Source organism: Myzus persicae, unplaced genomic scaffold (genome assembly GCF_001856785.1).
Source record: "Myzus persicae strain clone G006 unplaced genomic scaffold, MPER_G0061.0, whole genome shotgun sequence".
NCBI lineage: Eukaryota > Metazoa > Arthropoda > Insecta > Hemiptera > Aphididae > Myzus > Myzus persicae.
In genome coordinates, this window is record NW_019100669.1 from 501847 (window position 1) to 573935 (window position 72089).

The 72089-nt window shown below is 30.4% G+C and overlaps 7 protein-coding genes and 1 long non-coding RNA gene across 9 annotated transcripts in view; 5 read left to right on the plus strand and 3 right to left on the minus strand.

Moving 5' to 3' along the window:
• The first annotated feature begins 4557 nt into the window (after nucleotides 1-4557).
• Nucleotides 4558-7684, plus strand: LOC111040145. The gene is made up of 2 exons (XR_002605179.1): nucleotides 4558-5412; nucleotides 5483-7684. It is a non-coding gene; the product is annotated as an uncharacterized LOC111040145 (long non-coding RNA).
• LOC111040124 (DNA replication ATP-dependent helicase/nuclease DNA2) lies at nucleotides 7542-12660 on the minus strand. The gene is made up of 15 exons (XM_022323889.1): nucleotides 12379-12660; nucleotides 11875-12311; nucleotides 11654-11782; nucleotides 11320-11566; nucleotides 11074-11261; nucleotides 10398-10664; nucleotides 10122-10328; nucleotides 9856-10056; nucleotides 9557-9787; nucleotides 8951-9494; nucleotides 8698-8891; nucleotides 8436-8622; nucleotides 8199-8348; nucleotides 7965-8141; nucleotides 7542-7901 (listed from the first exon to the last, which is right to left on the minus strand). Exons 1-15 carry the CDS (start codon nucleotides 12406-12408, stop codon nucleotides 7740-7742), a joined length of 3351 nt encoding a protein of 1116 aa, XP_022179581.1. The 5' UTR covers nucleotides 12409-12660; the 3' UTR covers nucleotides 7542-7739.
• Nucleotides 12661-14011: 1351 nt separating this feature from the next.
• LOC111040133 lies at nucleotides 14012-16026 on the minus strand. The gene is made up of 7 exons (XM_022323899.1): nucleotides 15697-16026; nucleotides 15256-15623; nucleotides 14983-15138; nucleotides 14751-14892; nucleotides 14601-14665; nucleotides 14347-14435; nucleotides 14012-14265 (listed from the first exon to the last, which is right to left on the minus strand). Exons 1-7 carry the CDS (start codon nucleotides 15796-15798, stop codon nucleotides 14144-14146), a joined length of 1044 nt encoding a protein of 347 aa, XP_022179591.1. The 5' UTR covers nucleotides 15799-16026; the 3' UTR covers nucleotides 14012-14143.
• A 327-nt stretch (nucleotides 16027-16353) lies between these two features.
• LOC111040252 (RING-box protein 1A) lies at nucleotides 16354-17890 on the plus strand. The gene is made up of 2 exons (XM_022324087.1): nucleotides 16354-16527; nucleotides 17306-17890. Exon 2 carries the CDS (start codon nucleotides 17311-17313, stop codon nucleotides 17641-17643), a length of 333 nt encoding a protein of 110 aa, XP_022179779.1. The 5' UTR covers nucleotides 16354-16527; nucleotides 17306-17310; the 3' UTR covers nucleotides 17644-17890.
• A 4628-nt stretch (nucleotides 17891-22518) lies between these two features.
• LOC111040323 (glutamate--cysteine ligase catalytic subunit) lies at nucleotides 22519-37289 on the plus strand. Its single transcript, XM_022324197.1, has 12 exons — nucleotides 22519-22668; nucleotides 22775-22884; nucleotides 29111-29296; nucleotides 29912-30084; nucleotides 32023-32177; nucleotides 32239-32301; nucleotides 33654-33850; nucleotides 34891-35062; nucleotides 35527-35724; nucleotides 35800-35973; nucleotides 36672-36853; nucleotides 36972-37289. The coding sequence occupies exons 1-12, from the start codon at nucleotides 22519-22521 to the stop codon at nucleotides 37144-37146; spliced, it is 1935 nt and encodes a 644-aa protein (XP_022179889.1). The 3' UTR covers nucleotides 37147-37289.
• On the minus strand, nucleotides 37171-45308 carry LOC111040310 (protein timeless homolog). Of its 2 annotated transcripts, none has more exons than XM_022324185.1 (22): nucleotides 45070-45308; nucleotides 44719-44822; nucleotides 44312-44646; nucleotides 44103-44237; nucleotides 43949-44044; nucleotides 42798-43076; nucleotides 42561-42707; nucleotides 42381-42493; nucleotides 42175-42307; nucleotides 41950-42104; nucleotides 41769-41890; nucleotides 41535-41697; nucleotides 41391-41471; nucleotides 41094-41200; nucleotides 40949-41011; nucleotides 39921-40005; nucleotides 39636-39834; nucleotides 39341-39566; nucleotides 39180-39277; nucleotides 38905-39106; nucleotides 38507-38823; nucleotides 37171-38439 (listed from the first exon to the last, which is right to left on the minus strand). In XM_022324185.1, exons 2-22 carry the CDS (start codon nucleotides 44807-44809, stop codon nucleotides 37564-37566), a joined length of 4023 nt encoding a protein of 1340 aa, XP_022179877.1. In that variant the 5' UTR covers nucleotides 44810-44822; nucleotides 45070-45308; the 3' UTR covers nucleotides 37171-37563. The 2 variants fall into 2 exon arrangements, with proteins under 2 accessions (XP_022179877.1, XP_022179868.1); XM_022324176.1 differs by having other exon boundaries at nucleotides 40940-41011.
• A 1446-nt stretch (nucleotides 45309-46754) lies between these two features.
• On the plus strand, nucleotides 46755-49025 carry LOC111040165 (micronuclear linker histone polyprotein-like). The gene is made up of 3 exons (XM_022323941.1): nucleotides 46755-47581; nucleotides 48098-48647; nucleotides 48720-49025. The coding sequence occupies exons 1-3, from the start codon at nucleotides 46776-46778 to the stop codon at nucleotides 49023-49025; spliced, it is 1662 nt and encodes a 553-aa protein (XP_022179633.1). The 5' UTR covers nucleotides 46755-46775.
• A 17002-nt stretch (nucleotides 49026-66027) lies between these two features.
• LOC111040215 (podocan-like protein 1) overlaps nucleotides 66028-72089 on the plus strand; it is a 9159-nt gene continuing 3097 nt past the window's right edge. Inside the window, exon 1 of the mRNA XM_022324036.1 lies at nucleotides 66028-66282. The gene's annotated coding sequence lies outside the window, so the exon portion shown is untranslated. The remainder of the gene's footprint in view (nucleotides 66283-72089) is intronic.

Consider the following 72089-nt stretch of genomic DNA (forward strand, 5'->3'; position numbering starts at 1 on the left):
CCAACAAAAATATCATGAATGTGAAGAGCTTAGACGTTTAGAAAACAATAATTTCCCTTCCCACTTACAGGTTTATTACTGACAATGATTTTATTCATTGGCGTGGTTAAAAATGATTGTTTTATATAAACCATTGTCCATAGTCCATTATGTTATTATAATATTATAAACCAAGGCCGTATATTGGAGGGGGGTTGGGGTTTAACCCCCTCCCCCGATTTTTTTTTTTTGAAATACCTAAGATTTAATTATTTTTATAACATAAAACCTTGTTATAAACGTACATTGAATCATCAAATATTATTGTCATTATTATAACTTTAAAAAAAAAACTAATTTCGATCATTTTTTATAGAAATAATAATTAGGTACTTATAATTTTTTTCATTTTTGTCATTTTTTATAGTAATAACAAACTGCATTCAAAAACTCTAACCTGGTGAATAGTAATATGCTTTTGACCATATATTAGTTAATATGTATATTTTTCAATATCATTTATTTCATTTTAGGTAATACGTGCAATTCGACTATCCTGACTAATATTACCTATTGTGCAGCTCAGCAGTTACCTACTTCCTATTTTTTGTTATTATTAATATTGAATGGCTACCTATTTTAAGGTAAAATTAAAAATTTGAAGAAGATAAACAAATTAAATGGGTGATAACTGATAAACACCCACTTTGAAACTAGTACATTATTAGTGAATATTTTTTTGGAAGTTTTATTCATTTACAAGACTTATAACTTACAGTTACAGTATAAAATCGTTTTGTCTTTGGAAATAATGGTCAAATTATTAGGACATTTATAATAAATCCAAGGATTTATACCTTGCCTTCAACCTGATGTTTTAGATTTATAGAGTGAAGCAAGGAATACTTGGTTTTCCAATAATTATGGAAGATTAAAAATAAATTAATATTATTATTTTTCACTTAAAAATAATGAATAGTAAAATTATAAGTATATACAATGATGTATGTAAATTATATTTAATATTTATATGTAACTGGGTAAAGTAACACTTATTTAGAAAGTCTTCACGTATATTTTAAATTTATTCAGTCCCGTGTTACTTTCTTCGAAAGTTCCTTTTAGTTCCTTTTAGTGATTTTTGTTTCATTTATTTATTTATGAGATACGATTTAAGTGGAATGAACAAACACAGGAGGGTTATACCTACGTGGTTAGGTACTCAAAATATTAATCTGTTTAACATTTTTAACATTTCAATTACAACTCTTGATTACGTCGCGGAATTGGGTTTGGTTTAGATATTTAAAATTTAAATGTCTTAAATTTTACTACTTTGAATTTTATGTATATGCTCGGCGCGATTGCTCAAATACTTAATTTAAATATTATTACACCAAAAAATTAAATGTACTCACCTATATTGTTTAAATATTAATTATTCAAATGTTGAACTTATAAAATATGTATTGGACAAAATTTTTTATTTTAAATTCTGAGCGGATCAATGAATGTATTGATTATATAAAGTTGTGTGCGTGTCTCCGTGTGTCTGCCTGTCTGTCAACACTTTTTGTTGAGCAGTAAAAATGCTTAGAAGTTTTAAGGGGGTTTCCGGTAGCTATTTTCAAAATCATCAAGAACAATTTCAGAAAACCGGAAATATCTACACAATATCAGCTTTCAACAAAATCGATTATTAATTTTATAGTAATTAAAGAATGATAACCGAACAAGATTTGATTAGATAATAATAACATTTTTTATTGACATTTGAAGTTTGAAATTTTGATAAAATTTTATGGATTCAAACATATTACAACGATTTCTTATCAAACAATTTTAGTTATTTTGTATGACCTTAAAAACTCTTAAAAATGCATGCAAATATGCCTTTAGAACAATCAAGTACAACATTATTTAATGCAGTAAAAATTGTATTATTCATTATTCATTAAAATATAATAGATAAATAAAATATAGATACTAGATTCTGCACGTTTCGTATTCACGTGTTCTTGAAGGTTGTGACACCAACACCTTATAGCCTATAGAGTAGGTATAATGGCCAATGGGTTTGTCTGTAAAAACATGTTATTACTTTGGGTGGCGTGTATGAGTATCAGTACATTTGATGATAAAAACTAGATTTTTAAAAATGTCTTTAAAATCTAAAATTTATAACAAGTGATTAGGTAAATTATCTAAATATTCCAATGCATACAATTAAGTAAAATTATAAAACAATATCGCTAAAAAAAAATTATATTTATAGCATACCAAATGGATTTACAAATCGCAAATGCGAACGACCAAAAATATGTAGGTATTATGTAAAAGTATCATACATTCATACCTACTAAAATATTATGTATAAATATATATATGTTACGGGCAAAGTGGAAAATTCGGACAATGTATACAATGTCCGGGCATTGTATACAGTGACTGGGCATTGTATACAATGTCCGAGGTATATTGGTCAATGTAAATTGTGAAGTATCTATACAAATAATCTGCATAATATTATTATACCTAATCAGTAATCAATGATATTATATACTAATTTAATTATACTCGTTTATAAGGTTATTTATATAAGAGTATTACAATTTTTTTTAAATTAATTAAATTTTAAATGTATTTAAAGGTAATAAAATAAAATATTATGTGCATAATGTTCAGTAATATGATATTATACATGAAGTTCATTTGTCAATTGGACATGGAGATAGAAATAAAATGGAACACGAGATTAATAAAAAGTACAAAAATATAACTAGAGATGTAATAATGTTATACTTAAATAATTGCGAATTGTGTAAAAATAAGGGAAGTACAGCTAAAAAAGGTTGGTTTTAAAACCAATCATATCTTCTGAAATGAATTCTCGCTGTCAAATTGACTTGATCGATATGCAAGCACAATCAGATGGCGATTATAAGTTCATATTAGTTTACCAGGATCATCTAACAAAATATATTATGCAGATTATTTGTATAAATACTTCAAAATTTACATTGCCCAATATACCTCGGACATTGTATACAATGCCCGGTCACTGTATACAATGCCCGGGCATTGTATACATTGTCCGAATTTTCCACTTTGCCCGTAACATATATATTATATGTATATTAATAATGAAAATCGGCCTGCAATTAACACCTTAAAAGCAAACACCAAACTTTGTATCTATATTACAATACACTTTATTACACAACTTCTGCTTAAATATAAATAATATATTTAAACCACTGAATTTGGCGAGATAAAAATTTCGAGCAATTGTCAAACTAATGACATACAATCTTATATTAATTATATTATAAAGGATCATATATGTATTGTATTCATACGAACTTGATTTAAACACCAGGAAAGTCGTTTTGCTGAATATTAGGCCATTATTGGGGTTCGATTACACCAAGTCATAGAGTAAGTCACAGTAATGGAAGTATTAAATTTGAATTCAACTAATTTCACAAAAAAACGATTCTGACCATTTCGGTTTTCATCATCTATTTTTAAACATATCTTATAATTTATTTGTATGTATTTGTGATTGCTGATTTACTATAATACTATTAATTATTTTATTACGTCAGATAATCGTACGTTATTCCAGTTATAATAATCAATATTCATAACTCATAAAAGTATTATCATCAGATTGTAAATACTAAAACGAGACGTTATGAATGTGTTGATTATTACAATGATGTGAGTGATTTTTTTTTTCGTTATAATTATATGTTATGTCTGCTATTTTTTAAAAGTGATTCATTCGTCTACATTAAGTGTGGTTTCTAGAAGCAAAGTAGATATTGTTTGTATTTAAGGGGGTTATATATTTAAGCAAAACCAGTTTTCGATTTTTGTTTTTTTGTATTAATTCAAAAATGAATATTTGCAGAGAGCTTAAATTCTCATCAAATACATTTTATACTACCATTTTCTAGAAATGTTTATCATTTTTGAAATTTTTTGTCTTTTTGTGTAATTGACATAGATATTTTGAAGTTTTGATTTTTTACTATTTTTTTACTTAATAGGTACTTATGATAAAATATTTGTTTAAAACTCAAAAATTGAATTCAACTACATACTTCGGAAGTTGTTCTTACAGTAATTAAATATCAAATATAGTCACATAATATGTTTTTATAAGCGTTCGAAGCACAAATGATGTCAAAAATTGTTAAAATCACGAAGATGTTTAATTTATTTTGTAGTTAAAGTACTATAAGAATAAACTTGGAAATTTATTAGAAGATTCGACACAAGTTTTTATAGAAATTAAAAAAAAAGTTAAGTGTAGTCCACGCTATCTCATATGTCACATGCTCACACACATTTTGTATTACTGTTTTAAATTAATTGTTTGATGACATTGGATATTCAGAATAATTTGTGTCAGAGAATATATAAAGCGTTGAAAAAATTATTATGAAATTTAATGTATAAAATATCGACATCCGGTAATATTTTATCATTTTCCAACCAAATTAATATAGTTGGATATTATATACATACATATATATTTAAATAGGTATATTGCTTGGTAATACGAAACAAATAAAATAGTTATACTTATAAGCAACTTTATATTGAGTTAACCCAACTATAAAACAACAACTAAAATTGTTTGATGCATTTAACTTTTCCTTTAGGTAACGGCAACTAACAATACAAATCTAGATTAGCTATAATAAGTTAGCACAACTGAAATATGATAACCAATTAAGTTTTAGGTAACCACAGAATAATGTTATTCACCAGTTAATCATCTCTAAGGTGAGATTATTTACTGCCAACACACAGTTTCCGTATTTATGTTGTTTTTTCACACATAAACTATTTTAATCTAACTGGATTAGTAGCTGTAGGTGGTCTAATAATAGAAATGGATAGTTTGAGTAGGAGGGTCTTATTAATTGAAATAATTCTTGAGTAAGTTCATTAATAATATTTAGTGTAATCATTACCAGGCTATGATAACATATGCTATCTATTTATATTTTTCCTATATTTCATTAACTAATTAAACTTAACAAGATAAAATTATTTATTTATAAATAAAACAATAACATCTGCAGTTATCAGAAAACCAGTTAAAGAAATACATACGCGGGTACTTATACCTACCTTTCGTCGATGTTTAGACTTTCTTTTTGATATTTCGATGACAATTATAAAGTTAGGTTACCTATGAATTTTTGTGGTTTCTTGTTGTGACGATGTAACAATTAGATTTTCAATAAAATTGAAATTTGATTAATTTGAAGTAAGTACTAAATAATTAATTCCAAAAAAGGCACAATATAAAGTGCCCAGTATTTGTTATTGTACAAACCATGGCTGTAGATAGAACAGCAGCTATTCCATCGGATCTTTAGTCGTTATGGTAACGTCTATAAACGTATTCAGGAGGTAAGTATAAAAAATATAATAAACCTACTCAATATCAGTATTAAACCACATAGGCTCTTTAATTTGGCAGGACAAAGAAGGCGTTTTACGAAAAATTGGAGCGAATGCACAGTGCATACACCCTCTCCGCCAGTCCCTCTCAAATGACACCGAGTAGGTACCTATATATACACACTTTATAAAGTGTATAACAGTGACAGACGACAGTTGTATACGACACTCGGGCAACACTTATAATCACGACATTCTTACAATTATTCATATTATATATAACAATAGGTAGGTAATAATAATTGTGTGTAGGTATACAAAACATACCTACTATAATAGAAGTACAATAGTTCTGTACATAAATAGGGACCAATACAGTAATAGGGAGACAAAATGATTAGATACTGGTGAGTACCTAGGACCCAGCGATGATAAATATAATTTATAGCAATAGGTAATTATCACGTTTTAAGATATTATGCACTTAAATAAAAATTTATCTTAAATCGTGGAAGTGTCAAATGATAGTGATAGAATAAATGAGAAAATTAAAAATATCAGGAGTCAGGACTCAGGAGATTTCATAGAATTAAGTTACATTATAAATTAGTAGATTATAATAGTCTTCGTGTAAATGCGTAATCACTGCCTACAACGATACCAGTATTTTGTAATTAACTGTATATGGATGTAAGTGCACCTTTTCAGTTCGAAATGTTTAATGTGGATATTTAATCGTCAACAAAAATGCATACTCAAAACTATGAAATTAGACATTTTTCCATAATTTAATCGAGCCTTCAGATGTACCTAAGCGTGAAAAAAACTGATTTGCTTTTGGAACTAATTTTTGTTTGTGAGAGAAGTGTTTGTATATTTTCCAATAATTAGGAGTTTATAATCTCGTCGTAATTTCGGATACGTAGTGAACATTTGTATGCAATACTATTAATTAGAAATAACTAGGCAATCGACTCTAAGGATTACAACGCATTCTTATTTATATGTTATTTTGGCTCCATCCTTATTGCAGGTTCCCATAACAGAAAATGGACATCCTAGTTAGTTCCCTATAGATACATTCGAATTGAAACATAATTTATATTAAACTACAAAGTACCTAGTGACAAATAACAGAACAATAAGACTAAAAGTAAAGAAATGTATACACAGAAATGGGCATTTAATAAAAAAGACTGGAATTTCTAACTCCGTAAAATAAAACGTTTATTATTAGTATTATTATTAGTTTTGTACATTTAATTTAAAACAAAAATTAGGAAACATAAAAAATAAAAAATTATCCTTCGTAAAAACTCGGGAACCAATTCGAATATACCCTGCGAAACAACCCGGAAGTTTCGGAACCATTTCGAACGCACCCGTTATTTTTAACAAAGTAGTACCGGCCTATTTGAACACATTATACACTTTATTTAAAAATTGTACAAATATAGCAGTATAATATGCACATGGTAATATATCTGTATCAGCTATCGTGCATGAAATGCCACCATAGGTTCATCACGTGTAATTTCTTTGTCAGTCAAACGTGAGCAAAGTGCAAATTAATAATTAACCAATAGGCACCTATAATTTATTATCAGTCATGTGTCAGACTTCTCATACCAATCTGGATTGGCCCGAAAATATTAAGTGCATGTTTTTTTATACACCTTTATAAATAAAAATAACTTACTACGAACATTCAATATAAAACGTAGGTAAATGTCAGGAAGAGAGTGCTTGATAAATGGAATAATTCAAGGTTCACGGGGGCGAAATTGATACACAATAATACGTAACAATTAGCATTACTTACAAGCACGATGTTTGCGATTTGATTAATTTGATTGATTAACATTTACGCATGTAGGCCAGTGTTGATGAATAATAAACGCCTCATCTAATCTCCGACATCTAGATATCACGTGATCTACTAAATTTTAATAGTTATATACACAACAACAGAATGAATGTGTCATCGCATTATTGAATACCCAGGAGCTAAACAATTTTCATAAAGATTATAGAAACAGGTACTTGATAATCAATGGAGTTAATAAACTGAAATCGTAAAATGTGATGTTTAAAAGTTAAAATATTATTTTATTGTAAAAACAGAAAATATTGTCCAATAAATCTGTGTTTTTTTCTATAATGTATAATGTACATCTAGGAAATTTAACGTTAATTTGTACAAATCTTTCTATAAATCTTAATAATCTTGAATAAATTACATCATAGTTTAAAGTATTTGTAGAGGTTATCAGTTACAACTTACAATAATAAAATTCATAAATTAATTAAAATTTAAGCTCTATCTACGTAAAATTTCACATTTGAGGTAGTTTTATAATATTAGTAATATGACTGAATAAGCAATTGAAAGTTTCATAATTTTTCATTGTGGTTACATCACCAATCATTATTAGCTTATGTTTCGCTCTTGTTATAGCCACAGTTATTCTTCGTTTATCACTCAATATACCAACATCCTTAAAGTATACAAATAATTCAAATCAATATAATATATAATTAATTAAGATAAATTATATTACTTTAGCAATAGTATTTTTTGTACAGGAGTATATTATAACATCTTTATCTCGCCCTTGATATTGATCTACTGTGTTGACTTCAATTTCTGAATGCACACAAGTCATCTCAGTTTTTAAAAGTGCTACTTGGGCCCTATAAGGGGCAATGACACCAATTGATTTAGCTGGAAGTCCACCCTAATAACACAGACAACATCAAAACATACAAATAAACATTTAAAGATCTTAATTTACTTGAATTAAAAGTAAAACAATTTTTCTGACAACTTTAATTTCCATCAAATTCGTGTCTGTTGAATTACTACACACGGATCCTGTATCTAATAGTAAAACAGACTTATCTAAATCTGATGATACAATATCTTTACACCATTCATCATTGACCTAAAATTTAAGAATATATATTTATTTTATTTTTTTATATTCATATATTTGTTTTCACAATAACAATGTTTAAAAATATAAGCTCACATTTATTTCATTAAGTTTAAGAGTTGCATATTTTACAGAATCGTTAGCACATTGCAAACTTCCTTTATAAGTATATTTGTTGGCAAGTTCTGCTATAGGACCATTCATTCGATACTGGACATGAAGTACTGCAGTAACAGATGGCCTATCCAATCTGTCGAACATACTGACATCCATACCTAATTCTCTATAAAAGTTCAATTACGATGAATACATTTTTACCAAACAACTAATAGTATGAACAATGAGATTTAAATTTTACTTTGCTTTATTATTTTTGATTAAAGGTGGTAGTTGTTGTGGGTCACCAACTAAAACAAACACATTGGAAGAGTGAAGAGCTGCTATAACTGATGATTGTACCACTTGGGTAGCTTCATCTACAATGCATACGTCAAATGTACGTTTTTGAAGTAAGGCATGTCCACATCCAAGGCAAGTCACACCAACAATATTCTATCATAATTTTTTTTGTTCTTATTAAACTCACAAAGATAATTTGAAGTGTATAATACCGCTTGATTGTACAGCTTTGATAATTTTTCAGGTGTGTCACAACTTTGAGAGACCACTTCATCACATTTCCCCCACAAATCTGGGTGAACACGTGTCTTTGAACCCAATCTCAAAAAATCAATCTTATTTTTATGTAATAACAACAATAAGTTGTCAACGGCTGAATGAGTATGAGAAGTGACCAACACTGACCGACCCATCAGTACAAGTATCCGAATAAGAGCAGCCACAGTTGATGTTTTACCAGTTCCAGGCATACCTTTAATGAGAGCATAATTCTCTGCTGCTAAAGTCTTGATAATAGCGGATCTTTGGGATGAATTTAAATTTAAAGTCAACCCAGAGCTTTTTATGAATGAATCTAAGTGATTATCTGACGATAAGAATGAAGGCATTTCTTTATCAATAATAAATCGCCTTAATTGAGATGAATTTTCACTCGGTTCTAATAAAAGTGCTAAACTAGAAAAATTAAATGCTACCATTGATTGTGACTCATATTTATCTATATGGAATTCGGTGAGTCCTAGTTTGGACAAATCTCTGAAAAAATAAATCTTGTTTAATACAAAATAAATTTATTTTTTAAATTTATTTTATTTTACCTATCTAATAAAACATCAACCGATTCTTCAGTTAAGGCTGAAATAAAACCAGTTGCAACTGCATTTCGATGTTTTGTACTGACTACTACATAATTATTAACTGAGAAATTATTATGTTTAATTTTATCAGAATTGTTTGATTTTTCCATTGAATTTAAATAATACCGGTTTCCTTGTTCTTTTACCACATTTTTAATTTTCAATAAACTAATACAGTTTCCACGTTTCTCACTGAAAAAATATAAACGAGCTTAATATATCTGCAACATACATAATAAATATAATGAATTATCACTAACCGCTCAAAATAAGACAATGTCCATAAATCACTAGATTTAGCACATAAATTATCTCTAGTATTTTCAATTGAATTTTCCAACTGTAAAAAAGCAGTCCACTGCATTACATAATTAATATGTTCAGATTTTAAATGGCTTATAGCTTGAGGCCCCAAATTTTTTAACGGATTATGATGGTCCAATTTTTCGAAACCTTCTTTGCTAAAATTTGTTTTTGTTTTCAAATATGTCAACAATAAAACAAATATAAAAAATTTAAATTTTACCTTAGAACAGCAGAACATGCAGTTAAATAAGGACATTTTGAGCATGCACTGTGATGGTTTATGGGTTCAGGCAATGTTGGAATATAGTCATCAAAATTGTCTGAAACTATTTTATTCGCATTCAAATAATGTACAAGTCGATTTCGCAGCATTATCAAATCTCGTTTTTCTCTATGACCAACTTTTACTTGAGTTAATACATTTTCTCTATAAACATAAAATATGTATTAGTTATTAATTAATTATAAAATTATAACTTATACTGTTTAAATTTACCTGAGATATAATAACAAGCCTGAATCTACATCCATACCCAATTCCTTCATCATTATTGTATACAATATTACTTGGCCACGATGCTCCTCACTTCCGGAAGCACGGCCAGTTTTCAATTCAATAGGCATAATTTTAGATTTACCATCATAATTGGCTAGTACAGTAAAATCTACTTTACCCTTAACACCGAATGCTGGTACCCATAAATTATCTTCTATATCTTCAATTGAAACAATTTGTCCTTGCCAAGTTTTTTTGTCTTTCCCGCTAATACATTTTTTGTTTTAAATATTTCATTACTTAATATGATTTTTGATTATTAAAATGCATTATGAAATCAAAAATTATTCAATAAAGTCAAGTTTAAAACAATAGTAGGTATAGGTAGGAAAATATCCCTAAAATGGAATTTATTTTAATCCCTAGTCATTTGATTGTATACTCTGTCCAGCAAGAAAATGCAGCAATTCTACGCATCCCCTCTCGTCACCTTAGTTCTTCGTTAAAACGGTTCACTTATGGCAAGGTGTAACTGGGAGAGGGGGGGGGGTTGAGCAGAAGAACTGATTTTGGTCATTACACAGCAGGATGTTCTTGCAGGACATAGTATAGATACATTTTACTGGGCAAATATACTAACATTAATATTGATAAATATAATTCAAATATAACTTACATTTGATTATCAAACAAATAAGTTCGAACAAAGTTTTGAATTTTTGGTATAAAATCCATTAGCTCTTTTTTGGTTGTTTCAAAATTCATATCTGATTCATAGAGGGTATGCACAAAGCCTGGACTATTAACCATTTCATCTATTACAGCTTTGATGTCTTTTTGATTAAACTGCTTTTTTTTTAAAACCTATAAAGTAAAAATAAATTTGATTAAATGTAAGGAAACAATAATTTTTGACATTTACCGTTTGAAGCAATTGGTGGAGAAGTGTTCCAATAACCATAACTGCAGAGGAGCAGTCGAGTCCTTTATATATATCTGCAAGAACTGAACGACGTGAACAAAATAATGATCCAACAATTGTTGTGCCAGACACCAAGAAGTCAGAGTGTCTGGTAACAAAACCATGATCACTACTTACTGACCAATGATCATCGACTTTTTTTGCCATTACAAATACAATATCTCCTACTTCAAATAAACTATGAAGCCTATACATACATCAAATTATACACAAGACTTTATAAATATCAAGAAAATACACAAAATTAATAATAGAGTAAGTAATTAATATTTACCAAATTCCACTGAGATAGCATACATCTTCCTCATAACTTTTACAGGAACTCAAAGTTAAGCAACATTTTGTAAGAGTTTTTTCGATTTTTTTTATAATACATCGATGGGGTTCATTTAAATTAATATCACTAAAATATATAATTTTTTAATATAATATTACATTATGTTAAAAGTGTAAACTGTACATTTTAATTGAGGTTTTTAAGAACTATAGACTAACCAATCCAACAAGAAGTCTGAACTAAATTCTGTATAGGAGCTTTCTACTGATGCTGTATCAAGTGAAAACGACTGACTATCGACATCATTATTATCATGTTTAGGTATTTCTGTGCTCTTTGTAAGTAAATCTAAATTTTCATTAGACAAGTGTGGAACAGGATCTGTGTTTAAAATGGTCAATTTGTCTTTATGTTCAATGTCATCAACTAGAACACGATTTATACATCTTTTAGATTTGGTAGGTCCTCTCTTTTTCTCCAACACCGGGGATGGTGGAATAACATCTGGACTTGATAGAGGGCTTGAAAAAGATTTAGAGTTAGGAGTTTGACAGGATCCATTTTTGTTATGTTCTGTCATAGTTTCTGATGACTCAGAAGGTTTGCGTGAAAATAGAGAGGTGATTTTCATCTGCTTGGAACTGGTAGGCTGGCTCTGAAAAGAACAATTATATGAATACCATAATAAATATTTGTTTAGTATTTTTAAGTAATAAGTCTACCTTTTGAACTTTACTGTGAGATCTTTTCATGTTGATTGATGACTTACAATTATAGGAAAACAGTGATTTAAATACAAAAAAATTATGCAATTATTTCATAACAAAATATTGTACAAAAAAAATAATAATACTTAAGAATAAATCACAATTACATTTTTAAACATTCATTTTAATTTTGGTATACCAAGGATAAAGCACTTTTTAGCAGTTTAAATATTCTATAATTTTTTCAATCCTAACCTGCAGATTAATAGGAGAGGAGCATTATCAAATTCTTAGTATGGAATATGGGTGATAAAAATTCCCGCCAATTATTTATTAATAATATTTTTACTTTTCAGAAAAATATTATAGTCTTTTAACTGTTATCAATGTATTTATCACGATTTAAGGTATACTTATATATTATATATATATACTTATATCTTAAATCGTGGTATTTACTGATTATTATAAAATTAATAAAACAATTGTAAATAATATGACATATCCAGTGGGCAGTGACAGTCATAGAAAAGAGCTAAAGGTGACAGTTGTTGCTAGTTTGCTACTTGTTTATGGTAATTTCAAACTAAGTATTTTCAGTTTATACTTGATTCAATTTGATATTCAGTATTGACAGATAAAATATTAAAACATAGTCTAAAATGTTGTGCTTAGTACCTAACTTAAGAAATTCAAAGTATTTTGATTAAATCTGTAGCCTTAACAGGTTGATTATGATCAGTATTTGGTGGAGGCTTATGAGTATACCCCCTAGTTTGGAAGGAGGCAATAGTGTTTATTTATTGTTACTGACTAGTGATTACCGTAACTACTCCAGTATAAAAGTACTGACCACCACTTACTAGCATAGAAAATGTCATTAGTCAGTACCACAAATTAAATATACTGTATTATACAACTACTAGTATATTAATTATTGGTCGATGGCAGTAGCCTACTGTTAGAAGACACCATTGGCTTAATTGTATCTGAAATATAAGACATATTTAGGTATGTTTCATAAATTATGCTTGAAAATAATGTAAACCTTAGTTTAAATAATATGGTTAATATTAAATGTTAATGAATTGGATAATGTTTGCATTATAATCATGGATCAAGATATATATATATATATACTATACTAAAGTTTACCTTAATATATGTATTAAAGAAAGCAATCTTGAATATTAACTAATTACAAATGAGTAAATGACAGTTTAACATGCATAACATTTAATCTAAATAATATTATGAATTTGCCTGAAAATGAAATACTGAAGTATTAAAATCTATATTGTTTATAACATAGAGTATACACTAAGAATAAATATAACATTTCATGACTTTATGTTATGTGTAAGTCAATAAGATCAAATTCGTAATTTTCCATAATAGAAAACATTGTGATTAGTTTTTGAATAAGTAATCTGTTATTACCAATAGAAAAATCATAGATAAAATAGCAAGAAAGACAACACAAATGAAAGTAATTGAAATATAATATTATAAACTAAAATAATATGTATATTTAAATGTATAAACTAATTTGTTACTTTGTAATTTTAAAAAAACAAATTAAATAAAGTTTAAAAAATAAAATATTCTGCAGCTCAATTTGTTTACAAATTATAATATATAACAATATCAAACAAAACTAATCAATCATTTTATTTACAAACAATTTAAAATTATATCGTTAAGAAAACTTATTGATGTTGATAATTATTTACATATTTTCAAAAAGCTAATTCAAATAAGGTATGTCAGTTGCCCTATTTCAATCATCAAATATTTCAATCACCTCAATGGGCTCAGATTTAATTTCTGATGCTGATAGTAGTCTTGTGGCTAGTTTATCTTGTCGGATTTTTTGTACCTTTTTCTTAACTGCCATAGCACCTGTTTTAAAATAATAAAATATATGTTTAAAATTGGAGTTAAAATGAATAAACTAAATTAATAAAATATAAATTTAGTTACACTTAGTAGTTTGGTATAACACTAATAAGTTTTCTTTTGATTTCTGTTTATTTTGATTCCTTTTGCTACTGTTATTTGCAGCCATCAGTCTAAAAAAGTCAATAATAATACACATTAATAATAAACAGAAATATGATATATTTGTTTATGATTAAACTTATATACATAATAACTACAGTATTATATTATTCTTTATTTGTATTAATGTATTACTATATTATAATAAATAAGTTTATAACAGTTATAGTGCTTACGAGCTTTTAGGAGATTCAAATAGCCTGAATATACCATTTCCACTAGTTGTTGACATGTTTAATGGCTGTAACAAATAAATTAAACTTAAATAAAAATATATTTATGTATACATAAATTATTAGATAGTGATACTATTTGATGAAACATACACTGTCTCTTAGTTCAATAAAGTAAAATATCAGAAGACTGAACAACATAATTGATAGTGGTAGCTGATTATCATTATTCATTGTTAGCACTTCAATCGAGGACAGCACAATAAATGGCACTAAGAACAAGTAAATTGATATCCTGTTTAAAAGTAAAAAATAATTGATAAGTAAAAGAAAAATCCTATAAAATGATTTATTGTTTAATAAGTAACTTTTATTTTCCGCTTACCAAATAACACAATGTACAACAAACTGTCCAAAGCTTAATATTTTGATCAGCATACTATTTGTTTTGTTATGACAAACTTTCAAAAGTCTAGCAGCTTCTAATGTTCCAAGCGATAAATTAGACAGCCCAAGGAATACAAAACCTGCTTCTGTACAGCTGTACAATTTTAAATACTAGTAGTATTAGATCAGTTTGATTAAGGCCTACAAACCAATGTTAAAGTTCCTCAGAGTATATTATAACTAAGGCACTAAAATAAGTAATTTTAATTACCCAAAACAGTATGTCGAAGCAAAGAAACTAAGTACAGCACCTTTCTTTAATGTGCTTAACAATGGTCGCTCATCTAAATTGTTTACAAATGATGTGTAAACACTGTGTAATAAACATGAATATAGTATGATAAACTTAAAGTTTCTTGATGGATCCACAGTTTCTGTACTTGCACAACGATCCATCATATGGCGAAATGAATCCAGTAACCAGTACATTAAGGATGAATCTGATGATGAAGACGGTTTAAATGTGGAAAAACATATTGGAACACTGATGAAACAAAAGATTCCACTAGTCAATGAGTGAAATAAAACATTTACTTCTGGTAACTTGAATTTATATGATGAATACATTGAAATAAAATTCTAAAAAAAACAAAAATAAGTATTATGTATTTATATTTTATATTTCATGTTAAATAGAAATTGATTAATGTACCTCAAAGAAACCGGCAATTCTTTTGAAAAGAACTAACCACAAAATAAACATAATTACTATCCCAATAATAATAACATTTTCTTTTAAAAACATTGCAAACATGATTAAATTTTTAATTTATTAACTGTAATTTTTTAAAACTCGCTCAGTGGAATATACTTAAATTAAATGTTATAAAATTGAGTAACTAATATTCCCAAAGACCAATAAACACGTCAACATGTAGACATCAAAATACTGATAACGTATAAGTCAATAACAAATATTTTAATGTTTAATTAATAATAATATACTTTAAATTTGTATTTAACTTGTTTAAATTTTAAATTTTTAAACTAAATAATATCTGTGGACTACGATTATTTATATATTTGTATTATCATGATATGTGATAAACATATTTTCATGGAATAGAATACAACTATTAAAATTTCCTTTAAACTGTTTTTAATAGAACAATTTACTTAAAATTGAATTCTATTTAAAATATATTATCAGAAAATTATTAATGTACCAATTTTCATTGAAAATGGTAATTTGGAACAGTTTAATATTTATTCAAGATGTTATATTTTTTTGTGTAAAATATCGGAACAAAATATGTTAACAATATTTTTTTAAGGTTATTCAATTATCGGTTGGTACATTTTGCTTTTTGGTTATATTGCACTATCATCGTATAACAAAACAATATTTCCTGTCTACCAGACTCCGGTTGTGAACACCGTCCTAAAAATCTGACACCTTGATACATGTAATTTGTTTTGTCAAGTCCCTTGTTCTTTAACACAATACAAGTACTGAGTTGTTTTCACATTTTAAACTCTGAAGGTAAGTTAAACTTTAATGTTTTGATGCTATTAGTATTAACTTATAAATTTTATTCTTCAGTAAAAACGTTATGTATTTTTTTTTACTGTGTTCAAATATTAGATCATTTAATGACCTTAGAAGATGTATAATATAGATTTTTGGAACCTTCTAAGGATACTGTTAAAAATAAAAAATAACAGTCATTGTAAAACTTGTACAGGTTTATGTATCTGACGGACAATAATGGTCAATTGTAATTTTAGAATGTTCCAATTTGGCAATGACAGTGACCAATCATGAATATGTGATTGACTGCTTTCCATAACTGAGTGTACCTATGTGTGCGAAAGTGTTCCTTCTTATTTAGAACAAAATATAAAACTGAAGTAAATGCAAATGTTTTTTTCTTGTGGGTTGAATGATTATTTCCATAGGTAACTTTTTATAAAGCATGAAAGCGACATCTTATTTGTATAACCATTGTTCGGAAGTAGTGCGCTAACTGTAGCAATCAACGTAACATCACTACAGTACACCTAATGTAGTGAAATACTCAGAAATTTTTGGTTAGCATACCAATTCTGTTGCTACCTTCAGCCTATTTGGTGATAGTTGAAATATTATGATACCTATAATATTTATTTAATTATAATATAATAATGATGAGTGTATTAATGAATTTTTCGGGTTTGATCCACGATTAACTCTCGTACTTGACCAAATTATAAACCAGTATACCCACTATAAACTACCAATTTTCAATTAGAATATTTAAAGAAATTGCAATTTTAAATAGGAAATATGGAAGTTGACGAAGAAGATGTTGAAGCCCCATCATCAAGTACCAGTAGCCGTGGAGAAAAGAAAAGATTTGAAGTAAAGAAATGGAATGCTGTTGCTTTATGGGCTTGGGACATTGTTGTGGACAATTGTGCCATTTGTCGTAATCACATCATGGACTTATGTATTGAATGCCAAGCTAATCAAGCGTCAGCGACTAGTGAAGAATGTACAGTTGCGTGGGGCGTGTGTAATCATGCTTTTCATTTTCACTGCATATCTCGTTGGTTAAAAACTCGACAAGTATGTCCTCTAGATAATAGAGAGTGGGAATTCCAAAAGTATGGTCATTAATTGAAGTGTATTTGGAATACATTTAAGTTTTAACCTACCTTTTTCATTCCTTGTATGGATAATAAATATTGAAGTATTATTAAAATTTCCTTAAAATTATTATTAAAAGAAAAAAATTAGATTGCCAATCACTAAATTTCCTTTTTCATGTTTTTCGTTTCATACTATTTTATAAGGGATTGTCTTGTAAAATATTAAATTAAATTATACAATAAAAGAGTCTGTGTACCATAGAGCTACTGATAAATACTGTGTTGTTTATTTTATTATTTTTCATTGCCTCAAATTTCTATTGAGTTATTTCTTATATAGTATTAAGGTGAAATAGTGTTTAATCAATATATAGTATTATGATTTTATGCGTTGACATAAACCTCATACTTATACAGTTATATCAAGAAATAAAAATTATATCTAGCTATTTAAACATTAAAATGAACTAAATAAATTGTGAATCAGATCCTAGAGAATTTTGAGTAGGTATATTTTTTTATCAAATAATTTTCAGTGAGAATTTAGACTTCAGCTCGAATAAAATTAGTAAAAAATGTTTTCAGTTTTATGATGTAGTAAACATTAATTAAATGAGTTATTGTATTCTGGCAGTAGAAATCTCAACTATCACTATACTCCAAAAATTTAAACGGCTAAGTATTTATTTCAATATAATATGCAGGTAAATCAAAAATAATTTTTTATACCTGTTTGACGGAACATACTCAAAATATTAAAATATTTGAGATTAATGAGTAATGACACAGATTTAACACTAAAAAATATGGATACCTCCTATTTTAATTTTACTATCAGTAGTTTACTTGCAGAGGAGGTTGTCTGTAGCCCTGTAGATTTTGGACCACCATCTATTGGTTAATAATAATAAAAAATATTTTTTGTATCATAATAAGGTCTATGCATGGTTGCCACAGTTAATACTATACAGATCCAACATTTCTGGAAAAATGTGATACCAAAATATTGGTAAAATTTACTGAACAATGATTTTTAAGCACTATCAATAAAAGGAAATTAAAAATTACTATATTTTTAAAATGTTATTTTACTGAGAACAACAAAACATAACTGTTGCGCATTGGCTGCTACCAGTCGCGGAATGCGACTATGAGTAACGGCCACAGCTACTAGCTCCCGGATGGGTGACCACCCAGGTTCACAGTAGTTAAGAACCTTGCCACACATACACGTGTTTGCTACCTACCGTAACAATCGTAAGAACAAACCTACTGTACCAACCTTACCCCTACCACAGTTCATAACACCTACAACAGCTAATGGCCTTAATCGTCGGGCTTAAGTTCAATAAAAAATAAAAAAACTATGGTATGTTTACTACATTTTAATTTTTTACCTTAATGAGTATTCTGAGTGTAGATATGAAACATAAGTATTGATTTTACAATGAAGTGTATTTTTTTTGTGTGTCTAACATTATAATTGTAGTAAAAAAACTTGGATTTTCTACATCAGCATAATTTCTGATTGGAAATTGAATCTAGTTGGTTTTTCGAGGGGTTAAAATTAAAAATTAGCAGTAGTTTCTAGTCTCGAAAAAATATAAATTAATTAACAAAAAAAAACAGAGATTTTTACTCAAAATGTTCACAGAATATTTATATTAATATTTTCGATATGCCTTACAATTTTCAAAATATATTGACTTTGACCTATTTATAAAAAATTTTTAATTTGATTAGCTTTTTTTTAACTAAGGTTTAAAAAAAGGTTCATAAATATTCTTGGTATTAACATTCAATTAAATATTTTGTTGTTTTTTTGTTTATTGGTAAGATTGAACGGTGTAGCGATGTTATCAATAAGTAAAATTTACTAAATAACACTTAGAGAAATTATTAATGAACTGACAGAAAAAAGACATTTACCTCTTTTATTATTTAACTCTTAACTTGTATTTATAATATTAGAATAGTATGATTATTAATTTATAATTCATATACTTTTTATAATATTATAAACTTATTTATTTTTTGACTTCAAAAAAATTGAAAACACGCTCCGTGTGGATATCGTATACTCGTATGATTACAAACTTAACATTTTTCATTTTGAGTGGGGATTAATGTTATAACATGACTAAATTAAGCCATTGCACTTTCCTTAATAATTAGTAAAAACAAATTTGGGAAAAACGGGGATTTTCGAAAAACCAGTTTTTTTATTTGGTTTTAATCAAAAAATATTTTCTTTTTGAGCTACTTATAGAAATTTAAAATTTCAGATCATTTTCTATAAAGTATATCAATAACATATTTTTATCTCAGTTAAAAATCTTGAACATCTTGAACATTTCAAAACTATTGCTATTTAAAATTATTAAAGATACACAAACAATATATTTTTTTTATAAGGCATTTGAAGATAAAATAAAATTAGTTATTTAAAGGAAAAACATTTTTTTTAGTGATTTTGATGTACAAATTCAAAAATATTTTTCTCGGGGAATTGAAACTTTTTCGTATGTTTTCGTATATAACTTATATACTCACGGTAAGTTTCAAAACATTTAAATTATTTAAATACTATACATATATATTAATAAGATTATAAGAGAATAATAGTTTAGTAAATGTAGTGTTTTCGGCAAAATTAAATGAGCCATTACCTTAAGGACTATTACTTTAATAACAATTATCATTTATCAAAAAACACCATGGAAATATGAAACTTACTCAGTGATATAGATTATAGGCTGACAATCTTTCTTCTTCGAATCGTAGGTATTTCGTATAATAATATGCAATGATTCATCAATTACTTATCGCATTGAATTCAAATTTAACACATAGGTAATGTAGGTAGATACATTTTAGTACGTTACAGACTACAGTTGTCTGTTATTGCTTACACGACACCTACTGACCACTGCACAGTAGAGAAGTTACCTAGTTCACCCATTTTTTATTCTGAAAACGATACTTGATAGTACAATAAATAGGTAGGTAACTCAATGTTGGCTTTAATTTGCAGTCTATACTTTTTAGGTCATATACTAATTTATGAGGTACTAATAAATTATTTTAATCGGAAATAATTTTTTATATCTGAAAAACAATTTCTAAGAAAAGTATTGTTTTAAAATTCTCTTAATTTTTTCATATTTTTAGTGTGATGGGAAAAAATTTATTTTTCCGAAATGTGCAGTAATTACAATCCCTATAATTAATATAATACTAAGCAAAACTTTTGTTTTTTTATCTCTTGTAATAAATTGAATTATAAATTATAAATTGAATTAATGCTGGTTGTGGGTGTGTGGCAATGCGGGCCAAGCCGGGTCCCTTAATTATCTAAACCCCTCCCATGAAAAATTCCTATTTAATATACCATTGAGTGACTGAATACTTTATTATCGATATAGTTAGCATATTATATTTTTATTTTCAATAAATTAATATATGTAGGTAGTTTAAAAGTTAATATTAATTGCAAAAATGTAAATATACTTAGTAGGTAACAACTTAACGTTGGGTTGTAACTTGAAGGCATCTATAATATTATTTTGAATGCATTGGTTTATTAGGTATATATATAATATTATATCAGCTGTGGCCTGTGGTCGGGCCGGTAATCGATCAAACTTGACTTTTATAAGTCCATTATTTTGAAAAAAGTTGGACGATAAGTTCGGATTCATTTTATTGATGTTGGACAAAAATGTCGAGCACATTTTCACTGTCGGACAAAATGTCCAAAAATAAAAAATATTCTATTCAATTTTGATTTATTATCTTATACATGGCCAATGGCTGGTCCCACAAGACTGCGACCGGCGTCCGGCAACAATGTAAGATAATAGATATTAGCTTTTATATTGTTTAATGCTAGGTGAGCTGTAATTAGTAATTAATACATTCGACGGTACAATGAGAAACTACTGCCCGATAGGTAATGGAAGGTGTATATTATAATTATTTTATGTATTTAAATTTTAAAAACACATTGGTTAAATGCATTTATACGTTTGATTTTGATGATAATTATCAAAAAATGTGTCTATTCTACCAAGGTGGGATTTATATCCATCCACTTTGTTTTCTACATCGTGAGCAGACCATATCCCTTACAATTGATACTACTAGTCTAAAAAACTAGAACTGTGTGTAACAACATCATGCGGGCTGCGTAATAACATCTCGCAGTGATGTAGATTGTCTTTACGAACAAAATACAACTAATATTAAATATTTCTATACTCTGTTATAATATGTTCCGTACTACCTTCCGGACGACTCGGACGAGCGACCGAGTAATCAAAAAGCGCCCTCTATGTTGTGACAATTTCCATTCACTCGTCGCTTGTCTACAAAAAAAGATAAATAGTAGACGGGCCATAAACACTGAACCGCGGTCATAGAGTTATCGTAGCCCGTCAACCGCAATCGTTTAACCACGATTCCGTGCCGGAATTATTATCATCTCTGGCAGCCCTGGCGGCTGGCATAAATATGAAATAATAATTAATATTTAGTCCGGCAGTCGGCACCCGTGGCCGTAATGCCGTATCGTCGTATCGGCATTCGGCCGTACCGACCGTTCGGGTGTCCGAACTTCGGTATTCGCTATTCATTCAGTATTTCGGTATTCAGTTATCAATAACGAGCCGAACGCGGCGGTTTGTGTTCCGTTTTACTGCGCGAAGCTGGTGGAAGGTGTTGTGACTAATTTTGTGCTCATCTGCCGGGTTTTTGAAAGCGCATAACTAAAATACCGGTTCACACTGACTTTTTTATTAGTAATAAATAACGCGCACACAGTGTGGGTACCGGGACTGCTTCCTCACTCGAATTTTGAATTTTACCATTTTTATTTAAAAAAAATCTGTTCCCTTGCGCGAGTATGGGTCTGTTAACAGAAGGGCAACCACTCTCCTGGGATGAGACGAAACAGTTAGCTGATCACGTCAGACAGCACGGTATCGAACAGTTTCTGAACTTGTACCATCAACTGTTGGACCGCAAAGGAGATGTCCTTAAATGGGGTGACGAGGTAATTATTAACAATGATGGTGATTTTAATTTGTAATTCACAGTCGACTGGTTTTAATATCACGATACTCACTCTTGGGACTTATCTCGTCGTTCATACTTTCTAGGTCGAATATATAATCGTCAAATTTGACCACACCAATAAAACTGCAAAAGTCAGACTGTGTGCTCAAGATATTTTAAGTCAACTCAATGAAAAAGAAGCAAACGACCCACAGTAAGTTCAATTATTATCTGAATTTAAGAATTAATAATAATAATAAGTTCTGGCCTGTAGTATTGAATCAGGCTTTGTTATTAAAATAAAACATTTTAAAGTTTAAACTAATTATTTACTTAAAATAATCTTAAATTCTGGAATTGCCCTTTAAAATATCTACTTTTGCACTTATCTACCTACGAGCAAAGAATAAATTACTACATTTATTTTAAATAGCATTATAATTTGTAATAGTTAATTTGATTGTAGATAGTGGTTCTATGATAGTAGATAGATACTCGCTTAGATAAAATAAAATTTAATGATATTAAGACACATAATCATGTATAGCGACTTTAGATCAATTCATACCCCGGGGACAGTTAATATAAGGAAAATGAACTTACATGATTAATAATTGTGAAGTTGTTGAATAAGTAGTTGAAATGTTGTAAACTTGTAGTAGTTAGCCTTGGTCGGTTTGTTTTATAAGAAACTTAAAACCATAACTACATTTTTTTTTTATTCTTAGGTAATATATAGGTGATCTATAACGTATTTATATTCCCATCTTTAATTTGAGTAGAATTAATTTCTTTTTCAATTAGTTTAAATTGTCAAAACTGGTAATATTTGTTTATATTTAATTCATATGATTTTGAACAACTATTAAATCAAATAGTTCTATTATTAATTATTATTATTCAATTAGTGTAAAATAACTTTTTTTGATATACTTGAGTATTAGTGTTAAGTTTAATGATTGAAAAAGTAAATAAATATTTGTAGGCAGGTATTATTCAAGATACATATTCTTAACTAAATAGTAAATACTTATGCTATACTATTAAGTGTCATATTATTCACAAGTTTAGATGATTATTAATTATAGTATTTTAAAAAACTACTTAATATGTTTGTATTGATATCATCTAACTTAGGTATGGTATAATACCATACCTATATAATATTTTAACAAAAATGTTTGTGTTTTTTGCACTAAAAGTTGTATTACTATAAATTATTTTTTGTAGAATTTCAATCATCCTTTGTAAATAACAAGTTACTTTTAGTAAAAACAAACGAATTAAATAAATAATTTCCAAAAAATAAGATCAGAGTTTCTCAGCTTTTAAAATAAATAATTAATTTGTAAAATGATTATCTTGGAAACAAGTTAATAATTACATGAAAGTTAAAATTAGTTATTTCAATAATATTCAAAAAAAAATATACAATCAATTATTATATTACTTATGTACAATGTACTTAATATAGCTAGGTATATCTTATTAACTATGCCCAAAGTCACTAATTTGTTGTTAGTTACGTATGACATTAAATTGTGTCATAATAAAAAATATCTATACCTACTTAAGCAGTAAGCACCAAGAATGTGTTTAATATGTATGTTAGTCATCATCATCAATTTTATATTTTTATGATTTTAGAATCAATGGTGTTATATGATACGGTTGTCATGGTATCATTTAGATATCGATAATACTAATTTGTATAATATAATTTCCTGACATGCTCTCCATGAAAGTAAACTACATACATGTTAACATATTTAGTTCCTACACAGACACACAGTTAAAGATTAGGTTAGATATATTTAGATATGATGAGTACCTATACAGGTCTTATACTGTTGTTTTAAAATTGTTATGTTGTATTAAATATTTGTAAATGTGCATATCTAGTACTTAGTATACCTATAGTTAAGTATGTTTACTTTTTAATGATTATTAATCATTAGATATATTTAAGTATGACGAGTACAAGTACTGAAGTACCTATTTACACTACACACTTTTTTTGTATACAATATACATATTTTATCAAACTTGAGAATCCATCTTGGGTACGTAATATAATATAGCTTTAATGCTTTACGTTTTATAATAATGTATAGACTTATATTAGTCCAAATTCACTTATTTAAATATAACTTAATTATTTTCTTGATAATTTGTTTATTTCAAGGAGTAAAATGATATGGATTATCTATTTACAAATAACAAATATTTACTTCACTGAGTAATCTTATTAAATTACTACATAATGGTTTTTGAGGGATCAAATTTTCATTTTCTATTTTCAATAGGTCTGGTGTTCTTATAATCATTATTTTTGAATAATTGTTACAATGTGGATGTCAAATAATAATTTCATTTTAATTTAATATTTCTTGTAGGTACTCTAGAATCTTAAATGTTTTATTTTTATTTTGATATCGGTAAGCCCTATTAAGAAATAAAGTATTTAGAATTTATTCCATTCGACTGAATTGACCTAGTACCTTCTTAATACCTAATTTAAATTATATTTGGCTACTATTCTGCATTTACATATTATCGAGATAATTATGAAGGTTTTATGTTTCATATGAATTTTAAGTTTGTGATACAATTTAACATTTATTATATTCAGTCTTTGGATTCCGCTTTAAGAGCGAGGTCTACATCTCTTGTGCCTAAGATAAAGAGTACCTTACAATATTAGTTATCCATCAAAAACCAAGGAGAGACACTTAAATAATATTTTTGGAGTACCTCTATATCGCTCACGTGCTTGTTCAGGCTTCATCTTTGAATTTTAATAAGTAATGATCATTGATCAATGATAGTATGTAACAACCATCCCTTTAATCGCACCATGATTCATTACGCAACCTCAGAACATTCAGTTTCTATACTTTATTATTAATTCCGACGTCGTATTAAGGTATAATGCACTCGTACTTTGTATTTATGTTTTATCTGTGATGTAGGTAGATTTATTGAGCCTCGTCGTTATTGGATCAAATAAAAATTAGCACCGTAGTATGGTGGGCAGTTAAATGTATGGGTAATGCTGCATAATGTACTGCAAGATCGTACTTTATTTAATCTAATCTAGATTTATTTAATTAAACAAATTAGAAAACGCAGACTCGACTTACCTTATATACGTACCTATCAAATAATTTATCTATATCATAAATTATTATATCTATATAAAACTCATAGATTTACTTGCCGTAATGACTAATTTCTTGCAATTTGTTGTGAATGAATTGAAATATTCAGAGGAATAATCACGTTTTGGTGTACCACCTGTAGTACAACTTTACCTGTGCTGTGTATATTTATAGAATATTATGTCACATTACTGATAATTGAGAAGTGTGATTGTTACTATTTTAACAATCAGATCTTACATTTTAATAATGATTTATGATTATTACGTGATTTAGGTTGTTTCATACAAAAATCACTTTTTAAACTTACGATATATCGTTATGCAATAGCTTCTTAAACTAGGCATCACCGTTATGCACCTTTCTGTTAAATTAATTGTTGATTTAAAATTTAAATATGTAATAAACAATTAATAAACATCGAAATTTTATTCCACCTACCTAAATGTGAATACATTTATTTTTAAGGCACCTAACTAAAATGTATATACCTACTTCAATAGGTACCTACGTGGCTACGTGGAGTACAATGGGTACTAAAATGTTCAAAACTTTAAACTAAAAAAAATCACTACCAAAAGGCGAATACCTATTACCTACCATATTATGAGGTATTAAAATTTAAAAGTAATTTCACTTACATATTTTTTTTGTATAGTTTAAACGAGATTCTACATTTTCAATCATATGATGGCACTTCAAGGCTGCAAATAGCAACGCATAAAAAATATTCATTATTTTGTCATATTATAATATTTGAGTTTAAAAACTCTATCAATAATTGTAACAACGAAAATTCTTTTCGATTAGACAATAATAAATTGATGAATTTTTATATCAACAGTTTGTCGAGTAAATTTTATTTTAAATTGCCTCGTAAATTGCATTTTCCGTTCATAACAAAATAATTGTTCAATGTGCGAACGTTAAAAAATAAATTTAATTTTGTTTTGTAATTGATTCCTTATATTTTAATAGCTGATGAAACTTTTATGTTTTTCCTAGACTACATACAGGTTTCAATTGTATTTTTTAAAATTTTAAATACATTTATTCTATAAATATAATATTAATGTAGAATATCATATTAAAATTGTTAGTACCTGCTGAATCTCAATGTAATAAATAATAATATATCTTTTTTTCAAATTTTTTATACATTTGATTTTGACAACTTTTGAATAGATTTCGATGAGTTTACAAAAACAATTAGTTAAATTTAGGTTGTTATACTCAAATAAGTAATTGTGTAACACAAATCACATTTAAAAGTATAATCACGCTTCCGCATTTAAAGATTAAAATTTTAAAGGGCTACTTCAAAATGGTTACAATATGTATTTGAGTATTTATTTTTATTTCTATAACGTCATTCAAATTGAAATACTTAATATAATGTACGATTTATTGTTAATTGACCGATGTAATTCGGTTATTATAAAAATAATTATGAGTCGGGCTAAAACCTATGTCTAGATAATATAATTCATCATAAAATCTTAAGTTGTTCACGCAATATATTTATATACACGTGGATTTGTCCGTTACGTCATGTGACTTGTTTTCATCTAATGATCATACTTCGTCTTTTTAATTTTGTAGGCTTAATAAAATAAAATAATATAATAAAATATTTAGGTATTAAACTTATTATTATTTATGTATAATGTCAAACATAAAAAAAACATTGATAACGTATAGTAAATATATAATATATATTATATCATACCTACTACCTGTAAAGAAATATGAAACACTTAAAAATAAAACACTTAAACGCAATAATATACCAAACCAATTAATTTTTTTAATTTCATTTTGGCTGTTTAGGTTTGTACGGAAATTATTACCTCCTATCAATGCGACCCACATTTAACATGATATTAAATATATAATATATTATGCAATATTACCTGCAATTTTAAAAATGACGTAATCGCGTAAAAATGATCTCACTGGAGGTGCCATTGTTCGTCAGTTATTTTAACCATCTCAATATAAATAGATTTATAACATCATCAACATATACAATTAGGAATATTACCTATGTTATGTAATAAAAAGTAGGTACTAGGTAAGTATAATAAGTACACAACCTGCTGGTACATTGATAACTTGGGTTTGAATGTTTGTGACTTTAAAAACTCTAAAAATGCATGTAAGTATAATGGCCAAAATATCAAAGTATGACCTTATATAGTTATATACAAATTAAATGTGACATGATAAAATGGGTTATTCATTTAAATTTCACTGCCTACATATTTTTAATAGATTATTCATTGAACACGTCTCATATTTGCGTGAGTTGTGATACTAACAATAATAAACTTCCCTAGCAATGGGTGCAAGCAACCTAACCTAATCTAACCTGTACATGTTCAACCTAATAATTTATTTTTAAATGTTTTTTTAAGATCTTAAATCTTAAATAACTTACCATAGTGTATACAATTAATGAAAAATGACCTATACAACAAATTAAATACATTAAAAAAAAAACAAAAATTCATTTATAGCTAAAATTGCCTAAAAATATTATGCAACATTAAAGTCAGTTCTATATAAAGTACCTGTTTTTACGTCATACTTAACCGATTTATAATTTGTTCTGCAATGTTCACGACGAAAATAAAATGTATGAAAAGTCATAAACATATCCTAACCTTAGTGATTACTCTATATTGTGCACTCCGCGTATACCATAATATGTCCATATATAATTCAAATCCTATAATATTGAAGTTACAACACATAAGTAAATACAATAAATTCAGTACGTTTAGATGGCGTATAGAATTATAGAAGTATAAGTTTCTTTTTTATAGTTATTTATTAGGACTGCATTTGAATTATTGTGCGTTCGTGTGTTTACACAATTTCTGAGGTACCTATACCATAACATATACATGTTCAAATCGATATATTTGACCACCTATTGTTTTTATGCCATTGGCACAAGGACATCTAGTTTTCAGTGTTTCTAAATTATGATGTTCAAGATAACCTAATGCAGGGAATACAATATATGTAATTTATAAGTATTTGGTTCTATATATTATCATCATCTTCATCAGCGTATTTCTGACTTGGTAGGTAAGCGTTATGCAATGTGATGTGAATTTAACGCTTCATACAATATTGTGTGTAATACTATTATATAGTATTTACGGTTGCAGATTTTTATATTTATTATGAAAGTGCATAGTATCCGCGTGATCGTGTATCCGTAGCTATACATGACTGACTCAAATTTATACGTTTGTGTCTATATTATAGTAATGTCAAATCACTGTGGAGGCCTGAATATGGAGCTTATATGATCGAGGGCACTCCTGGAAAACCGTATGGTGGCCTCTTGGCTCATTTCAACATAGTCGAAGCGAATATGCGGTACCGCAGAGAGGAAGCACAACAATTACTCGGACCGGACGAGGTTCTGATGACCATCACAAATTTCCCCAGGTATGTAAAACTGTAATAAACAGATGACTATTGTTATATTTTTGCTTGTCCCCCCTCCCCATCGACGCGTTATCGATCAGAAACCGTCGCAGGAGTTTAAGATCGATGGTAGATTGCAGGCGTATTATGGCGATTTCTTAATACTTATATATTCTACTTTCGTGTATCAATTATTGTATTATATCGTGTGGGGAGGTGTTGTAATGGAGCTTTAAATAATCAGCGACGACAGTGTTATTTATTAATAATTTTGATTTTCGAGGTATTCGAGCACATATGTATTCGATATTATACTATCGTTCCGGGATTATAAATTTATCATAAAACAATCGAGACAATTACTATCACGTTTAACGACCAAGTTGACTAACGTAATCTATATATGTATTGGCGATTATGTATGTGATAATATATTTATCGCGACGGGAAGTAAATGGAGCCGGCCTAAGTTTTCTATATTTTTCGGGCAGGGAGGGATGCGGGCTTGAGGATGAGGGACTCATTGAACGTTAGAAAGGCTATGCACTGGATTCGGTGTTTTGGGCTTGTAGTTTCAGATGGCCCAGGCACAGATATAACAAAATATGCACGCATATGGGACGCATTTGTGTGCAGGCTTGGATGTCCGGAGTTCACGTGGCCCGTGGATCAGCCGACACCCAAGATCGGCCCTTCGCGTTCGTTGTTCATACCGGACTCAGCGATTTTCAAAGGGCATCCCAGGTTCTCTACGCTCACCAGGAACATTCGGCAGCGGAGAGGGGAGCGAGTGGCCATAAACATTCCGAGTAAATACATATATGTTATATATATATATATATATAATATTCACATTTCGATATTATGTTATTCGTTATTTTTAAACGAATGTACATCGCAAGCAAGCCTTATATGCTCGTATAAATGGTTATTGTTGTAAAATTGTGCTGGTTAGGTAAGTTAAATGCTGTAGAGACCGATGTATAATAATGTTATAGAACATATACGTATAAAACTATTATACTACTATAATTTTAGTATATTATAAACTTACCTGACTATTATATCAGCTATAGTATATTATTACTTTATGATAATTGTTTGGTGTGTCATCAGATTTGTGTTTTCGTCATTTGAATTGTTTTACGCGATCATGGTCGTGCGTGTTTGTGTATGTACATTGTATAAGTACTTATTGCATTTGAAAAGATACAGTTGTTTGTAAACTTAAACAAAGATATTGAATAAATATGCGGAATTTTAATTTCGAAATGTGATATGGCACGGAAATTTATCGTTTGATTTTCTTAATATTATAATTACCATATTGTATTGATGCAACATGTGTTCGACGAATGAAGTATGACTACACGATAATAATATATTGTTTCCCGGAGTTGTCCCCCCTGCGGCCCTGCAGCAGTAATAGCTGTAGGCTATATGCCTATATAGTTGTATGCCTGTATGTATAGTTTTTTAAGTGTTTTGACCTATCTACTCGTTTTCAAATATTGTAGCACTTGCTCTAGTAGCACACATAATACCTATAAGTCAAATAGTAAATATGTTTTTTTTTTAAATAATTTGTTATTATGTATAATCCGACGATAACTGTTTCTTGCTTTGCTCCCGTTTAATATTTTTTTTTTATTCGGAACTTTAATAGGTAGTGATAAAATATTTTAATAGGTACACATGTTTGAAAGATAATTTAGACGAAAATGGTTGTACAGAAATGTATATAGTATAGGTATACCTGTGGTTATGTATGCAATGAAAACACTTTATACTAATTCAATAAATCCATACACATGATAGAGGTCACCACTACCATATATTATACGTGTGAATGATTATGATAATATATATATTCGTGAGTTTTTCAGTACTCATAACAGTCGTTTTCACGACCATCTAGAGTCTAGAGGGGGAAAATCAATATCGCATTGTGATATTGTAATGAATTTTTATGTTAAATAAAAATTACAATGCTGTATATATTATTATTTTATTAATGTATAAAACGTGTTCACTGAAAAATATTCCTAGCCTTAAAATTATTAATCTTAATATGCTGCAGATATTTTCGAATATATTACTATGTTAAGGTTATTGTTGTAACTTGTAAGTATAGCTGGCGGTTAGTACTTAGTACTTACGCTTTGTTTCTGTTGTGTAGTGCGTACCTATTGTACGACTGTTGGTTAGATTGCATTTTATATAAATCACATATTATAACAGATCAACCAACCAGAATATTGCAATTTTGTTTTCATTTATTTTTATCATTATATACTTATAGAGTTATAGTTTCTTCATTTAAATATTCTTAACCTGTATTTTAAAATTAATACTATTTCAAACTATTTCGATTACCGTTTCTAACAATATTTTGAAAAAACATAATTTATGTTCAGAATTTAAAACTATAAAATATAAATATTATACAATATTAATTTACAGACATGTAAATATAATTATTACAAGCCATAAAAGATAATGGCTTACGCCCAATGTTTTCTGTCTTACCGCAAAAAAAAAAAAAAATAAATTACGATCATCCTTTTCCGGCCATCTAAATTGTATGCATTTTTGACGTTTGACTGTTATGAATCATAACATATGAAATAATTTTGTGTATTTAATGCGGAACGCAAATGAAATGAAGTTCCAACGGAATGTTTCATTGAAAAAAAATCATTTATTCGGTGACATGTACTTACTTAGTGTTGATTTTTAATTTGTAGTATTCAAAGATGAAAATACTCCTAGTCCGTTCGAAGAAGATTTGATCAGTATCGGCGGGGATACAGACAGTCTGAATGCAGCACTGCCCGATCACGTATACATGGATGCCATGGCATTCGGTATGGGTTGTTGCTGTTTACAGATGACGTTTCAGGTACGTGATAATATAATTACCGTAGGCCGTTTTAATGGAATGCTTGTTAAAAATGTTACAGGCGTGTTGCATCAAAGAAGCCCGAACTCTTTATGATCAACTCACTCCGCTGTGTCCGATTCTGGTGAGCAAACAATTTAACTTTCAAATTCTCAAAAAATTAAGTAATAAACAATAATAATCACACGGTTACGAATTTATTTATTTATTCATAAATATAATAATACATTTATATTATAATATTATATATACCTATATATCGGGGACGGTAAACTTTTAATTTTCGTTTTTGTTTATCTATTTTAAAAATATAATTTTCGTTTAGTGTTTTTAAAAATGTTATACTTTACATCGTTTCCAAAAAACGTTTTTGATAATTTTTAAACATTTTTCTTATAGTAAATGTGCAATAGTAGGTACTTAAAAGTTAATTATTCTTTAAAATAAAATTACAATTTTAAAAGTGCATTAGTAAAAGAAACACTAGTTATAAAAGAAAATTGAAAATGAACCTGAACTCAGAAGTTTAATTTACCTACAATTAACCTAAAGTTAAAATCAAATTATAATTGGAACTATTTGATGTTGTACCAGTATGTGCATTGAAAGTATAATAATATATTATTATAAATGGAATTGACCTACAATATATGAGTATATTAAAACGACGATCCGTCTCACTATTCTTTATTAATTATTAATTATATAAATAGATAAAAAATAATAATAATTAGATTTTTATGATTTAAATTTTATTTATTTTTGTTGTAATTGAAATTTCGCGTTGTGAGCACAATTTCGTTACACATTTTCAGCGTTGTCCCCCCGTAAAAGTTTCACTTCGAAAAGTTTCTTTTACGCATTGACCTTTACTCATACTTTACAATCAGTTATCAGGATTCAGGATGGTTACCAATTTTTCAATAACGGAATTAATATATATTTTTTTTTTTTACTGTGGTATAATTTATTTTCGTTTTTATATTATTTCCGTTTTTGGTATCTTTTTAGTTTTTGTTATCGTCTTACAGTTGTTTTTGGTTTTGGTTCTTTATTATTTTTTTTTTTCAAAGACGTTTTTCCCCAGTTATATATATTATGGTTACATCCATATAGTAATTATTAATAATTGAACAAATATTTGAACAAAAAATATCCCTCTCCCACCCCGAAAAAAATCCTAGCCACGGCACTGCGAATGGTAGTACAATAAAATAATAAAAATATGCGTAGGTATATGTATTAAACGTTTTAAAAACAATATTGTCCATGGAATATGACCTTAATATGTGTGAGTATATGTATTAATGTGAAAAAAGGTGATCGATACAGCTTATATATACCTATACTACTCCCCTAATATACACCCCGTGAATGTCATTGCAACTATATCATTTTTTTTTTTACTTACGAATCTGTTTTCACGTATACGAAATAAATAATACATGCGTATGTACCCTATTCCTCTTGTCGTAGTTGGCACTGACAGCGGCATCGCCTGTATTTCGAGGGTACCTAACAGACGTGGACTGCCGCTGGGATGTGATATCCCGGTCTGTGGATTGCCGTACACGGCAAGAAAGAGGACTGGAGCCGTTGACTACGGATAAGTTTGTTATACCCAAATCGCGTTACGACTCTACCACATTGTACCTATCGAGCCAAGGCGAAAAGTGAGAATTTATTTGAATTTTTTTTTTTTTTTTGGTCTCTCAGCAACATGGGTTTGTGTGGGGTTTACGGTTTGAACATGTGTTTTATGTGGGAAAAGAATTCATCGCAAAAAACGCGGTTGGTTATACTCATTCGGGAGCCTGCGACACCGGACGATGCTTGACCTCAGCACACATTATAGTGCTGCGGCCAACCACTACGTCACACGCCAGGCTCCAGTGGTGCCGAAGTTTTGAAAACGTGGTGGGACAATTTCGAAACTTCGCGGCCTCAATATATTAATTATTTAATATAGAGGTACTTGCCCTAAATTATATTTACTCGTAATTAGAGTGACGTGGATTTTATATACTCATGCTCATAATAAAGTTATGATGTAAATAAAATGTGGCCGTCTGGCCACATTTTTGAAAAAAGAGGTCGAGCCGTGGCCCGACGTTAGCATGGACTTCGGCGTCACTGCCAAGCTCCTTATTTGAATTTATATACATTTATGGGCATACTCATGTGCCACCTTTTTATATACATCGAATCTACGTTATGACTTCGGTCAAAGGTTTTGGCGTAGCATTTCTTTTTTGCACCGTTTCGGGATTCTTAATTGGGATTTTAATTAGTGTTCATGTATATATAACGTGGCGCCGACAATTTTGTTACTACTAGGGCTAAATTTGCATGTATATTTAAATGTAATGAAATTTTAAAATTTTTGACGAAAGAAATACTTTTTTGGTAATCTAATATATTTTTGCATTAACGTTGAAAACAACTTGCCATTGCATGTGAAATGATGGTGCATGTATCGTGTAACATCCGAACGGCGCTTCACTACTTTTTACCAAACCGGTGATCCGTAGACCGTAATATATACGATGATCATGATATACTTGACAATACTGAGGTAGACTGCCGATACAACGATACTCGATGCAATACAATTTTAATAGCGAAACGAATTTCGAATTTTTTTTAAAACATTCTTACCGGACGAGTTATTGAGTTAACAAGTTATTTATTATTATTTGATTTGTTGCGAAAGATTTAATGACGTGCCGCTGGTGTATGACGAAACAATCTACAACAAACTTAGGAGCGCCGACATCGATCACCAGATGGCTCAGCATGTAGCGCATCTATTCATCCGGGATACCGTATCTCTGTTCAACGAGAAAGTGCACCAAGACGATACCGTCGAAATGGATCACTTCGAAGTATGTTTTCTTTTACCATGTATACATTGGGCGATTTAGACTGAGAACGTTCTTTTAAAAAAAGTGTTTATATGTTCTCGCATAAAGCAAAACTACTCTCCTCAAAATGACATAAAAATTCCAAAAGTCATAACTTCAATAAATGCTCATTTTAACTTTTACTGTTGAGTATAATATTACTGCAACGCGTTGAGCACTCTTGTGATTCTAAGGGCTTATCCGAAGAGGGTGATATAATGTTTATGTTTTATACGATGCATATATTGTTATAAATATTCACTTATAAAGTTACCGTCTAATATAATTATACCTAGTTAAAGTTTGTAACGTATAAGACAATATTATGTCCCACCCCTAACGACACGCTCTTGTCTTGCATATTCTCATTTTAGTATAAACTATATATTATTTATATTTCGATTGGAAACGAAAACGCTAATTTTGATTTTATATAATACTAACAGAACATACAGTCGACCAACTGGCAGACCATGCGGTTTAAGCCTCCGCCGCCCAAGTCAACGATCGGTTGGCGCGTCGAATTCAGACCGTGCGAAGTGCAACTGACCGATTTTGAAAACGCTGCGATTGTGTGCTTCGTTGTCCTACTCACCAGGGTCATTTTGTCGTATCAATTAAACTTCATCATTCCCATTAGCAAAGTGCGTTTTTTTTTTTGGTCATTCCGGTTTATAACGTAACATAATATATACTTATATTAATCGCACCTCTTGCAGGTGGACGAGAATATGTGTAAAGCTCAAAAGCGGTCGGCCGCCCTGACGGAGAAGTTTTGGTTTCGTAAGAACATCGCTGCGTCTACGTCCAAAACCGCGAACGTCAACGTAAACAGTTCAAACGACGACGCCTCATACACGGAAATGTCCATAAACGAAATCATCAACGGAAAGGTAAAATAATATTACCTAAGATTGAATTATAAACACAGTATGGTTGGGGCTCGGGGTAGTGGGGACTCGGAACCCTCTTAGTTTAGAGTATTCGTGTGGTGACTTTCAAGGAAAGCAGATCGACGCGTGTCACCGTCATTGCTACGAATAAAAATGGGTAATTGCTTATTGCGAATTATCTATGCACGTGCTCAATATTGCTGGTTGGGATGTTATTATTTATATTCGTTTGTGATTCGTGACTACAATAATTATTGAGCAAAAGAATATAATATTCCCGAATCGAGACATGTACCCCTTTAGACTATAATAATTTGTCATGTATTGAACGGGCTAGTTCATTGTGGTGTCGTACACGTTTTTGCCGTTCTGAACCCTAAATTTAAACACAATATTTGTCTGGTCCGTAGTCCGACCGACACCGGACAGCCGCAGTGGCGGTGCAAACCCACAAGCAGATTGTACATTTTCAATGTTTTTGCCGCCAACCATCCCCTTTATTGCATCAAAATGATAATACATATATTATTAAGTCGATTATCATATTTGTCACGACAACAATTATTGTGTTGAGGTGTTACAATTATACCATCACCCACCTGTATCAGACACGAAGCGATTGCTTCAAGTAGTCCTGTATCCCGCCTCCACTGCCGTGCGGCACCCGTCATAACCAATAAACCCAAACGTGTTTTCAGACGGGCGAATTCCCGGGCCTCATCCCGTTGATCCACAGTTACCTGTCCAGCATGGAAGTGGACACGGACACGCATTGCACCATCCAGCAGTATTTAAAGCTCATCTCACGTCGCGCGTCCGGCCAGATCGACACGACGGCCAGCTGGATCCGTCGGTTCGTCCAAGACCATCCGTCGTACAAGTATGAACCATAATATAATAATAACTATGATAATATATCGTCGCTACCTACGTATTGTTTGAGTGTCGTGTCACGAATGAAACAATATATAATATATTGTGTGATTTTTGTCCGGCAGACGCGACTCCGTCGTCAGCGATGAAATCAATTACGACCTATTAATGACGGCCGACGGCATCCGGTCCGGTCGCATCTCTTGTCCTCAACTGTTGGGCGACTGTCTGCTGGCCAACTCGAAAACAAAGGAAACAATACCGCCGGCCGTGCAGAAGGTATATTCTTGTACTCCGTAGACTAATAATATTATGTCGCCGTTGTCCCGTCTGTTCTAATATATTTTTTACGCACACCGTAATTATTATTCATTAATAATGATCGCCGTGCTTTGTTGGAGTACTGTCGGTAACAATATGAATAACACTATATTTTATTATAATATAAGAACATTTATTTAATATCATACATGTTTATACTTATGTGTGTATATATTTATAGTATGTATAACTGAGTAATAAAAGTAACACATTAATATTATACGTGAGATGAAATAGGGCATTTTGGGAATTATTAGTAAAAAAAAAAAACATTATACCTATATTATATAAGGTACACATATTATATATATATATATATTACTTTTTTTAAAAATGTTTATTATTTTAATATATTATTGTATACTTTTGAAAATGAATAAAAGTTTATCGGCATGCTTAGTCGCTGTCATCATTTATGAAGTATTTTGTTTTTTTTACAAGCCCACCAATTTCCTCTTCCGAGTCACTGTTTGTCGACAATGGCTTTCTTTTATGATTCTTTTCAAAACCTTCTTCATCACTATCATCCAATAGAAATCTCGTAGTAAAATCTGTGCCATCTTTTGATGAAGTTACAGCTTCCTTTGAAACAACATTTTTTACCACGTCACTGTTGTCAGCATCAATGTCTTCTTCTACAATGGTTTTCGTAGAAACTATTTTTTGTTCACTATCATTGTCACTATCAACTTCTTCTGAAGTATTTTGATTTGGTATTTTGTTTTCTTTACAAATAACTTCTCTATCTTCTTCATCACTATCTTCGAACACAGTTTTCTTCTTTTTCTTTGAAACAATACTCTTTTCCAAGTCATCATCATCACTGTCTTCTAATAATTTCTTCATTGAAAAATTATGCTCACTAACTCCACTGTCACTATCGTCAGATGGTACTTTTTTGGGAGTAACATCATCTTCAACATCACTATCCTCTAATAAAAATGTATTTATTTTACGACCATTCTTTTTGTTGAGTTCTATTTTTTCTTTACTGTTGTCAGGATTATCAGATTTTTCTATTTTTTTTGAAGAGTTTATGTTAAATGATGAATTTACTGTTTTTCGATTATCATTTTCACTGTTTTGGGCTAGAGATTTCCTAATCCTATCAAACGTTGCGCCCACATCTTCATCACTACTGTCATCAACTCTACCGGTTGTATTAGTCAAGTCATCGGCCACGAAATTGCCTTCAATCACACTTTTTATAGTTGTGGATCGTTGGCGGATATCATTTGCTTGCCATCTGCCTGGTATACGCCAATAGGTTTCCTTTTAAATATAAATTTTTATTAGTTTTTGATCATACAATTATTATTGGATTTATTGTATGCGTTACCTGAATACTCGACGGCTTATGTATGCCTAATATTAGCATCATTTCTTGAAAATCAATATCATTAACAGCTGTCATACATTCATCAGTCAATGGCAGTAAGGGTATATCAGATTCATCTACATCCAAATCGTCTGCTGCCTCGTCCAAGCTCTCAACCAACCACAATAGAGCTGTTTTCATATCTTTATCAATCACTTTTTTAATAGCATTCAATACATAAACAGAAGTTAAGCTATGGTAAGTAGGTTCTATATCATCATTATCTGAATCCAAATCATCATTACTTTCATTGCTCGAATTATTTTGGTTTTTGTTTGCTACAAATAACAAAAAATCATTTATTATTTTTAAATTAAATTAATAAAAATATTGTCGAGTACATTTATTAGAATTATTACGTTTTTTTTTTCTCAGCTCGTTTCGATCTTTGATCAAATCCAATTCCAGCATCTTATCAATTATGTGATTTCTTGGACGTTTCACTTCTAATTTTTTCATGATTAAATTTATTGGATTAGTTGCATCTTTGAATTCTTGGAATAATTGAGTAATTTGTACAATTTCAGCTTCAGAAAACTCTCTAATGACTTTTGATGCTTTCTGGAAAACAAAATTTAAAATTATAAAAGTACTTAAAGAGTTACGTATCTAAAATATTTAAAAACATTATTACCCTTATTGGGATAATTTCAAGTTGTTTGAGTTTTTTAAGAACACTTAGTCTTGAACGGTCCTGTTTAATAAGGTTTTTGCATATCCAAACCAATTCGTCTACAGAAACAATATAATCCATTACATTAGCTTTAAGGAAATCCTATACTTAATACTATTTACCTTCATCAGGCATATCTCGTGTATATTCTTCATGTAGTCTATGTAGCTCATCTTCTTGTTCCTCATTCCAATTTGTTTTAGGATTTTGATCTGCGTCATATCCTTCTTCAATTTCATACGCCGTTTTTAATTCTTTCCAGAACAATAATTCCATAAAGACTTTTTTATTTTTTTTTGCAACTTCAGTAAATTTTCTCATAATAAATATGGCAAAATGTTTCAATTCCTAAAAATGATTGTTAATAATTTTTAGTAAAAAGTTTATTTAAAAATTAAAATATTAAACAATATTTACTTTATGACTAGGATTTTTGGACGAAAATATTTTTTGAAAAACTCGAAAAACAGAAGCCTGAAACATCAAAGCACTATACTTGCAGTCATACGTAATGCGATGGAGAAGTCTCACTATTGCATGATTGGTATATGCAGAATTACTATCAAATTCTTTCAAAAGTTGACAGCAGTTTTGTAAAACTTTCGGTTTTGCAAATCTTAAAAATAAAAATCAAAACATACAAATGAAAATTGACTATTTAAAAATTTGAAAAGCATTCATTTAAAATAATAAATATCATACTTTTTTACAAAATCTATGAATTCAAAATTTGCTTCTTCTGTTCTAATTTGACTAGACTCTTCTTCTTCATCATCTTCTTCTTCATCTAAAAAAAATAATTTGGTTTGTACATATTAACACAAAGTGACAATATTATTTTTTTTTTTCTGAAGATGTAAGAATGGTTAAATATCAACCATGTTACTGTAACTTGATGTTAGTATAAAAGCTTACTCATTACTTAAATTTATTTGAAAAAATCAAAATAATTTTAAAATGTAATAAATAATAATGAATATTTTAAATTATACAGGGTAATTTGATTCACATAAGCCTAATTTATCAATTTGTTTTAAATTGTTTTTGAAAATCTATATCAGTGATGGCCAAACTTTTTTTACCTCGGGCTATAAAAAAAAATTTACTTTAGTCATCAGAGTTTTAGGTTCAGGTATATAATTTCATATTTAACGACATTTTTATTGTACTCAATTACTTTAATAACTTACTTTAATACTTAACTTAATAATTACTACAAATGAAAAAAAAATTATATCGTCTTACATTTCCAAAAAATTATGTGGTGGCAAATGAATAATAAATTACTGTGCTTATTGAGCAACCAATATTATCTATGCACTGTAGATTCTACAGCCATCGTGATCATATAAAAATAAGATAAGATACGATAATGCTATTTATATTATTAAATGACATTGTAACAATAAAAACATTACGGTATGGCGATATGGGATTATATGAAGAATGTATACTGTATTTTTTTTTTAACGTAAATTTAAATTTTTATGTTTTACATTCTTTGTGGGCCAGATATTAAATGATGGTGGGCCGTAGTTTGGCCACCACTGATCTATATTATTTGAAGTATTCACAACTCTTATCTATACTTTTTCAAAATATTGTATCTATTAAAGAATAAAAAATTACAGAAAATGAGTACAGTGCATTCTAATGATTAATTCATTCCTAGTGTTAAAAATTTAATATCCATAAATAATTATCATAATTTAAAATCATACCAAACATACCACCAACATTAATATTTTCGGTATCATTTAAATCATTAGATTCTGTGACGTTTTCATCATAACCTGAAATCAAAAATACCAAGTAATGTTAATGATCAAGTAAATAAACAATAGCAAGAAAAAAACAAATAAATTTCAGTTATACCTATGGGCGTTCCAAGATCAGCATAGAAAATCTGTTTTAAAATGTCCAACTCATCATCACTATTTAGCCCTGATTTTCCAAAATAACTATCTTCAGGCCAAACTTCCCTGAACATATATAGTTATGTAATGAAAATATTAGACACTTTGGTACTACATAAAAAATATTTATGTTTTATTTATTATTTTTAATATTATACTTAACTTCATAGAATTGTTGATTTTTAATTGGATAATATATGAAGTCGAGAACAATATTGATAAAACAAATATAATATGTATATACACTTTTACTAACCTAGAAGCTCTTAATAGTTGTACAGCTTGTTCCAAATGTTTATTTCTGATGTGTATTCGTATACGTTGCATGGCTTCAACTCTTAAAAAAATTGATCAAAATATATAACAATAAAGTACAAAATTAAATACAATTGTAAACTACTTTTGATCTTCCATTGGCACTTCAGATATAGGATCATAAGGTCTTGCTTCAATGGTATCAACAGCTAGTTCGGGTATCTGAATAATTTCTTTAAGGTCTGGACTGAAATTATTCCACATATCATCATCATTTTCTGGAGTAACTTGAGTAGCAGTTTTGGTTTCTAAAAAAAAATGTGTATATAGTTTAAACCGGAGAGAAATAATAAATTTATCATGTATCAAAATGTTATACTTTTGGAAGTCTTCTTTTTTCTTGTTTTGCACTGCACAATCAAATTACGCTGTTTTTTCCCTATATGCTCTAAAAGTTTCATAAAAACATGATTTGTTTCAATAAGATCCTTGAGGTACATTCTAAAACATATAAAAAAAAATGAAATTTGAAGAACATAATGTATTTTATTAGTATTTACCGTGAAAATTTTGTTTCATCATATAAATTTAGCAAACCCAATAGCATATCTCTATATTCAACCATGTAAAATAAATTAGTTAAAATTGTCCGAGCACTAGATTCTAACGTTGGATTTTTACTTTGATACATCACCAAGAGTGTTTCCATTAATTCCTAAAGATATAAAAGTTAACTCAGTTCAATGATATATCATAAAATACTAAATAATATATTATATACTTACCTTATAAGCTTTAAGTCCTAAATGCATGCGTTTAGACCAAATAGGAATTTTTTTTTTATCAGTTATCAATTTTTCACGGCTTTCTTCAATGCGTTCTTGGACAAAATGAAATATATTTAAAGCCATAGTTTCGCTAAAGACAAATTGAAATTTAATATGTAACGACACATCTTAAGCAAATGTTGAACACTTAACAGAAATATTACCTGACTAATTTAATTTCAAATCTGTAATTGCGATTAAATTCCATGAAAAATTGCATTGCCCAAAAATAGTATGACTCATCATTAGGTTGGCCTTTTGAACGCACTAACATTTCCTTTAATACAAATAAATATTGAATTAAATATCTATATTAATAGTTAAAAATGGACAAAAATACTCACTCTGACGTGCTTCATTAACATATTATATGCCCCATGCAAAAATTCGACACAGAACTCTTTTAAGAAGAGTCTAACACTAAACGCAGATTTTCGTTCAATACCAGCATCTCTTAGAGGTAATCTGTTACGAGGAGTTTTAAGAGGTTTCTAAAATTAATTAATAAAAATAACATTAACAATTAAGTGTGTAACTCATACACAATTGACAAAAAGATGCATGTAAATCCTAACACAAACCTTGTAACGATCAAAAGCTTTATTTATGTTAGATGTCATCGATGAAACAACCATTTCGTTATCACCAATTGATTTCATTCCAGAGACAACAAATCGCCCACCAAATTTTGAATGACGTGATCCACTATATTTTTTAAGCTTATCCATCTTTTCTTTTCGTTCTTTATCCAACACTATTTTGAGATCATGTTCATCTCTTTGTTTTTCAGTCTTAGAACGATTGACTGACGCATCTGCTAGTTCAGCTGCTTTTTGATCTCGAAGCATAAGTGAAATGATCTAAAGAATTTTTTTAAATAACAGATATAGAGCAACACATACTATTATTCAATAGCAGGGGTGAAGCGTGCATGTTTATTTTATGGCACTGCTTACACTTGAAAAAAGATTTAAGAAAAAGTTTTTTTGACTAAAATCAAGTAAAATAATTAATTTGAAGTTATTAGTAGTTATTTTTAGGATGCATAACATTTTTGATGGTCACTTACACAATGCTATGATTAGGGCCTATACAAGCCGCCGTGTTACACCCCAACACTGTCATACATTGTTTATTTTTGTATTACTTTAGTGATACTTCAAGCTGGTTAATGCAAAATAAAACTACTTACACCAACCTATTTACGTGATATAGACAAAGCACAATAGGAAAGGGCAAGTATATTACTACAACAGTTTGTAAGCATTTTTCATAATGTGTACGAACTGATTATAGTTTATTTCGCTATAAAGTTGGACCGTCTAATGTAAGTGTGGTGTGTGTTTGTATAGCTCTATGTTTTTATTAAAAACTTATTATAAAAAAATGGGTTCTTCAGGTAAGAACAATTGTAATTGTATTGCCTATTGAAAAAGTACCATTAAAACCATTTGTATCAAATGTCATGATGATGTGATTGATGATTACACCAAAAAAACCAAGAAGAATTGATTTTAAATATTTGTATTTTTCTTAAAAAATGAAATTGTAAAAATTGTAACTAAATTAACTTTGTGTATTGGTGTGTTGGAAAGGGTGGGGGGATAAGTAAGTATGTACCATTGCTTACACTGTCTTAATTACAATACATACCATGCCACTGCTCAATAGTCATAAATATATTGGAGATTTATTTAAAATGAAAATATTGATACTGGTTTCAAATGCTTACTTCTAATGCATGTAAATAGTATTGCTCTTCATTAACTGAACATGTTATATACATGATGATATCAATGAGTTGACTCTGATGCAATGCCCACAGGACCTAAAGATGTTTAGAGTTATTAAATGTTAGTAGTACTAAAAAGTTATGATTAATTTACTTGATCATGTAAGTTTGCATCATTATCAGGTCTACACTCAGCATCATTATCTGCAGGCACATGCAGTATATTGCGGACTAAAATGAGAAGTCTCACCGTGGACAATACTTTTTCTTCTCCTTTCTCATGGTACTCCTGCAATAAAAGTAATACACTATTTAATAATGTTTAATTTATTTCATAAGTTTTTTTATGAAAGTCATACATACCGCCTGTATAACTTCTGCCAATTTATTGACTATTATTTTCCAGACATTAATGTCTGTAAATGCTCGTTTGTACTTTTGTAGGTGTGACAATATTTGCAAGTAATATTGCCTCTGGGTTTTCTCAATAGGCGGCTGCTCATTATATATCAATAATGCGGGTGTTGTAAGATTGACTAGCAGCCGTATGATCAAATCAAACAATTCTGAATCATTAGAGTATCTGACAAGTATTGGCAACAAATCAGTCTCCACAATATTTGCTGTACCAAGATGGCGACGGATTTCATGGTCATCACCATCACGTCTCAAAAACTTGATGAGATCACGAACGGCCTCTGCGAAAAATAACCAGAGTTCAAATTGAAAATGTACTTGGTACATAAATTTATTTATAACTAAGTAGATACCTGCACATTGTGGATCAATGACATAGTTTTCAGATTTTGCACATCCTAATGAATTGCATGTAGCGGTCAATTCAGCATGAACTAATGCCATCACTTTAGCTGGACTAAACAAAAAATAATAACTTTTATCTAGGTACTACATTGAGTACATAAAAATAAATATATTTTCAATGGTGTGAGTTAGTAAAATTAACAGTGATTACTACAAGAATCAAAATGACAATGAAAACATTTCAAACACATGTTAGAATCACAAGTGTGAGGAAAAACTTGTGCGAGTACGACTACACTGACTTTTATATTATTTTGCGCGAACTAGACGACGAATAGACTATACAAAATAATACTTACGTCACAAAGGTTGGAGCATAACAACTATTAGTGTACTTTTGAAATTATAAATGTATAAGAGTATTGAAGCACAATTTAAGTCGGTGAATCGTGTACCTATTGAAACATGATATAATAAGTATTAAGTATTATTAGCATTAAATAACAACAATATAGAAAAACGACAAATGACTAGTGAGTAATGAAAATTATTTTTAAAAAATATGTTATTTCTATAATTCTTATTTCATATTTGGTGACGATCATAGATAAGAATAAATAAATAATGAAAACCGCGCCAAAATGACTGATGTGACCAACGTGACGACGATAATAACCGATTGCGTTATCGTACAATGGATATTTAAAAATAATATTAATATTTAATACCCATAACTATTTATTTATTTTACTTTAATAGTTTAATGTTTAATTCATACTAATTAATAATGATTTATGATTATAAAATATAAGCTGTAAAGGGATTACAAATAGTGTATTTCGCTATTAATTGATATTTAGTCAATAGTCTATGAAATATTATGTATGTCCGTCTTAAAATGTGGACATTGGCTATACCTATATATGAATTCATACAAATTAGTTCTATAGCTTGATGCAAGAAGAGACAATGTCTAAAAAAACATTCTTGGGAAATTAAATTTTAAAATAATATACTTATTAAAAAAAAAAATATGTATAACAGTTATGGGCTTAACGTTAAAGTTTTGGAATTTTGATGACTACATTTATTTTCCATTCTTATAATGTAATAAAAGATTTGTGTTTTTCGAAAGCAGAAAATGTATTAGTTTTACTTTCACGTTGACCTTTTTGGTGGATAGTCAATATTATTATACTTTAACTATTATTACTGAATTATTTTTTAAGTCAAATCTGTGGTAATATAAAGTTTTAAATCTAATTCTGTAACACAATGAATTACAAAAATTTGATAAACTAGACTTCCTTAACAATCTTTTACTAGAGTTTATCTTTGGATATTTTGACAAGAAGCAGCCTTAGTTTATAAAAGTTTATCTTAAAATTTGACTTAATACATGAAAAGAAATGTTGAGAAATAAAACGTATAATGATGCTGAAAATTAAAATTGTACCTATTATAAAATTCTTCTTCATTTAATAATACTGTGTTTTCATACTCAATTTTTATATTATTGTTAATAAAGTTATTTTAAAAAAATGTTCATTGTAGATTTGAGGATTAATTTGAGTAGATATTCGTAAAATATGCTAAATCATGAACATCAAAAGATTATAACTTTGAAACTAAGTCCAATCAACAGATTCTGATTGCCCCACTGCGTTTATCCCGTTGAAATACTTGGATTTTCGAAAAAAATTCCAAAAATTACTTAGTAACTTAACTACATGGATGATCCAATCAAAACTATTAAACACCTAGGTAGGTATAATTATGATTTTTTTTGAGTTTATGTTTGATGAATTATTGATCTATAATTTTCATAAAAACATAATATTCATTTCTATCAGGCGTCTACAACTATTGTAAGAGTTGGCTCTGTTTAAAGATAAAAATATCATAGTATTTATTCTGTTTGTATATTTCAACAATTATATTGCTAGGATATAGAAACATTTTCTAAATCGTCACAATAAAACAGATTTCAAACGCAGAAACACTCAACAAATATTTTTAACACGAATCAAAAAGTTAACTACATTTAATACTATACACGAAAAGAATGTTATGCAGTCCAGTGGGTAATTCAGGTGGTCCGTGTGATCGTAAACAGAATGCCGACAAACAATGTCCGCCGGATCAGAAGTCCAAATGTTCGGTGAGTAAAGTTCGTGGACCACTACAGGGAAGCCTGTGCAGTTTCGACGAGAAACCAGAAGAAAACTCCTGTAAAAATGACAGCTCTACCGAAAGTAAGACCTGCGACAGAGAGGACACCGGTTGTAGCAGCAGGACCTCCAGCAACGGCGGCTGCGGGGCTAGGATGTCCGAGGAAAGTAGGCCGACAAAAGAGCCGACTACGGTAGCTGACGATCTGACGAACGGCCGTGATCCTCGACCGGGATTCGATTCCGAACAGCATAGTAGTGCATTGATGTCGCGACGGAACGGAGAACAGTGGTCGGTCCACGAATCGCTGCAAGTTACGACTTCCGCGTTCCGGCCTTCGAAAAGCCCGGCCACCGACCGAACATCTGTACCGACGCCGACGTCAAACAACCGGACCAAGACCAACCAGACCACGACCAACCGGACCGTGACCAACCGATCGGATGGGACACTGCAATTCGAAAAAGAATTGTACAAAGTGGAACAGCGTCGGGCGCATTTGATGAGGCGAATCGAGCGCAAACAGAAAGAATTGATGACAGAAAACCGGAAAACGCGAACATCATTACAAGACTATTGCGAACAGCGGAATTCGGGTGGCGAGAAACAGTCGCTACACGACAACAGAGAACGCCGACCGTCGCAGCATGACACTAGCGAACGTCGACTGTCCCGATATGACACTAGCGAACGTCGAAAGTCAAGACACGACACTAGTAAACGTCAACAGTCACAGCATGAGATTAGTAATAATTGTCGACAGCCACAGCATGATACTAGTAATAACTGTGGACAGTCACAGCATAATACTAGCGAACGTCGACCGTCGCAGTATGACATTAGAGACCGACAATCGTTATTCCAACACGACACTAGAGACCGACCATCATTCCAGAACGACACTAGAGAGCGACAAGCGTTCCAACATGACATTAGAGAACGCCGACCGTCGCGATATGATACTAGCGAACGTCGACAGTCAAAGCACGACACTAGTAAACTTCAACAGTCACATCATGATACTAGTAATAATTGTCGTCAGACACAGCATGATACTAGTATTAATTATGGACAGTCACAGCATGATACTAGCGAACGTCGACCGTCTCAGTATGATACTAGAGACCGACAATCATTCCAACACGATACTAGAGAACGCCGACCGTCGCGATATGATACTAGTAATAATTGTCGACAGCCACAGCATGATACTAGTAATAACTGTGGACAGTCACAGCATAATACTAGCGAACGTCGACCTTCTCAGTATGACACTAGGAGACGTCGCCCGTCCCAACACGACACTAGAGAACGACGATCGTCCCAACATGACAGTAGAGTACGACGTCCATCTCAACACGACACTAGAAAACGTCGCCCGTCCCGACACGACACTAGAGAACGACGATCGTCCCAATACGACAGTAGAGAACGACGATCGTCCCAACACGACAGCAGAGAACGACAATCGTCCCGACACGACAGCAGAGAAAGAAGATCGTCCCAACACGACAGTAGAGAACGCCGGTCGTCCCACCACGGCACTAGAGCACGACGACCGTCCCATGACAATACCAGAGAACAACTACCGTCACAACACGACAATAGAGAACTCCGAACATCGCAATATGATCTTAGAGAACGCCAAAGTTCGAAGGACGAAAGCCAAAATCGTAAACTTCCGCAGGGCAGCTTTGTCGTCGAGTGTTTCTGCAATTTCAGTGCGGTGGACAATAGTTGTAACAACGAACCGGCCACAAAACAGGTACAGCACGACGAGTGTTACCAGCCGTCTGCGCGAGGTGTCAGCGATGGCAACGGTTGCTGTCCTGTCCAGATGTCGTCTCAGCACAACAACACTTATGACGACGACACGACCGACGTGAGAAAAGGCGCCGCTTCGACCGGACGGCACAGTCGATCAGGCCGCCGCAGCAGGCCACGGAATAATGCCAGTGTGACGCCATCGGGCTCGGCCGAGCAGCACCGTAGTCATCAAGACACTCCCCGACCTGCACGTGGTTGCCCGTTCGCGAGAGTGGTGGATTTGATACCCAGTATCATTAACAGTTCTGCAACGTCGGTCGGTGGCACTCGAGAGCCCAATAATCGAGGATGTAACGAAACACAACAATATGCATAACGCAGCCGATTACTATTATTAGCAATTCAAATATAAAATAAAATATTTTTAAAAATCTTTTCCTTCGAATTTCTCAAAATCTTTAAATCTCATAACTTGTAAGTAAAAATATTATCGTACCACATCAGCAGTAAAGTTCGTCACATCGAATACGTCGCTCATGACATTTCAGGAATAAAAAGCTTGTAAAAACACAATTGTACATTGAATAGGTAGTAGGTACCTGATTATTATTTTATTTTACAAACTACAAAAGAAAATAAGGAAAACTACAAAGACTTTAATGGTTTACTGTCTAGACACACACTAAAGTGGTTGATAGTTGCTACTTATATGCTACCTAATAATGCTTTTGAAATGCTAAATAAACTTTGGTACCAGTGCTTGTTGTAAATCAGTTGGCGGGTCAACTTCAGCATTTATTTTTAATTACTTAATACTTGTATTTATCTAATATTAAAGTTAAAATTTTATACGGCAAAAGATTTGTATAATGACTGAAATTATAACCAATTACCTATTGATAATCGGACATCGGTGATGGGACTTATTATTACCATTTCATCTAAAAGAGAAAGAATAAATAAATTATGCATATCTATCTATTACAAGCTCTTGAATAAAGGACCTACACCGATGGCTAAAATATAACTTTAAATAACTATAGTTATTTAAAATCAGTAAAATTAATAAAAACAAAAATTTTATGAAGAAAACTCGTTTTATAATATTTGATGATCGTATACCATTTACTTCTAATTTATAGATTATAGATAGATATAATTTTTAGTTTCATCGATTTTACCGATTTTAGATTAAAACTAAAATCAAAATTGGTAAAATAATAAGTATGATAATAATTTGATAAATTAATTTTTACAATAATTACATAACATGAAGGATTTCATGAGCTACAGTCGTCAGTCTGTATTGGACATTGGTGTGCTTTATTGAGACAATATTCATCCGGACTATGAGGAAAAATATGTTATCAATCGAAGTCACGATCATTTAAACACACATAATTATCTATAGCAGAAACTATAGAAGTCTGCGTTTAAATCATAGGTATATAAATAAAATAATCAGGTGACTAAGTTAAGCCCACCTCCCAAAAAAATTGTTAATGCCCTCAAAAAATATCCTATTGTTTGTAAACCGGCTTATTCCATATTATTATATATACCTACTAGAGTTTCTGCCCCACCTCCAAATCTCAAACGCTATTTGCGCTTATATTGGTTTAAATCTTACGGCGCATGTCCATAAATCCCATTGCCCGTGATCGTCTCTTAATTTCGCCGCTAGACAGCGTGCCCTATTCGACTTTTATTTAATTTTCAAATTTCCACTTATAGCCGAAGAACGGTATATTTATTTGTAAATAATATGCTGTAATATTTATAATAATAATCTTTATTATATAGGCACTATATTCTTTATTCTTTAATTTATTCTGACTTTATAGCATCTAAGTTAATGTTGTTATTTTCAGCCAGATTTTTCGTATTTTTTAAACGCAGCGCGGATACGTCTATCATCGCCGGCTCAAAGTTTTGCGAGGCCCGAGGACAATTTTATTACATCGATTCATCATACCTTGCAATTATCTAACCTAACTCTAGTACTCAAATATTGTGAGCAAGAACCTACAGGGTAAAAATACCCACTCAATGACGCTGATGATCTTTGTATATAGGTATATATATATAGTCACTATTGTTTGCCTATAGTCGCAACTGTATTATTCTGACCAATCCTCTATCCAGCTGGGGTTTAATTTATTTATCATCTGGGCCTGGTTTCTCGAATGCATTCCATACTCTATTACTTATTCACCTATCAATGAATATTTTACAATAAATGAAATCCATTAAGAAGTAGGTACTTACCATAAAAAAACGAGGTTAAATATCATGTCGTGTTACATAGCCTGGATACCTATGTGTTTATATTACCTATATCCCAATATCCTAACAACTATAATAGATTTTAAATTCTTAGCTCACTGCTGAACGTATATTCTATTTTTATTGCGGTAAACAAAGTATGAGCACTAATGGAGTAGACTAGGTACTGTATGAATGGGTGCAATTGTAAATATGTTTTTAATAATTCGGATAAAATATGTTTCTCATCATTGTAGATAATATGAACTCTTATTCTCAGCTTTCCTTGTGTTTATAGGATAGTAGAGTTTACGACTAGGGGTTTACTATTTTAAAACTATGAGGAGCAGAAGAAAAACGGGCCAAGGATAGTGGCTGGCCACAGTGGACTTAAAATAACGACAACTAAAAAAATCAAATTGTACGAAATGTTTTTCTCGGTTTTGATTTGTTTGATTTTAATCTTTTTAAATTGGAATCAAAAAGTTATTTTAGCATTTGAATAAGAAAATAAGTAAGTACGCGTATTCAAGATTTAAAACCTGAGAGTAAGCCTACCTACACAACTACCGACAATTATTGTCCTGTTAAATTTTAGAGGCCTATTTTAAAATTGGAATAAAACAGATCCGTACAGTTTGTGACGAAAAAATGTACAATATTGTATACGCCGTAGGTAGCTACAGGGCGCAACATGATTTTTAGAGCGTTCTCCACTCTCAAGTCGACATTGCGCCCGACCAATGATCCAGGCCAGGGATCGGCAATTGATTTTTACGGCGGTTCAGAGAATTTGAAAAAAAGTTTACCTATACTCGACTATGCTAAATAATTAATTATTAAAAAAAAATATTTTTGGCCTTCGAGTTAGTTTTTCTCCCCCTCGGACCGTCTATTGCTGACCCCCGGTCTATACGTATAAATATTATTATATGTGAAGAGTTTAGGTATAAAATGACCAAAAATAAGGCCGAAATGAAACATGATAGGTACGCGAACTGTGTAGAGTTCTATTAAAAATAATGCAATTTCCTTAAGTGTTGTACCTATATGTTATAAACTTTCGTATGACACGTGTGGGCTGCATAAGACGGTCTTATGCCCACGTGCGTCATGGCTGTAAGTATGTCTAATGATATTACGTCGGTATATTCACTATAATGTGTCTCCATCACGTTAAAAACAATGGACTGGTCGTAATCGGTTATTGTAGTTATTCGTTCGGCCCATCATCCATAATTATGATGGTACTGTTGTACCGCAACGGATTGTCATCGCATCATTAATAATCCGTCCATTAATTACAGTAGTTTGCCAGTTAATCACTGTATTTTATCAAATTATACAATATATTACATATACCTAATCGGTTAAACATCATGATAATGTGTATCACTACAACCTATACCAGGTATAATAGTATATAATATAGTATTACTGTAGTCTGTTCGGTTTTAACGAAAATATTTGATTATGGCATTATTTTTTAATTGGGTTGTCGTCGTCGTTGCCCGCCGGACTTTGAAATGTCGACCTATAGGGGTTTTTATAGTCCGTCCGATAAGAACTTCTTGTAGTACGGTTTAATTAAAAAATAAAGTTTCGCCGTGATGGGAGAATCCGATTATAGCTGTTGATGAACTCAGGAGGGGGAATATTCAATCACGCTGGGCGAGCTTATTTTTGCATTTAATAGATCAGTGAATAGGTTTTCCGTCTCGAGGCTAATCCCTGTATATACATGTAGGTATATATAAACTTTATTTCACAAAAATCTACCTTCTTAGGTACTAAGGAAGTGAGTGGCTTTAGCAACGCAGAATAGATTGCCAAGAAACAACATGCATTTTATGGTAATTGTAATTGAATATTTAATTAGAGTTAAAATAACTGCAATTATGTTAAAGAACAGTTGTGCTAAAGTGTATTTACGGACCAATTTAACAGCTGAAGAATAGCTGGAATGGACTTTTAAGTACCTACTATATTTAGCTTGAACTAGTTATTATAGTTAAACAAAGTTACATAGTTATTTTAAAGTTTGGAATACCTACCTATACCTACCTACCTACCTACCCCACAACCACATGGTCACATACTATGTGGTTGTTATATTGTAGAGGGTATACCAACCTACATACGTTTTTTTTTCAGTTTATTTTCGATATTAGGGGTTTATTAATTAAAACTAGCGCCGGAACTCGGTACTGCAATATTTTTTTTAAAATTATATCCTCCACTAAAATGTTTTTTCGTTCAGTCCAAAAGTGATTAATTATTATATTTAATTTTGAATTATTTTTTCCACAGTATGATTTCAATTAAAATTTTTCATCACAATATTATTGTTTCTACTATATGTTTTAATTTTTCATGATTGCTAAAAAAATAATATTGTATCAATGAATTATTGCAAAAAAAAAAAAAATATGCATACAATTCTTCTCCAATTTTGTCGAAAATAGTTTTTTGAAGTCGATGGTCGAGCTTAGTTTTTTCTTAAAAAGACACATTACCGACTACTGTAATTAATTTTATTTTTGGTATACAATATGCATGCTACTCCTCAGATTATGAATAGCAATATTTGAGATTTTTAGTAATATTATTAACTATTCAAGTTATGAGTTTTTGTTTCTACTGTTATGCAAATATATGCCTATCGGTGGTTAAGAACAGGCAGAATAAACATTTTTTTAATTACGTAAGTATAATTGGATAATAATTATAGGTAATTATTTTATACCATATTGATGTATGGTACAGTCTATTGCGAATAGTCTATACCGGGATTGGTACCTATGTATCAGCCCATCGAGATTTTCACTTCTAAGCGGTCCATTTACATACTCACTGTTTCAAAATTACGTCTAAAACTGATACGCACGTATAAGGTGGCTAATCATATTTCAAACATGAATTTATTTTCACCTATACTCTCACATGACTGGCCCATACTTAAAGATTTTCTCGGTAGCTCACCTAACCATACCGAACCTGGTCTATACTTATGAACAAATGTTAATTTTAGGTCTATGGTGGGTACAACGTTGTTCAATTTATGCTTACAAATATCCAGCAGAACAATTTCAAAGAAATGATGGTCAGAAGAGTACCTACTGAAAAATTAAAATAGCAAATATTTCTTAAGATGATACGTATTTAATTTCGTTGGATGTGCAAAAGCAACGGAGTAATAATTATAAAAAATAAATCGCAGCGCGATCCGTACGAACACTCTCGGTAACATAAAATTACTTGGAAGCTTGATGCAATAGAATTTCAAATATTTTATTCAATAACATGGATAGTTTAAGTTGCATAATATAGTTATTAAATTCATTTTATAAAAGTAATAACATGAAGTTGCTCTGTGAGAAAAGTATTTAAATAATACCCACCGAGATTTACAATGAAGGAAAACGGTTTTTTTTATTGATTTTAAGCATCAGCAGCCCTCTAGTATTTTCTATGGAGGTTCAGGTTGGTTGAGGAACATGTTTACGTGGCACCGAGCCACACCAGGCCCTGAAAAATGTTTTATAAGATATTAAGTACACAACGATAACACGTTGGATAATTTCTAAAATATAATATTATATTAGGCATACAAAAATATAATATGTTAACCAAAAATTGTATTGTATTTTATATTATTTTTTTTAAGACGCCAGTATTGTCAAAATTCTATATAATTATATAATTGAAAATTTAATTCACTCAAATATTTAAAAACAACTTAGTCACATTTTTTGTTTTATTATTTATTGCTGTCATGGTACCTGTATAATATTTTGTTGTATTTTTTTCATATAATTTTAAGTGCCTTATTTTACTTACCATTGTTATAAAGAATTTAAATACTTCTAAGGTATGTAAGCACGTATATTCTGAATAGGTACCTTAAATATATGTGGTATTTGAGGTCTTGAGGATAATATATTCCAAATATTTTTTAGGGTATTTTTATTTGAATTTCAAACACTTCGTTAAATGTTATCATTAGAGGTCGGATTTTTATGATTTTACATATTTGTTTCTAGTTTATGCAGTTAAATGGGAGTGAGAAATCTTTACGAATAATGAAAAACAAAATTCACAGGAAAAAATTTATTTTGCATAAAAAAGCATATTTTAGAGGTTAGAGAATATTTAACACGTTAGAGAATATTTGGGAATATTTTTGTGATACCCGGCATATAATGAACATATTTCACGCATATCAGCATTTGATAAATACAATGTTCACTAAATGATTTATTTCCGGATTTTAATAAAAATTAATCTCCAGGTATTCCTTATCGATTGCGAAAGCACAACGGTTATTTCGTTAGCTGTCACGACTATACATCGAACAATATATAGTAATTAATTGTTATTGTAAAATTAATTTAATTAAATATTTTTAAAACCAAATTAATAAAAAATTAATTTAAACTGTTTTTTTTTTATATCAAAAGAATATTTTGCATATTTAAGGACATAAAACATCATATATCTGGTATTTTAAAGGAATATTAAGAGAATATATTGCTTATTTTATGTGACATACAAACATCATATTTTAAGGATTTTAAAAGAATATAAATCCGACCTCTAGTTATCATTATTATCATAGGTAGCGAGATTGCATACACAATACACTAGCTGTTGGCTGTCATGATTTTAAATGAATAGATTATTATTTATTATTACATTAATTACCTACTTAGTATTATATTATATATTTATCACAACATTAATGATAGGAATAAGTGAGTATAATGATGGGTCCATGCACTACCCATTTATATATTTTGTTCATTCATTATATTAAGTTACATAAATCTATAAAAATAATGAATAGATAATATATTCTATAGAAGTGTTACAGTTGTATAACGTAATAAACATTCATAGCTTTTTGCGCAATCTGATTCCTTGTATAATATTTATTAATATCTAACTGGAAATAAAAGTTTACTAAGTAGCTATCTTATAACCATAACCATTTGTATCTGGGTTTAAATACTTTTTTAAGCATCTTTTTTACAATATTAGATAGGTACTATGTACTTATAATAATCATGATTTTGCTAGAAAAATGAACTTAAACTGTGTACGAATATAGTTTTTTCAACCAATATTAATTTATTGAAAATAATAGCTCATACGTATTTACCACCTTTAGCTAGGCTATATAGATTGGAAATTGGAGTAGCTTAACATTATATTATGAGACAACGCCTGCGGAGCTTAAGAAATTCAAATTTTCATAACTTAATACGATAATTGTGTGAGAGAGACAGAACGTAGGGCACTATAGGTCGGATGGCAGACTATGTACTAATAAATGCTAGCCTCGGTGCCACAGCAGCAGTTAAAAGACGTACAGTAATAATCTATAAGCAAATAGGAGACCGCCCACTCATCAACTCCCAGACCAAACCGCTGGGTCTAGACACTTGAAATTTTGCACAGACGTTCCTTGAGCAATGTAGGGGCGCATTAAGAAAGGATTTTTCAAAATCGACCTCTAAGGGGGTAAAAAGGGTTTTTTATACAGCTATATATGTATTTTTTTTCCGATTGTTAATCACTGTTCACCGGCGTCATGGCATCAATTATGTAACAAATAAATGCCAACAAAGAAATTAATACACGGGCAACGCGCCGCCGTGACGGGATAGCTAGTATTATATAATGTGCAAAACGATTTTTACAGTATTTGTCCATCGACACATATATTACATGTGTCATATTATGATTGAATTCTAGTCAAACTCCTGTGTTTATTAATGCAAGGATGTACAGGATCCAACATGTGATTTGATCGCACATCTCCTAAATATTATATAATAATTATTGTAACTCGGCAGCCTCGACATACCCAACACTCTAGCCGCAGCACTCGGACCTGACGCGGACACCACCACAAGAATTTTAAAGTTCTTAAACGCAAAACTAAACTGTGTAACCTAATTTAACAAAATGAAAAAAATAAATCAATAAAGATAAAGTTAAAAAATAAATAAATTAAGCAAAAAAAAAAATTATAATTATAGCTTGTCGTGTACCTATACGGTATAAAACTGCAGTCTCGGCTTGTGTCTATAACGAGATATTTCACGGTCGATTCGGCGCTTATTATTTTTCCACACATTATCATATTAATTCTGAGTGTAAAATATAAACGTCTCTTGGCTCTCTAGCTGTATTAAAATTATGATTATCTGGAATCGGAGCACGGCGAGAACTGCAGAGCCATATCGTGGAGGCTCAGGGATAATGGAACCGCGGACAGCTGCACCAGCAGGTACAAGCCATTCAACTCGCTGGGCGATAATCGCCTTACGTCCGGCGTTATCTCGTGTAATTTTCCAGGCATCGACCGGAAACGACGAAAACAAAACTGCTGAAAAAAAAAAAAACACGGACGAAACATTACACGATATTTATTGGCGCGGTAATAAGCGACGACATTGCGTACGGACGGTGTCGGCAAAAAAGCAACGAAAATTGCGGTAACCGAGCAGTATACCTAATACCTATACAGGCTATAGGTATAATATATTATGTGTTTCGAAAGTATTATACGTTTGCGTTTCGATAATGTACGATGCCCTTTTTGAATTTGTTCGTATTATACACACTGCGAAGGCGAGCTTTCGCAAAAGGGTTAGAGCCTCGGCGCAAGCACAAAAGGCGTATAATAATAATAATAATAATAATAATACAACAGTAACAATAACAGTAATAATTATAATTATATTGTTTTTCTTTTACTTTGTATATTATATTATGGTATGGGCGTATGGCTGTTGTTGCCGCGTTTCGTTGTGCACACATACATATTATATAGGTATATATATATTGTTATGTACAAAAATGGGAAAACGTTTTAATGGCTCGTTGGATATATATACGAATACGCTGGAGCGTTCGTGATGCTGTACGTATATAATTTTTATGTGTATATACACGTTCGAGTTCTGTCGTGATTTTCGCCCAAACCGAATCGTAAAACAAAAATGAATAGCTTGGAATAATAATAATAATAATAATAATAATAATACCCAACAGTAACAATAACAATATTAAAAGCGCTATACATAAGCGGCGCACAGATTAAACAGCGCAAAATAATATATATAGTAAAAGAGCCACCCCTCGTCTCCACCACCGCCGACAATCGCAGAATCGTATAATTTCGAAAATACATCTGTTTCATACGACACGAGTCTGCCGATTATTGTTTCAACGCGCACACTTGTTGAATTTTTTTTTCGCTCTCCAGCATGTCGTTTTCTACACTGCTGGGATACGTGCCGTTGTATACATTATAAATAATTGTATTTTATCCATTGTAGATTAAAAATAATTTCCCCCCAAAAAATTGTTATTATTATTGCCCTCGAACGTATATAGCTGCAGCAGTATAGGTACCTAGTGCTGAAATTAACGCGATTTAATTATTATTTTATTACTCTTGAGAAAAGTTTAGTTCGGAGTTTTTATAGGTGCTGCAGATAATTTAGATTCGTATCGTAAAACATACCAGTTAATAAAGACACTGCAATGCGATGCTCAAAGATTCGTGGTGCCGTTAAGAATTTAAAAGTAAATAAATTAAAACTGATAATGGTCCGATCTTGTAATACATAAACTCTATATCAGACTATCAGATCGTTGTACTTTATGTCGACTGAACACGGAGTATTGCAGCAGTTGTATGTATTTTTATTATATCTGTAGTTTGACCGCAGAACCGAATGTTTTGGTTATTTGATTACATTTTGCGCACACGGCACGCTGATGTGTTCACAATAATTCTTTAAACAGTTAATGTAGTTTAGCGTTCAAACAAATAACACACGATTAGCAATGGGCCGGTTACCTAATATTATAATTATTCGACGCCCCAGTTCATGACTGCAACAACTCAAACGATTGCTGTATCGAGTATAATGTGTTTAATATACAACGATTCGCTGTGTAACAGAATGTAAATTATAATATTGAAAATGATCTCTCGTGGACGATTACTCAACTATATTTTATTGAGTTATTGAACTGGAATCGTTATCATAAGATAGTGCACATGACTCGGATTCGTTACAACCCGAGTTGTTGCAGTTTTGAACTGGGGCGTTGAATTTATATTATACTATACCTACCATTATTTACACCCAAAATAAGCATTTTAAAATGTAGTACATTGTGCACCTACCTATATTTAGATCTGAACGTTTTTATATTATATTGTTAAAGCGTTTTGCTTTGATAAGTTCAAACGCATAATGCATAAAACGTCTTATGCACGGGGATTAAAACGGACTGAAAGTATTTGATTTTGATGGGCTGCTGATTTAATTTAATGGGCTTCGAAATAACATCGGAAGTGTAAGACAGACTTTGTAGCATTAAAATTTGTTTGCTCTGCAGACGAGGCAACGACAATCCTTCTTAAAGGGAGCAATGCGAATCCTTCGCGATTGTCTTTGACGCCGTATCTTTAAGTAACACTGAAATTAAATCTGTGTACCGGTATACGTACCCACCCATTCAGCGTTAAATTATCTTATCTGAACTATATATAGCGTACTGGTGTATACTCCAGTTACTTTCGACCCAATTTCTTTTGTAATTTACACCCAACATTCACACGACTACACCCTATATCATAATAGTATAGGTAGGTATGTAATAATAATATAATACCTGCAGCTGATGCAGTTATTGCGACTTAACTCTAAAAGCCACGAAATGTAAGTATACATATACTTAAGGTGCACAATCTTTTCCGTTTCTATCGTAAAAAGCAGTTTGTATTAAATGTATTAATATATTAAAACCTCGAATTGAGCGTTGTGCTTTATAATAATGTTTACCATTAGGTATATACCTAGGTACTTTATACATTTTACAATAAGCAATAATATATTATGTTCATTGTCTGTTTAAATTTAGATTTTATTTTGTACTAGTTTACATTTTAAATGAACGTCTTCATGATATCAAAATCGTTTTTCTTCTTTTTAACTCGTCCTCAGGGAGGTTCTGTCAAAAAAAAAACTTTGCTCTCTTTTTTTTAATCTACGATCTTTAAATATTTGTAGAAACATGTGTATCACATTGGTTGTTTTATTTTTTTTATGTAGATTGTGTTGTAAGTGTACAAATACGTCATACATACTTATTAATCATAAACGTATTCTAAATGTACAAAACAGTTTTATCAATTTTTGTTTCAATTCAGTCAACTTGACAATGAAATACGAAAGACATTTAAGTGAATGTAATATATAATATAGGTACTAGCTGTCCCGCTTGACGTTTCCCAGGTCAAACATTTGTATTTTTGATAAATATATTTGAAAAAAATCTTTTTTTTGTAGGCAAACCGAAAAAACATCATGTGTGAGTTATATAAATACTCTTTACCTACCGACCTATAGGAGTTGAAACAATTAACTATAAGCACCCTAAAAGTTATTACTTATTGCTATAACTTACAAGATATACAGATACAGTTAATTTCTAAAGTAGTTTCAATAATTTATTAAACTTTAAAATACTTACCTACTACCTATCTTATTCTACTTGACTATCACAGTATCACTATACTTTATCTAACTCATATTGACACATATAGTCCGTCTTCGCTTTATTATAGTTATATATATATTATACATATCTATATTTCTTCTGTCCGTGTGTATTGTGACTAAACTCCTCCTAAACGGCTGGACCTATTTTGATGAAATTTTTTGTATATGTTTGAGTGGTTCACTGGGTGGTTTAGACTCATAGTGGGACCCGGTGGCTTTAACCCGGAAAGGGGATGGAGGGTTCAAATAGGGATTTTTAGATTTATGATGGACATTTTTGTTTATAAAATATTAAATTTTTGTTATGATTGTCATGTGGTTAATCGGTCAGATGAGGTACAAGTATGCAGAAAATTGTCATTTGTAGCTTATATAGGTATTCAAAATCTACTTAACGTTTTTGTGAAAATTTCGAATTGTTTTTGGTGATTGCAGGAAAGTTTAAAAGTAGTTTCAACCATGTTCAATATGTACTAAGTTCTATATCCAATCCTCCACAAGCGAATTGTCCATCGTGGTTGAATTAGCTTATAAAGCGATGTACACCTACGCAAATTTGCCTATAAACTGAAGTATGCCAAACCCAAGATACCTACACATATATAGCCTACATTTAGTATTTTTTAATTTTTTCACCGTCGAAGTTGGTTCATACAACTAAAATTGAATGTTGGTTCATCCAAAGTTAAAAGCCTCAAAAAACGACTGGACCCGTTTTTAATAAAAGTTTTATCAACAGATAATTTGAAACTTGGAGGGTGTTTATAGCTTATTTTTTCAACTTTTATAGGTAGCCAAAAGGTAGCTCTGTAGTTCAAGTACGATTTTTTTTTCAGTTTACTTATGAAAAATGAAATTTTGTATGGAATATACATTTTTTTTTGCAAATATATATTTATTAAAAATAGAAATCTTTGGCCTGGATAACGTCGGGCAGAACAGCTAGTACAACTATATTATACTATTCATGGATTATAAGTCCATTAAAATGTATACAGAACGGTTTTTAAAATTAATTTCTGTTACGATGTTACTATATGTTGGGTAGAATAAAAGTACAAAAGTTTTATAATACTACCTATTTAAAAGTGTAAAATATGTGAAAAATGAAATTGAATCTTTTTTTTTTAATATGCACGAAACAAATATTATGAAAATTAATTTGAAATAAACATTTTATTGAAATAATGAAATTACAGTTGATATCATAACTTACTTTATATTGCTTTAAATATAATTTTCAGTATAGATACTATAACTTAATTATTACTACAACGGAACAGACAACACACAATTATAAATTTGATTTCAATATTTTAAAAATAATTTTAATTTTTGTCATTCATTAATTAGTAAGAATCTATATATATTATCGTAAGCAAAACCAGTAGTATAGTAGCAAAGGTGGATAAGTTAGTGAAAAAATTAATTTTGGAAAAGTTATTACTTAATAAACAATATATTTAACTGTAAAAGTTTTTAGTTGATATAGTGTTTTCACCATCATATACTGATATACCTATGATTTTACTTTAAAGTATCTATTATTTTTCTAACTAAATAGAAAAAGCCAAGCTGTTTCTATGGATCCTTTAACTAGTTAAGTTACATAGTATAGTTAACTATACAATAAACTAACTAGTTAAGTTAAAAAGTTAAAATAATTTACTTTATAACTAGTCAATGCCTCCTGCCTTTGGTAAGTAAGACGTAGGTATACTTGGTAGTTATAACAAAATAGTTCTATACCTACTTCTATGTAGCAAGTAACCATTAACGTCGCAACTGTTAGAATGTTATTAACTGTCGAAATAAATATACGTAAACAAGACCTGATAATCCATTAACCCATATAAAAGCAAACTTACAAAATTAAGTTGTACACCATTGCTACACTAATACGCTTTACAGGCTATTAGGACAAGACAATTTTAAAAATAGTGTAAGATAAAAGACATAATCCGAAATGGTGGACTATAACATTACTGTACAACAGTTAACGTTATACCTCCATCGGCTAAATCACATTGTAGTATTTATTAAATATTGTTTCACCCATAATGAGCTCATAAAATAAAAAATAATTCTCGTAAGCAATCAATTCCAGATAAAATCAATTATAAATAAAATATTACACGAATTCATATGTTAAACTGCGAAAAAAACACGTCTACGTGGGGACAAAATTGTATTTTTACTCGGAAGACGAAAAAAAAAAAATGTACCCAAAATGAATTTATTACCTACCACGCAGATTATTAATTTCGTTTTGCATTTATTTTGTCGGTGAAAAGGTTATATGAACTATGTACCCTTAGCAGTGTACAGTAGTGCAGGTCATAAATATGTCGTCTGGCCAGGCGAATGTGCTTAAATAATTATACGGACATTATATTATATACAATATATTATAAACCAAGTTTGAGTGTACTGCACGTAAAGCTGCTGAACCAGACAAAGTGCGCCATTATAAACGTCAAAATGTGTCGGACTTCCCAAAACCAAATACTCAAATTGGCGTTTAATTACGACTCTATTTGTAAATGTATTGCACAATAATAATAATATTCAACAGTAATGATCATTATTATTATTATTATTAGTATTGCTCAGAAATTATTATTGTGAGCGAAAACGTAATGGCGCGGGCGTCCACGTGGAAGCACGTGTTTAATGGACTAGAAATTCCATGACCCATTATAATAATATGTGTATATGTATATAGAGTATGATGTCTCGATGCGATGAAAAATCGAGAAGAAAAGCTCCAACTTTATTACGACGCTCATCAGTTTTATTGGTTGAATATCTTGAATATAATATCGTTATCATTTTTATAGTAAAACGACTCAATCACGTGTGTATAAACTCTTGCAACTACAACAACAACTAGATTGCTCGTTTTAAGGTTCCGAAAAAAAAAAAAATGCTACAAATTATCGTGAAAAGTCGTCCATCAGTATTTTTTTTTTGTATAATATAATATTCACTCGTATGTGTTTGTCCGCACCGCGGTTGTATTAAATATGAATTTATTTTTGAAGTGCGTGTCTCCTTTAAATTATTTTTCGAATACGATGACTAGCCGTTTCAGAATTTTAACACACCCGCTCAAATGATCTACACACCATTACACCGTGTGGGCAAACTACTTGTTCGCGGACAATGCATATAAATATAATATGATAATATGTTACTACATACCTAACCATGCATTGCAGCTTCATAATGCTTACCATAATCCGCTAATGGTCCTCTGGAAATATTGCATTTTTTTTTCATTGCAAAGACCATGCGATTTCGATTATTGTATAACTACCTATGCGTATTCAGTCAAATTGTAAAGTTATATTATATAGTTATAGTATTACAGTTATATGTGTGTAGAAAACGAGTGGAGAAGTCAAAATCTTAAAATATATTACTGCGCTCTGCTGCTGTGTGCGTATAGCATTATGTTAAACGAGTGTTTAAAATAATTCTCCCTTGCAAAGTCCCTTGCAAAGTATCTTTTGGCAAGGGAAAAAAAGAAAAGTTTATGGACTTTTTGCTTATCCCGAGAGATTGACGCGCCCCGGCGCAGCCGTAATATATAGGTCATATATACAGGTATTATGCGTATACATTATACATATTATTATTATATTATGGCATAAACATATATTATTATTTCGATATCTTTTAGGTTATCACTGAAATAAAGAACATTTTTCGTTTTCCATAAGTTTAATCGGTTGTACACGTAATCGTGCAGTTTATTTATCTGACGTAAATACGCATATTATATATATATATATACATACTCAAATACGCATATGGCATATATCTCGTTAACGATTCAGTGATGAAATATAATATTAAACACACAAATGCACGTACACCTCTCTCACTGTCAACCATCATCGTGATTGGTGCGTACACGGAGATTCCATTATCAACCGCAATATTGTTTACGGGACATGTATATATTTTATATACGTATAATGCATATTATATTTACCTACCTATATATATTATTATATTATTATATATGCGTATGTATTATATTATTATTTTAGAGCGGCAGAAATCAAGAAGGGTGCGAATAAAAAAATAATATTTATACACTGGGCGTGTTAGGATATTTAATTTTCCGGAGCACACGTCATAATAATAATAATATTAAAAAAAAAAAAAGAACGTAGTTAGGTATATATTATGCGCATATGCATAATATTTATATGTATATTTTAATGCATTAAATGTGAATTTCAACGTGCCCGTAACATTAGTTTCCACTTTGGGTATTAAATATGTATTTTATAATATACCGTTGATATTGCGGGCCCGTGGAGTGATTGATTTTAATTAAATTTATTGAGTGCTTATACGTATTCTATTGTGTATTGTTTTAGAAAATGTTGTACTTAAATATTTCCAGCAATAATTCATAATATATTATATAGAATATTATATTGGCCAACTACCAACAAATCGAATTTATAGTTTTGAACCATTAAAAAATACGTAGCTACAAGTTAAATACTGTGATCCTGAAAATAATATATTTACCATATTGTCAGCTACTACAATATATTCTAGATAAATTTAGGTGATTTTGGGAAAGTTTTTATACGGCTAAATTAATTTATGACAGTAATGAATGTTTACAAAATAATTTCACTTTTATCAATAATTTTTTTAATTTTTAATTTTGTCAAAATGACAATCTATATCTGGTGGTCCGACCCACGCCCCCCAAGTCTTTTTTTGCCAGCCTTAGAAGGAATATATTAAATAACTTTACTGTTATAAGTGTGATGAAAAAAAACTAAGGTTGTGGGATAAGGCGCGGCGGCAGTACTAATCTATACGTATTCTACAATGTGATAACTTGTTTATTGATTATATTATTATAATATGTTATTGTTATAAAATAAAATACGAATACAACTTTTTTTTCTTTCGGCGATCTCCCTGGTGTTTATTAATGTGTAAATTGGCCCTCCAACTACAGACACGTTCACCCTGGTCTATATTATAATAATATGATATACTATTTCAATAAAGTAAAATATCATAAAGATCACGACGTGTTATTATAAATAATTCGAGCTTTGGGTGTTATATAATATAAAAGTATAATAATATAATATGTACTTGAGAATAATTATTAAGAGGGCAGTTGCGGGTTACACAAATGCCAAACAGTGTGCACCTGCACTGGTGCATAATAATTATTATCGTATTTTTTAAAACGTTCCTCATTTCGACAGTAATCCGATTGTCGCCACGGACAATTATTCAAAATCTACAACACACACACACACACACACACACACACACACACACACACACACACACACACACACACACACACACGCGAGCACACACACAATATTATATACTTAGGGGAACCATCTCACCGCCGCAGGGTAAACCGACGGCTATACACTGCGCGCCCCCAGTGGCAGCCGACGGGACCGCGTCGTATATATTATTATTATTATTATTATGGTACGCCGTGCCGGGGACGAACGCTGTCGCTGTGCCCGTAGGACATTATATCGGATCAGTCGACTCCGGACCACGTTCTCGTGCGAACTACCCCGCAAGCACAGTCACCCCGGTCGACGCGTTTCACTCCTCACCCGCCGACGACGACGACGGTCGGACGTTCCAGACGACCGCGGCCAGCGACGAAATAATAGGGTCACGAGTCATGACGCCTCGAGGAAAACGTCAACGACGGTCATCGGACACTTTTCGGCTCTCCGTTCGTGTGGCACACGCTAAAAGGTATGAGCACGTCTTCATCGCGACGATGATTACGAATTGTAATAAAAATAACGGAATGGTTTTGCCGACGCGGTCGTGTCGCGAATCTGAAATATGAGAATCGAATGTCTTAAAATCCTACTTGCGTGTAGTATACAAGTTTTTACGTATTTATTCCTCAGTCACAATACTGTTTATACGTCTGAGAGACGCGGGAGACTGGGAGAGTACCTATCTTACGAGTCCAAACACTGCCTGAAATAACCTCCCAGATAATAAAATAAAAACGAGTGGTAGTATGATGGTATTTGATTATAATATATTTAAAAAAAATGTATTGATAGCGATTATCGTATTAATTGCTTATATTATTTGGGAAAATAACTGTTGAAATTATGTCTATACTGCTTACGATAATAATATACTCGTACATAGTATGTAATTCAAAGTGGGGAAACTTTAGATAACCACATAATAATAATAATAGTATCATAGTATAGTTGTTCGCTGGTATCATTGGTTATACATTTTTAAGATCTGCATTACGTAATATTACATAAATTATTATATTGTAAACATGTTTTAATATTTTTCCTAGTTTAAAAAAAAAATATATTTTGTATGATAAACGAATTAAACAAATACTAATAAATGTTTACTTTTTCATCGTGCATAATTTAACTTTAACTGAACTAGTGATTACTAAATTGAATGGGTACTATCACAATATGATTAATTTGCTTTATAATTTATAATTACAAATGTAGGCTAATAGCCAATGATGTCAAAGCTTTACGTTAAGTAAAAAAAAAATTTATAATCAAAATGTATAATAGCAAAAATAATTATATACAGGTATATAATATTATTTATTCATATTTAATTTTACTAATATATTGAACATTTAAAATACAATTTTCAAAAATATAAAAATAAATTAATATGATTTTAGTTTTATCAATTATTTACTCAATATAATTTAACTAAATATTAGAACAGTTAACTTAGTTTACAATTATTATAGTCTCTGTATCACACATTTTGTAATACAAATTATTTTTTTATCCTTTGTCAATAAGATTGTTTATTGAATAGTAAATTTATTTTTACGTACCAATTTATTATAATTTATTTCTTATGTGAAGTATAATTAATTTTAAATAAATTATTAATTTTCAAGACAAATAAATGTTCAATGCACTGTACAATAATAGTGCTGAATTATATAAATAAACAACAATTATTTAAAAATGTATAAGTTTTTTTTACAGCATTCTCAGAGACAATATTTAAAATAATTTTTGTGACACGCTGTAGTATTTTTAAAAAGATTAAAGTTATTTAATAGGCTATACAAAATACTGAAAATGAATAGTTTTAAATGTCAAAAAGTTATCCATCAATTTTTTTATAAATATTAATAATTTATAAATTATCACGAATTTAATAAATAGTGTTTAATAATAATTTATAACTTAATTTATTTTTAGATATATAATATATATTGACACATTTCTATTGATAATCATGACATGTAGGTACTTAATAATAAATACAATTATGTGAATTATATGAATATTATTTAATAAATTAAATATACTATATTGGTGTGCTGGCACTTTACTTAATTTTGTTTTTATACATTGAATTCAACATCTGAAGGTAGTTCTAAATAATTAACTTCACACGATACAACAATTTTAAAGTTATCTCTGAAACAAATCGACTTTGAGGTTTTCAATAGATATATTTTACATTTTGTGATAAAACATTGAAACGATTGATAGTAAACGACGACCGTAAATATCTAGAGGCAATGGTATAACGGCTGTTAGATCCTTCCAATGTTAATCCAAAGTATCTTTGGCCTCTATAAATAAACGACAGAGACGCGAATAGTGGCACAATGAATGTGGTAATGTGGCCTCCTTTCGACCCAAATCATCAATTGTATCAAATGGTGAATGGTTTTGAAACCAAATCTAGAAGCCTAAGATTATCTAACCAGAATTTTAATTATCAACCCCAACAGCCCAATTCGAGGATTTTGAATATAAAATTAAAATAAATTAAATTACGTGTTTCATTTGCTTGGTGTTTTTCCTTGGACATCATAAATTTTGGAGCAACCTAAAAGCGGCCACTAACACTGACTATAGCTGTTTGCCGAAAACATCGGAAAACATTGTTGCAATAACTGTGGAAACTTTTAGCGTGAGTGAATTTTGGTAATAAAGTTATTCATATTTTCATCGTTTGAATAATTACTGAGGGACCATGGTCGCTGAACGAGTGGCGTAACTTTTTGGTCGAGTGAACATTTTGTGGAGCAGTAAAAACCAATTAAGACAAAACTTACTTGCGGTAATAAATCGCGACTAAAAATTAGCATCGGCCGACGTTATATTTTGCTTCCAAAACCATAATATTATAATAATATCTCTTTCTATCACAGCTTCTTATAAACATAATAATATACCGTATGGTAATAATGCGTAAGTAAATATAAGTGTATTATGAATACAAGCATATTATACGTCATATTTAATATTTTCATCGTAGTATAATATATTATATATACATACACTATGATGAAAAAGTACTATATAAATATTTATACGGAAAGAGTGAAATAAAATGTGATGGTTTAAAACTGATTCAATAAAACTTACTCGGCGAAGCAAAGTTTTGGTCACCGGAAATATAAAAAAGAAAAAATAATTTAAAATGTTTATTGATAAATTAATTAAGAGTTACTCGTATATAATAAATGTTATTAAAACGGTTTTTGTTGTTTTTGAATGATGTATTATTATGTACAGTCCTCTCTTAAAATCAGACTTATGCTTGATTGGATTATTTTCGTGCTCGGCCAACTTTATAACCAGATTTGTAATACCTTCGCCATGTATATTTTTTTCTCCTTTGCACAACAAAGCTTTGCATTCCCATGAGAGGGACACGACTTTTTCTCTCCTTTTTATTTGTCTTGGTCTAGATGCGTTCTCCCCCCGCCTTGTCTCTTCCAAACAAGAGTCTTCCCGATTCCGGAACCAAGTCGCGCTTCCTATTCGCCTTTACACAGTTTGCATACGAAATTCATTTCTCAATTCTAGGTGGGAAATTGTTCTTTATTTCCCCCTACTTGATTTTCATCTCATTCTCTTGTACTAACTCGCTCGATCCGAGGGCTTATAAACTAAGCTTGACGCAATGCACGGGAATATATACTCGCGTGGCGTTACCGATGGGATAAAAATGTATTGGAAGCGCGTCTGCATCCGACGGGCGCGAAATTGAATTCTGGTTTAATCGCATTTTTATATGCATATACATCTATGCCATATATTACGGACTTAAGTATCGCCGAAGAGGGTAAAAAGTCTAAAAAGAATTAAAAAGATGTAGATAATAATACTATAAAACTCGATTGAGTGTCGTTCAATTCACTAAAAATAAACAGTTTGATGAACGGTCCTTTTCAAGTTTGAGAATAAAAATATCGACATTTTTTTAATACAATTACATTATTTTTTTAAATATTAATTTACTGTACCTATACCTACTGTAAATGTAAAACAATGGGCCGTGTATTGTTGTGAACAGCGTTTGTGTTTAAGCTGTCATATAACCTTGCAGCGATCAATAAAATATACTTCATTTATCAAACGTAAGCTATACAAATGAAAATTATGGTTACAAAAATTAAAATAACACCCAGTGACAGACAATAATAAGAATGAAGTATTTATTTCATTATGACTTACGGTAGTAAGATTGATTGATTGATTGTTTTATTATTCTTTATTATTATAGGTGTGTACTGTGTAGTATAGTGCGTGTAATAAACATGACAACTTTCAAGCTAATATTTACATTGCTGAATTTTCTAAATAATGATATCTGTAAACTAAATATTGTTCTTAAAATGTAAAACATTTTTAAATTAAATAACAACTGGCCATCGCATTGTTGCAGTTTAATAGTGCTCGTTTGTAATACAATATCTATTGCAGCAATAAAAAAGTTGGCCCAGCCACAGTGATATGTTACGTGTAGGTACTCAATGCGCGTCAGATATAACGAGATTGTATTGTGCGCACAAAAGAAAGAAAATTTTTTTAAGTCTTAAATGAATATTAAGTATGTATTCATGTGTTGAATTTATTATGTAATGTAGGAACCCACAATAGACTGACTTTATTATGCAATTATACGTACACGTTTTTCAATGTTCAGTTTATGTTTATGAAGGGATATCTCATATTATAGTTTAATACTTAATGCACAATGTAATACAAAATACATAATAATACAGATTACAGAATTTGTTTAATGTTCATTAGGCAAATTATTTTTAAAAACGGTAGACACTCAATAATTATATGCTTGTTTACGATAAAAATATATATTATATACACGTACAGGTACCAATCAAAATGCAAATGTGCTGCAGGTATTTATTATAGTACGATGTGCGTGCCGTGTTAATGATCATTCATCGATTTAATTAACCCTATTATACGTATTCGTTGACACGCGTGTGGGCTGCGTGACATGCCATTTTCAGTCTTTCTCCATTCATAAATTACTAGATTATGTGCGAGTTTACATACCGAGTATGTAGTGTATGTATCTATACATTTTTAGAATGTTGGGTTAACAGGAAGACGGGACTTAAGTATTTCGGTAACTTAAAGCCAACCGAAACTTTGAATTTACATTTTCACCAAAACACGCGCATCAGTCACCTTAGGCACCCCTCGAGCGACGGTTATGCAAAAACTTTTCAAACGCAAAAGAAAAGTTGCCCCGGCAATCCGTCATTCGTGCAACCCGACGCTGTACCCTGCGACATCATGGTCGCCGTGATAATATAATATTATGTCGTGAATATTAATACGCCAACCGAGTTGGGGATGTTTGGAACCTGCGTCTAAACGCCGTGACACATACAGTATACACGACGATAACATTATAATTCAATTAACGTAATGCGATTGTAATCGGGACTAAATTAAGCGTAGACAGTTTTAAAAAGACCGGAAAACGCCGTGGTTTAAAAACACAGCTAAGCTCACAGTGATAATATCATAATAACACACCTACACAAGATCGATCCTTTGCAGATAGTACGAGCTCACAAAAAAATGTAACCACCATGTGTTAATTGATTTTTAATTCGAATTAAATAGTAGGTATCTGTGGGTATAATATGTATTGTTATAACTTATAACTGCATTAGAATGGTTAACTCTATACTGTAAATAATATTAATAATATTTAACGATCGTGGTTTAAATATTTACCAAAACGTTATTCTAACGATACAATTAGGGTTGGCTTAAGCTTAAAGTTAATAAAAAATTCACGCATTAAGTATTTCCACCCCTTCGGACGTACACCTCCGCAATGTATGTATATAAAGATAATTGTATACTTTCAAAAATTAAAAGCTGACAATCTTACCCTTAACCAAAATTACCAACTATATAGTTTGTAAGGGTGGCTAAAGTATAATGTGAAGCCCAGTGATAAAAATGAATAATTACGCATTGTTATACATCCGGTATAAAAGTTAGGTTTACTGTATGTTTTGTTGCGATGTATGTAACTCTTTATAATTATGATGATGATGACGTGGACACAGAACAATAGAAGAAACCGCTAGGTTTCAATGATTTTGCCCGAGCTTACGTAGGACTTCGTTAAATAAAAATTAAATGAAATTCATGTTGTGATGTGGGTTTATTATTTTGACCATTGTTATAGCCTTCATAAATACAAGTATATATAAAATTGTATAAATATATATATATATGAGCTGG

Bases quoted from the DNA above. Each gene is read 5' to 3' on its own strand.
- LOC111040133 (XM_022323899.1), bottom strand. From the start codon at position 15,798: ATGTTTGCAATGTTTTTAAAAGAAAATGTTATTATTATTGGGATAGTA. The intron at 15,624-15,696 runs GTACATTAATCA...TGTTTTTTTTAG, and splicing joins GAATTGCCGGTTTCTTTGAG to AATTTTATTTCAATGTATTC. The intron at 14,266-14,346 runs GTAACTAAATTT...ATTTTAAAACAG, and splicing joins GTTATACCAAACTACTAAGT to GTGCTATGGCAGTTAAGAAA.
- LOC111040310 (XM_022324176.1), bottom strand. From the start codon at position 44,809: ATGGCATTAGTTCATGCTGAATTGACCGCTACATGCAATTCATTAGGA. The intron at 41,698-41,768 runs GTATAACATTTT...ATTTTTTTTTAG, and splicing joins AAAAAAGAAGACTTCCAAAA to AAACCAAAACTGCTACTCAA. The intron at 38,824-38,904 runs GTAATAATTCTA...TGTTATTTGTAG, and splicing joins CGAGCTGAGAAAAAAAAAAC to CAAACAAAAACCAAAATAAT.
- LOC111040252 (XM_022324087.1), top strand. From the start codon at position 17,311: ATGGAAGTTGACGAAGAAGATGTTGAAGCCCCATCATCAAGTACCAGT.
- LOC111040165 (XM_022323941.1), top strand. From the start codon at position 46,776: ATGTTATGCAGTCCAGTGGGTAATTCAGGTGGTCCGTGTGATCGTAAA. The intron at 47,582-48,097 runs GTCAAGACACGA...GCATGATACTAG, and splicing joins GACACTAGCGAACGTCGAAA to TAATAACTGTGGACAGTCAC. The intron at 48,648-48,719 runs GTACAGCACGAC...TGTCCTGTCCAG, and splicing joins ACGAACCGGCCACAAAACAG to ATGTCGTCTCAGCACAACAA.
- LOC111040323 (XM_022324197.1), top strand. From the start codon at position 22,519: ATGGGTCTGTTAACAGAAGGGCAACCACTCTCCTGGGATGAGACGAAA. The intron at 22,885-29,110 runs GTAAGTTCAATT...TCTATATTATAG, and splicing joins AAAGAAGCAAACGACCCACA to TAATGTCAAATCACTGTGGA. The intron at 32,302-33,653 runs GTGAGCAAACAA...CTCTTGTCGTAG, and splicing joins CTCCGCTGTGTCCGATTCTG to TTGGCACTGACAGCGGCATC.
- LOC111040124 (XM_022323889.1), bottom strand. From the start codon at position 12,408: ATGAAAAGATCTCACAGTAAAGTTCAAAAG. The intron at 9,788-9,855 runs GTTAGTGATAAT...ATATTTTTTCAG, and splicing joins ACATTGTCTTATTTTGAGCG to TGAGAAACGTGGAAACTGTA. The intron at 9,495-9,556 runs GTAAAATAAAAT...TTATTTTTTCAG, and splicing joins GTTGATGTTTTATTAGATAG to AGATTTGTCCAAACTAGGAC.